The 72089-nt window shown below is 38.6% G+C and overlaps 1 protein-coding gene and 1 pseudogene across 10 annotated transcripts; both read left to right on the forward strand.

Annotated features, from left to right (window-relative positions):
• The first annotated feature begins 25916 nt into the window (after positions 1–25916).
• Positions 25917–53910, forward strand: SLC35B3 (solute carrier family 35 member B3). 10 transcript variants are annotated; one of them, XM_045497437.1, is made up of 13 exons: positions 26493–27020; positions 28256–28381; positions 30451–30586; positions 31104–31217; positions 32064–32357; positions 34839–34960; positions 38561–38715; positions 39980–40087; positions 44831–44928; positions 46908–47000; positions 47409–47520; positions 50716–50785; positions 52085–53910. In XM_045497437.1, the coding sequence occupies exons 5-13, from the start codon at positions 32157–32159 to the stop codon at positions 52233–52235; spliced, it is 1110 nt and encodes a 369-aa protein (XP_045353393.1). In that variant the 5' UTR covers positions 26493–27020; positions 28256–28381; positions 30451–30586; positions 31104–31217; positions 32064–32156; the 3' UTR covers positions 52236–53910. The 10 variants fall into 10 exon arrangements, with proteins under 10 accessions (XP_045353398.1, XP_045353395.1, XP_045353402.1 ...); XM_045497438.1 differs by lacking the exons at positions 26493–27020; positions 31104–31217 and adding an exon at positions 26381–26463; XM_045497441.1 differs by lacking the exon at positions 31104–31217 and having other exon boundaries at positions 28256–30258.
• Positions 39982–42344, forward strand: LOC123608058 (annotated as a pseudogene).
• Positions 53911–72089: the final 18179 nt, after the last annotated feature.

A 72089-nucleotide genomic window follows, 5' to 3' on the forward strand; every position in this document is an offset into this window, starting at 1 on the left:
CAGAAATCTAGGTATCTTCTAAAGCCCCTGCTTTCTCCATCTCATTTGCCAGATGTTGGCTTAAGGGCAATATTTTATCCAGTTCTGGTCACCAAGTGTGAAGGAAAGATTTTCCATATCTAAAAAATGACACACAGGAGGAAATGAAAGACATCTCTCATCCAGGTGATGGCTGACACCACAGCTACAGCTTTGTGGTTCTATGAGGAGACATCACTGACACGACAAGGAGGACAGCAGAAAGTGGCAAGCACCTGGGTACTGGATTGTCTCAGAATTGACCAATCCTGGAGCCGCTCTACATCTGGGCGTCTTCTTATGTACTACAACACAATCCTCATGATTTAAGACGGTCTTAGTTGGATCTTACCAATCTGACCAACACATTCCTTCTCTATCAGTTAGCTGCATAACAAATCACCTCAAAATTTAAGGGTTCAAAACAACAATAAGTGTGTATGTCTCACAATTACTATGGGTCATGAAGTCAGAACTGGCATAGTTGGGTCGTCCTGGCTTGGGATCACCCATGAGGTTGTAGACGGATGTGATGTTGACTAGGGCTGCAAGTCAACTGAAGGCTTGGCAGGGGCAGATGAATCTAATTCCAAAACAGTTCATTAAAAAGCATCACATTCACAACTTGGTGCTGGCTGTTGGTGGGGGCCTCAGTTCCTTCCCAGAGGGAATTCATCACAGGTCGCTGAGACACAATATGGTAGCCAGCTCCTTTCAGAATGATCAATCCAAGAGCGAGAAAACCAGCCAAGTGGAAACCATTCTTTTCTCTTTTTTTTTTTATGACTATGCCTCAGAAGTCACATGGTATCACTTCTGCCACATTCTATTTATTAGACGAGAATCCCTACGTTTAGCCCAGATTTAAGGGAGGAAATTAGGCTCTATTTTAGGAAAGGAAAAGATATGCAGACATATTTTGAAACAATCACATGAATCTTTTCTCACTGAATTCTATTCCCAGTGATTTTCTTTCAACTCCTAGGATTTCCTAGATTCCTTTCTACCTCAGAGCTCTTACACATGTGAACATGATTGCTCCTCCCTTGAATTTCTTCTCTTCAGGCCCTTTAGGCTGGCCATCTATTTCTCACATCGCTTCCCCATCACATTAGATCCAGTCTTAGCCTTCATAATACTTTCCACAATTTATAATTGTTTTATTTTATTGCATTTACTTTTTTTTTCTTTTGGTTGGTCTGTATTCACTCACTGGAAAGTATATTTCCTTGATGGAAGGGATATCTTTGTCTGGTTTACCATTATACACCTCAGTGTCTAACACAGTATCATCTGACAGGTAGTAGGTACTCAAAAATGGTGAGTGAATGAATGAATACATGAATGAGAAAAACTTGGGTATGCATCCAGAAAATATTTTTAAAGAGTGGCATTAGTACAACCATTCACAGGAAGATGTCCAAGGTGACAAGGTGCTTAGGAAGTTTAATATGGAGAGAGACATTATAGCTACATTTTGAATATTCAGAGGACTATCAATGGGGAAAAGATTAGATTTATTCTTTATGATTCATGGGCTATAATTAGAACGAATGGGCAGAAATTATTGGAAAACAGAGTTTAGTTCAATAAAAGGAAGGCCTTTCCAATAATTAGAGTTCCCTAAAAAGTGAAACCCGTGTACTTATAAGAAAATAATCTATCACTCCAAATGTTCAAATATATGCTCTAAGACCACTTGCCTTCAATGACAGAGAAGAAATTCAGATATCAGACACCAACCGGACCAGGTGACAATAAGCTCTCATGGTACATTTTAAAACTCTGTAATATAGACCTTAACAAAATATATATTAAAAACTGTCATGTGGGGCACCTGGGTGGCTCAGTTGGTTGAGGGTCCAACTCTTGATTTTGGCTCAGGTCGTGATCCCAGAGTCATAGGATTGAGTCCCGTGTCAGGCTCTGTGCTGAGTGTGGAGCCTGCTTGAGATTCTCTCTCTCTCTCTCTCTCTCTCTCTCTCTCTCTCTCTCTCTCACTGTCTCTCTCTCTCTCCTTCTGCCCCTCTATCCCACTCTCAATCTCTCTCTCTATAAAACAAAACAAAACAAAAAAACGCTGTCTAGCAAAAATTTTCGTGAAAAGGAATAATAAAATAAAAAACCATAGAAAAAACTTTCTATCTATACTCTCATACTTTTGGAGATGTTGATTATGGAAAATGAAATCTTTAATGTTTGGTTTTATAATAAGAAAAAGAGAATGCTTATTTTCCTTCTTTCAAGTGTTTATTTAAATTCTAGCTAGTTAACATACACTGTAATATTAGTTTCATGTGTAAAATTTACTGATTCAACACATATACAACTCCCAGGGCTCATCACAACAAGAATACTCTTAATCCCCATAACCTATTAAACACATCCACCTACCCACCTTCCCTCTGGTAACCACTGGTTTGTTCTCTAGAGTTAAGAGTCTGTTTCTTGGTTATCCTCTCTCTTTTCCCCACTATGATTGTTTGTTTTGTTTCTTAGATTTCACATATGAGTGACTTATTCCACTTAGCAGAATACTCTCTAGCTCCATCCACATCATTGCAAATGGCAAGATTCCATTCTTTTTCATGGCCGAGTCATATTCCATTGTATATAGAAACCACCTCTTCTTTATCCATTCGTCAGTTGATGGACACTTAGGCTCCTTCCATAATTTGGCTATCGTCAATACTGCTGCTATAAAGATCAGGGTGCATGTACCCCTTTGAAATAGTATTTTTGCCTTCTTTGGGTAAATATCTACTAGTTCTAGTGGAGGATCAAAGATTAGCTCTATTTTTAACTTTTTGAGGAACCTTCATACTATCGTCCATAGTAGCTGTACCAGTTTGCATTTCCACCAACAGCACAAGAGTGTTGCCCTTTCTCCACATCTGTGCCAACACCTGTTGTCTCTTGTGCTGTTGATTTTAGCCATTCTAACAGGTGCGAGGCGACATCTTATTGTATTTTTGATTCGTATTTCCCTGATGATGAGTGATGTCGAACATCTTTTCATGTGTCTGTTAGCTATCTGTATGCCTTCCTTGGAAAAATGTCTATTCATGTATTCTGTCCATTTTTTGTTTGTATTAATTGTCTGTTTTGGGGGTGTTGAGTTTTATAAGCTCATAATATTTTGGATACTAACCCCTTATCAGATATGTTATTTGCAAATATCTTCTCCCATTCCATAGGTTGTGTTTTAGATTTGTTGATTGTTTCCTTTACTGTGCAGAAGCATTCTATTTTGATGAAGTCCCAATAGTTTATTTTTTATTTTGTTTCCCTTGCCTCAGGAGACGTATCTATAAAGAAGTTGCCATGACCTGTGTCAAAGAGGTTACTGCCTATGTTCTTCTCTGGGGTTTTAATGGTTTCCTGTCTCACATTTAGGTCTTTAATCCATTTTGAATTTATATTATGTATGGTGTAAGAAAGGGTCCAGTTTCATTCTTTTGAATGTTGCTGTCCAGTTTTCCCAACACCATTTGTTGAAGAGACTGTCTTTTTTCCATTGGATATTCTTTCCTGCCTTGTTGAAGATTAATTGACCATATAGTTGTGGGTTCATTTATGGATTTTCTATTCTGTTCCCTTGATCTATGTGTCTATTTTTGTGCCATTACCATTTGTAATATAACTTGAAATCCGAAATTCTGATACTTGCAGCTTCACTTTTCTTTTTAAACATTGCTTTGGCTATTTAGGATCTTTTGTGTTTCCATACAAATTTTAGGATTGTTTGTTCTGGCTCTGTGAAAAATGCTGGTGGTATTTTGATAGGATTGCATTAAATGTGTAGATGGGTTTGGGTAGCATAGACATTTTAACAATATTTGTTGCTCCAATCTGTAGGCATGGAATGTGTCTTGGTGTCTTCTTCAGTTTCTTTTGTCAGTGTTTTACAGTTTTCAGAATACAGCTTGTTTCACCTCTTTGGTTAGGTTTATTCCTAAGTATCTCATTGTTTTTGGTGCAATTGTAAATGAGATTGATTCCTTGATTTCTATTTCTACTGCTTATTTTTGGTATATAAAGATGCAAAAGATTTCTATACATTGATTTTGTATCCTGCCAGCAGGAGGAAGGAAATGATGAAGACTAGAGCATAAATAAATGATAGAGAAGCTAACAAAAGAAAAAATAGAACAGGTCAATGGAAACCAAACACTGGTTCTTTGAAAAAATCAATAAAATTTATAAACCCCTAGCCAGACTTATAAAAAAGAAAAGAGAACATACCCAAATAAATAAAATAACAGGTGAGAGAGGAGACATAATAACCAACGCCACAGAAATACAAACAATTATAAGAGATTGCTATGAAAAACTACATGCCAACAAATTGAACGACCTAGAAGAAACAGATAAATTCCTAGAAACATATAAACTATCAAAACTAAAACAGGAAGAAATAGAAAACTTGAACAGTCCAATAACCAACAAAGAAATTGAATCAATAATCAAAAATCTCCCAAAAAACGCAAGTCCAGGGCCTGATGGCTTCACAGGTGAATTCTACCAAACATATAGAGAACAGTTAATACCTATTCTTCTCAAACTATTCCAAAAAATAGAAAAGAGAGGAAAACTTCCAAATTCATTCTATGAAGCCAGCATACCCTGATACCAAAACCAGATAAAGACTCCACTAAAAAAGAGAACTATAGGCCAACATCCCTGATGAACATAGATGAAGAATTCTCAATAAAATATTACCAAACTGAATCTAAAAGTACATTAAAAGCATCATTCACCACAATCAAGTAGGATTTATTTCTGAGTGCAAGTGTAGTTCAATATTCACATAATAATCAATGTGATAAACCACATGAATAAAAGAAAGGATAAGAACCATATGATCTTTTCAATTGATGCAGAAAAATATCTGACAAAGTACAATATCCATTCATGATAAAAACCCTCAACAAAGTATGGTTAGAGGGAACATACATCAACATAATAAAGGACATCTATAAAAGACCCACAGCCAGTATCCTCAATGGGGAAAAACTGAGAGCTTTCCCCCTATGGTCAGGAACAAGACAGGGATGTCTACTCTCACCACTGTTATTTAACATAGTACTGGAAGTCTTAGCCACAGCAATCAGACAACAAAATAATAAAAGGCATCCAAATTGGCAAGAAAGAAGGATAACGTTCACTATTTGCAGACAACATGATATTCTCTATATATAGACACCACAAAAAATTTTTAGAACTAATAACACGAATTCAGCAAAGTCACAGGATACAAAATCAACATACAGAAATCTGTTGCATTTTTATACGCCAATAATGAAGCAGCAGAAAGAGAAATCAAGGAATCAACCCCATTTACAGTTGCATCAATAACTATAAGATAACGAGCAACAAACCGAACCAAAAAGGTGAAAGACTTGTATCTGAAAACTATAAAACACTGATGAAACAAATTGAAGATGATACAAGCCATGGAAACACATTCCATGATCGTGGACTGGAAGAACAAGTGTTGTTAAAAATGTCTGTATTACCCAAGACGATCTACACATTTAATGTAATCTCTATCAAAATGGATGTTTGTTTTCAAAATCTAAATACTGTCACATATTGATTTGATATTGATCTCAGAGCTAGAGATTTTATTTTTTTTTCAACGTTTATTTATTTTTGGGACAGAGAGAGACAGAGCATGAACGGGGGAGGGGCAGAGAGAGAGGGAGACACAGAATCGGAAACAGGCTCCAGGCTCTGAGCCATCAGCCCAGAGCCTGACGCGGGGCTCCAACTCACGGACCGCGAGATCGTGACCTGGCTGAAGTCGGACGCTTAACCGACTGCGCCACCCAGGCGCCCCGAGATTTTATTTTTTTAATGGTTATTTATTTTTCAGAGAGAGAGAGAGAGAGAGAGGATGAGCAAAGGAAGGGCAGAGAGAGGAGGGACAGAAGATCCGAAGCAAGGTCCACATTCTCAGCAGCCAGCCAATATGGCGGTCGAACTCACAAACCGTTAAGATCATAACCTGAGCCAAAGTCCGACACTCAACTGATTTGAGCCACCCAGGCACCCCAGAGCTAGACATTTTAACTAAATAGTTCACTATATTTTCTAATGTCTTTTGTTTCTGGAAGTAATAAACACACTAGCTATAGTTTTTATTCCTTTATTTAATTAATCTTTTAAATGTCGTATAAAGGAAAACAACATTCTTTAGTTTAGGCTCTCAATGGGTGAATAATGCAGTAGATCCCTACACTAGAATATTATTCAGCAATAAAAAGAAATGAGCTATCAATCCATGAAAAGACATGGAGGAAACTTAAATTAAACATGTTATTCAGTGAAAGAAGCCAATCTGAAAAGGCCACATACTAGTATGATTCTAACTATATGACATTCTGGAAAAAGCCAAAATTTTGTGAGGGAGGTAAAGAGGAATGATTAAGTGGCACATAGAGAATTGTTCGGGCAATGGCACTATTCTGTATGATACTGTAATGGTGGATACATGACGTGTCGTTATACATGTGTCCCAAGTCCATGGACACCAAGAGCAAATCCTAATGCAAACTATGGACATTACTTAATGATAATGTATCAATATTGCCTCATCAACAGTAATAAATATATCACTCTATACAGGAGGTTAATAATAAAGGAAACTGTGGGAGAGGTATATAGGAACTCATTGTATGTATGCAAAAAATACAAAGTATATAATGTATAGCACACATATTATACACTATATATAGAATATATATTACATATTATATATTATAATAATAATATATAAATAATATAAATAATAAATATTATATAAAATATTATATAATTATTGTATTATATATTATAATTATATATTCTATATATTGAATAACAAAAGATTGTAATAATTTAGTGTAAATTCTATGGCATTAAGTATTAAGGTATCTAAAGACAGAGAAGGGAACAGACAGAGACAATGAGGTATACAAAAGCAGACCCCAAATGTGAAAAATTGTAAACTTGGAGGAAAATTGATAAAAAGGACACAGTGTCAGCCGGTGAAGCAAAACAAATGAAGATTTAGAAGGAGAGAGGTGCCTGGGTGGTTCAGTCAGTTGAGTATCTGACTTTGGTTCAGTTCGTGATCTCACAGTTTGTGGGTTCAAGCCCTACATCAGATTCTGTGCTGACAGCTCAGAGCCTGGAGCCTGCTTCAGATTCTGTGTGTCCTTCTCTCTCTGCTCTGCGCCCCCCCCCCACCGCTTGCAATCTGTCTCTCAAAAATGAATAAACATTAAAAAACTTTTGGGGGGGGCACCTGGGCAGCTCAGTTGGTTAAGCAACTGACTGTTGGTTGATGCTCAGGTCATGATCTCACAGTTTGTGAGTTCGAGCCCCACATCGGGCTCTGCACTGACAGCTCAGAGCCTGCTTGGGATTCTTTCTATCTCTGTTTCTCTCTGCCCCTCCCCTGCTCGCTCTCTCTTTCTCTCTTTCTCAAAATAAATTTTAAAAAATTTTAATAAAATTTTAAAAATTTTAAAAAGGAGAAACACTATTAGGGGTGCACTCCTACTGATAGTAAACATTCATGGAGGATGGTGAAGAAATTGGCTTTGACTGAGCTTGTGATTTATTGATGTATTCAACAAATATTTATTTGAGCACCACTGTGATAGGATGCTACAGAATTTCCAGATGTATTAGACATCAACTCTGCTCTCAAGAAGCTTGCTGCAAACTGAGAATTACAGGATTTTATAACCTAAAACTAGCTCAGGAAACTAGTCTGCCCTGTTTTCCTACTCACTGTATGGGCACTAAGATTGGCATATACAGCCAAGTGCTTTTAATGGGAAAAATTATGTCCACATGGACTGTCCCTTTCAGCACAGAAATGGTTCTGTTTGGGTCTGAAATGTTTCTTACATTTTTCTATCATTTTTAACACAAAGGACATTTCCGTCCCTTTTCTATTACACTTATCTGTTGGTATGTAAGAAATCTGTAACCATTACCTCTGCCTACAATCGTGAGCTGCTGTTGGCATTTTTGATCTGTCGGTATGACTCCTTCTACAGGGACATGCGTGACCCAAAAGGAGCAGGCTTAGCCATGGAGCAGCCCCAAGGGCTTGGCACTTTCAGGAGCACTGCTCTGGAAGGCAGCATGTCAGGGCTGGGAACTCCCGTGTATAAGACAGTGATCCCTTGTATAAAATCATCCCAGAAAAAGGCCATTCCAGTCCCTGTTGTGCGTTGCATGAGACAACCCACTTCATTTTGGAATGAGAAATGATGCATTCTATCTCTTAGTTCTAGGACTGCCTTCCAGAGCCACATAAGCCTAATTCCTTTTTCTACAACAGACTTTTAATGATCTGAGGACAATAGCTGACTGCCCATTTATTTCAATGAGTCTGCTTTATGTCACAGTTTCTACACCTTCGTCCACATCACAGTCCCTCTCTTCTTCATCAAAATTTTGGTTGAAGCCCAAAGTTTAAGCTTCTAAAATGCCCTCAGACGCTTGTCCCCTCCCTTCTTCCTCCCACAATCAGTTTGAAAAGAACAGTTGGTGAGGGGCCTGGGTGGCTCAGTCGGTTAAGCATCCAACCTCAGCTCAGGTCGTGATCTCACAGTTCATGAGTTTGAGCCCCGCGTCGGGCTCTGTGCTGACAGCTCAGAGCCTGGAGCCTGCGTCGGATTCTGTTTCTTTCTCTCTCTCTGCCCCTCCCCCGCTCACACTCTGTCTCTCTCTCTAAAAAATAATAAATTAATTAATAAAAGAACACTTGGTCATGCGGAACATGTCATGATTAAGTACATGATGACTGGATAGACCTAAAATTACAGGTAATGTAAATATGCATGAATAAAACATAAGCGTAAGAACAACAGATATAAAAAAATAAATATACACAAATAGACAAATAAAAACAAGTTATATGTTTTATATATCCTGTGCCCCCATTTTGGTTGCACCTAGGGAACCTCTAAGATATCACGGGTGAAAAAAGCCAGGTGCATAAAATATATATGATACTACCATCTTAAGTTTCATAAAGGAAAAATTATGCATGTGTGTATACTTCTTCTGTATAATATAGCTGGAAGCATATTAAGATACTGGTGGCACTGGTTGCCTTAGGAGAGGGAACTAAGTGAACGAGACCCATGGCGTGTGATCAACTTTTCACTACATATGCTTTTGCAACTTTTGAATTGTTAACTCTATGGATATATATACAGACATAAATAACATTAAAACTTAAAGAAGGCAATAAGTAAAGAAATATTTAAAAAAAGAATCTCAAAGCAGCGCCTGGGTGGCTCAGTTGGTTAAGCACCCAACTTCTGTTTAGACGCTTCTGCTTCATGATCTCACGATTCGGGAGTTCGAGCCCCACATGGGGATCTGTGCTGACAGCCTGGAGCCTGCTTCGGATTCTGTGTCTCCCTCTCTCTCTGCCCCTCCCCTGCTCACATTCTGTCTCTCTTTCAAAAATAAATAAACATTAAAAAACATTTTAAGAATCCCATGAATGTCGGAATAAAACATGCCTGGGGCATTTTCTCTGACAAATAGTCTGAAGCCTTGCCTAGTAATGAACCACAAGGGAAAATGAAATAATCCCAGAGTTGAGTTCAATCTCCAAATCGCTGACTCTTTTCCAAGATTCCCTACATAGACATGGAAACGTAGGAGTAAAGTAATCCTCTTGCTTGATACTCAAAATCACATTTCTATATTAAATATCATTACCTTTACATTTTCGTGTCTTTGTATATTTCAAGCACCCAGAATTACATTGTGCAGGTATGTCCTGGTTGGAGGTTTCAAGAAAATTTAAAACTATGGCATTGCTGCCCATTTCAGCAACGTCAGTAACTAATGTGTTCAATAATCTAATGAGATTAACAATGAGATATACATGTTTAAAGACATGGCAAAATAATCTTCAGATTGTACTGTCTCATAAACCAGCTATAAAATAATTTCTTCCATTGTTGAGGTTCAGAATGTGACTGAATGGCTATAAAATATTCCAATTGCTCTTAGTAAGTCACAAACCAATGAATAATGCACTTCAGAGGTCCATGGCCAACCCAGCCAATCCAGGAGTTTGTAATCTGAAATAATTCAATAATAGGTTTGGGAAGCATTCACTCAACTACATGTATTACAGACCAATTGTATAAAGAACCGTGCCAGCTACATATCAAGTTATACACGGAAGCATTAGGAGTCATTAAACATACTCCATCCAAACTTCCTCATATACAAATCTGTTAATTTAGCACATATTCATTGAATGCCACTATAAGGCAAGCACTGTAACGGCAGAGACAAAAAATACACGTTAAATAATACACGTTGTGGTCACTGCCTTCTAAAAGCTCACAACTCAGTAAGGAATGGGGGGCGGGAGGAAGAGAGAGAGACAGAGAGAGAGAAAGAGAGAGAGAGAGAGAGAAGCACAAAAACTGCAAAACACTATGATTTCTGCTCTACTAGAAACTAACAGATGCGATTCATAAGAATTGCAGTGGCCCAAGACAGGGAAATGTTCATCTACTTGGCAAAGAGAGGAAGGGTGAGAGATCTTTAGAGGATCTACTTCTCGCTGTTAACAGAGCATGGGAATGGCAGAGCCTTCAATCAAATTCAAATCTCTGGAGGGGAGCCTGGGTGGCTCTGCTGGTTAAGCATCTGACTCTATTTCAGCTCAGGTCATGATCTCATGGTTTCATGAATTTGAGCCCCACGTCAGGCTCTGCCTGACAGTGCAGAGCCTGTTTGGAACCCTCCCTCTCTCCCTCTCTTTCTCTATCTCTCTCTCTCTCGAAATAAATAAATAAGTCACTTTTTAAAAAAATTATCTCTGTATTTCCAATAGTATTCATTTTCCACACTGTCCCTAACAGGATGACCAAAGATCATCAATACTTACAGCTGTAGCACACACACACAGGAGTGAGATTTAATGTAAGCCATGTTTTCAAGCTGTGTCTTGCTAACAATTACCTGCTTCACGGAATTAAAACAGATCTTTTGAACAACTCAAACCCTTTACCAAAAGCGTTTATGACTTACACACGTGCATTGTGTGACATATATTATGTGTGCACATGCAGTTTCACATAGAAGTTAACAGATACGCATAGCTAGCATTAAGTGTTATTTCAAACCACAAGTCCAATTCAGCTTATTTATAATCACTTTGGTGCTGAAAGCTTATTAACTAACCAGCTGTCAGGCAGTGTTGCTACAAAACTCTTATCCCAGCAGGACGTGTAGATTGGAAACAAGGACGAATCTTTTCATTATTGCTGTGTCTCTTATTTAATGGAATGTGTTTCAGAGGGATTATCTGGTTTAATGGAGTTAATTCAATATAAAACTGAGTTGGCTACTTGGAATGTCCAAATAGCCTGTTCTCGTCAAATGTGTGCAAAGCAGTGAAAACCTCTGTTACGTTTGACAAGAGGTGAAGTATAATAATGACACTGTATTCATGTGTCGGAGGCATTAGTAATAATAATGGATGAGGGTCAGTGAATATTGCCATCCATGGTAATGAGAAGGTGAAGCTTGTACACGGCTGTTGGTATTCTCAAAGCTCCCATCAAGAATGGCCTTTAAAGACAAATACCATATGATTTCTCTTCTATGTGGAATTCGAAAAACAAAACAGATGACTATAGAGGAAGGAAAAAAAGAGAGAGTGAGGGAGGCATATCGTAAGAGACTCTTAACTACAAAGAACAAACTGAGGGTTGATGGAGGGAGGTGGGTGACTAGACGGGTGATGGGCATTAAGAGGGGCACTTGTTGGGATGAGCACTGGGTGTTGTATACAAGAGACAAATCACTAATTTCTACTCCCCAAACCAATGTTACCACACATCTTAACTAATTAGAATTTAAATAAAACCTTGGGGGGGGGCGGAGAATGGCTTTTAAGAACATTGAAGTATTATTTGTTAAAGTGATGTCCATGCATCTTCCCAGAATCAGGTATTCGTCACAGAGGTTCTATTCAGCAGCGTACCCTTGGAAATGGGGCTTGTGTGTAATGTTTAAGCACATCATGGCGCTAACAAGGTTCATTCCTCAGTTCCTCAGCCTTTTACGCTGTCACACATGTGGATGAAACTTCTTCTGTCATCTCATGAGCCTGATTTTATTCCATCATATTTAGGAAACTTAAGACAAACATCAGAACAACAGTAAGGAAGAACACCATATTCTACATCACAGTGTGCTAAAGTACAATAAGCCAAAATGCTACAATTTTTCTCCAAGCTGTGTTGGTCCCCAGGCTTTTTTATTTGGTGGATCCAATAGACTATGGTTACAAGAAGCTGTCTAAGTAAATTTCTCTTTACATATTCATTCAATTGCAGATAATACTACAAGTCTAAACGAATGAAAGCTGGCCGTTTTATTTCTAAAAGGATTTATATTGCTAAGACCTAAATCACATTAAAATAATCATACACAGTGTAAGCAGACAAACAGAAATATATACATAGAATACATATGAAATGAAAATTTAGTTCATGAAAAATTATTGTGATGAAATCAAACTCAAAGCCACTGAATCACACATAACTTAGTTGTGATGAAAATTAATTGCGGGGAGCCTGAGTGTCTCAGTTGGTTAAGCATCCAACTTTGACTCAGGTCATGATCTTGAGGTTCGTGAGTTCAAGCCCCACGTTGGTCTCTGTGCTGACAGCTCCAAGCCTGGAACCTGCTTCGGATTCTGTGTCTCCCTCTCTCTCTGCCCCTCCCCCACTCACACTCTGTCTCACTCAAAAATAAACATTAAAAATTAAAAAAAAAAAGAGTAACAAGAAATCATATGAATATCTTAAGCAGATACCTATGTAGACCATGATGTTTTCAATACAAAAGGAAAATAAGGGGACTCAGTCATTATTAACACACATGACATAAAAAAAGGACTAATATTTTTCTAAGGTTATAAATTTATCATTTTTTTGGACTGCTTTTCTGGTCATTGATTATGAAATTTCATTTAAGCCTTTAATCCAAAAGAAGTAATTATTTCTTTAAATCTTACGTACAATATCTTAATATACTAAGGAAAATAGTCATGTCACATACGTCTCCAGACTTCATTTAATTATATTTATTTAACTGTAGAAACTTCTTCTCCGGAGTACAGAGAAAGTAAAAGTAAGTAAAAACGTATCTCTCTGTCATGAATTGGTCCAATTAATATTAGTCATAAACAGAAATAGCATAGAATAGAAAAAGTTCCCCCTAGCTCTATGATTCTTTGTTTCTTTGAACTGCAAAAATACAGTGTATTTAGAAAGTACTTTTTATGTCAATTATACATGGGTATTATTTCATATATTATAATATTAAATATATCTGTATATTATACTATTAGTTTCTTGGCAGACCTTCGGAATGCATTTTGCATGCTGATTTAAGATTTTTACTTATTTCTAAGTATTAAAGGTAACAAATTGCCTCAAACCACAATTACAATTAGCCAAATATTAGCGTGACTTCCACAAATCAGGCTAGAATAATAAAATCTTTCAACTTATTTATTACAGAAGTCAGTAGAAAAAAAATCTAAAATAACAAACCATAATAGAATTTATAGACAAATCAAGGCTTTGATACGAACTATAAACTTTTACTTATTCAATTGTATCAGTGAATCAAAACATCGTTTCCATAAAGCATGTAGGGAAAAAATTGTTGATAAATATTTCCTTTTAATAGTTCTCCTCTTGATATGGGTACAAGACTAATTTGTCCGGCACTAGATTTTGCCAAGTAGCAACTGTTTTAACCCTGCTGGAATACTGTCTCCTAAAACAGCAACATAGGAGGCTCCTGAGTTGCACAATGTACGGTTGCACATATCCAAAATTCAAAGTTCTTTATATCTCATGGGGACCATTTCTACTGAATTCATTTGAAAATAGAAAGCAATTGCTTTAAGCCAGGAATTTAAGTTTACCTTGTTTGAAAATAATGTACCTCTAGTTGTTGAATGGTCATGATCTGTGTCCAGAAAACATAGATACAATAAGAACAAAACTGCACAAGAATAACACCTATCTTTGGTGTGTGGAATTACAAATTAGATACTTCATTTGTTTTTTATTTAAATTTTTTTATGTTTATTTATTTTTGAGACAGAGAGAAACAGAGCATGAGTGGGGGAGGGGCAGAGAGAGAGGGAGACGCAGAATCCGAAGAAGGCTCCAGGCTCCGAGCTGTCAACACAGAGCCGGACACAGGGCTCGAACCCACCAACTGTGAGATGATGACCTGAGCCGAAGTCAGACGCTTAACCTACTGAGCCACCCAGGCACCCCTAGATACTTCATTTGTAACTAATTCCTTCCAATGAGGTATCTATGTTGTTCCCACAGCCCCTTCTTAGCCAGATCATCCTCTCTTCTCTCTCCTTCCTCCCTTCAGCTCCTGAATTTTCTCTAGCACTTTAAACTCCGTTTCCCCTCCAAATATACCATCAGAATTAATTAAAATGCTCTAAAACTACTCTAATACAGTAGCCAACAGTCATGTGCTACCTGAAATGCAGCTACTCTGAACTGAGATGTGCTGGAAGTATAAAATTGACACTCAGTTTTCAAGACTTTATGTAGAAAATATAATGTCCACCTAATCAGACCCCCTCCACCTCCCCCTAAGGGAAGGTGACCTTCTCTGAAAAGATCCTTTCTTTTGTTTTGCTAATAATTTCCTGGCCTGACCCTTCTTCTTATAAAAACCTTCCATTTTGTACAACTCCTCCAGGAGTTCCCTTCCAGATGCTGCATGGGATGCTGCACAATTCATGAATGGCTTAATAAAGCCAATTAGATCTTCAAATTTGAAAATTCAAATTCAAATTTGAATTTCTGCTGAGTTGAATTTTGTTCAACAATATTGAACACTTGTTGAAATGACACTCTCTTGTCTATATTGGGTTGAATGAAACATTATTAAAATTAATTTCACTTTTTCCATTTCACCTTTTTAGTGTAACTAGCAGGAAATTTAAAATTGCATATGTAGGGGTGCCTGGGTGGCTCAGTCCATTAAGTGTCCAACTTCGGGTCAGGTCATGATCTCATGGTCAGTGAGTTCAAGCCCTGCATTGGGCTCTGTTGACAGCTCAGAGCCTGGAGCCTGCTTCGGATTCTGTGTCTCCCTCTCTCTCTGCCCCTCCCCCACTCACACTCTGTCTCTCTGTCTCTCTCTCTCTCTCTCTCAAAAATACATAAACATTAAAAAAATAATAAATAAATAAATAAAATGCATATGTAGTGTACGTTGTATTTCTAGTGGCACTGCTCTAAGAAGTAAAAGAAACTGAATATTAAAAAGACCAAACCTCTAGGGGTGTCAGGGTAGCCTAGTTGGTTTGAGCCCCTTCTGACTCTTGATGTCGGCTCAGTTCTTGATCTCAGGGTTGTGAGCGGAAGCCCCACATTGGCCCCCCACACTGGGTGTGACGCCTACTTAAAAAACAAAAACAAAAACAAAAAACAGACCAACCCACCATAGAAAGCATTTTAGGAATAATCTTGTAAGGGGCTTATCAAATTACTTATTACAAAAAAAATAAAAAAAACTTTGTCCAAAAAGGATTCGCAAACTAGGGGCTGAACAAGTAAAATATTTCTCCATTCCATTACACGTGCCGAATTCTTCATGTACAATTTTGCACCACACAAATTATTAATGCTGAGAAAGAAAGGGTATGGGGGCCAATGTCCACAAGTGGCCCAGCTCTGCGAACCTCTGTGCATTTGGGAAAGAGCAGAGCAAACCTTGTAGCCCTGGAAGTCAACCATTCTCCAGGGGAATTGAATGCATAACCAGAGCCTTATTAACATAGCCTACAGTTCCCATCACACCCTATAGCTAATTTTCTTATCATTAATACTAATCACACTGTAATTACTTGTGCAAGTAACTATCTCCAGCACAAGACTATGAGCTTTGTGAGAGCAAGAATCCACATCTGTCTTCCTCATGGACATGTCCACAATGCCCAGCAGCATGTATAATAAGGGCTCAATCACTATTTACTAATGAATGTTTGGTAAAAATTGAATCAAGTAGTTTTTCTGTTCAGTGCACTGGAAGCCACATATCTACCAATGAGTGGCCTAGCTTGAAAATGCTATCAAAGCTTCTCTTTATGGCAGAGATAGAAAAGAGGCAACTGATAATAATAATAATACAGAAATGATGATATAGTGCAGGCAGCTAGCTAGGTATGTGCAGAGAACTGGATTCTCTGACCATGAAAAAGACAGAAATCACCAACTACCTCCTCACTGAAGTCAGGGAAAACCTGGGGGAGCTCACATGAGCTCTTCCCTATAATCGCTGCCCTAAAGTAACCAATAACTTCATTGTAATACATTTGCAATGAGGTTTTGACCCTCCCTGCAGGGGATGACTGCTGTGACAATTCCAACAAGGACCATGAAGGGGCCAAAATCTCACCCTCCCAACTAGTAGGAGAGATCTCTTAGATGACTGGAGGCAACCTCAGTCAGAGACTGCCCTAATTTGTACCCATAACCCATACGAGTATAAAAAATAAGACAATCCTGGGCCTGCCCAATCGCCCACTTTGAGAGCACACTTTCACTCTGGCCACTATTAAAGGATTGCTTGCTTGCAAGTTTGGCTCTGAATTCTTTCTTGGCCAAACTCAGGAACCAAGTCCAGAGAACAGGACTCACCAGTAACAATGATATATTAATATTAATAATTAATAATTGATATAATATTTAATATATGAATATAATAATTAACAATAAACGTGTTTTTTAAAATTTTTTTAACATTTATTTATTTTTTGAGAGACAGAGAGAGACAGAGCATGAGCAGGGGAGGTGCAGAGAGAGGGAGACACAGAATCGGAAGCAGGTTCCAGGCTCCAAGCTGTCAGCACAGAGCCCGACGCAGGGCTCGAACTCACGAGCTGTGAGATCATGACCTGAGCTGAAGTCAGTCGCCTAACCGACTGAGCCACCCAGGCGCCCTTACGATAAAAGTGCTTTTAATAAAAATGATAATAGGGGCACCTAGGTGGCTCAATCAGTTGAGCGTCCAACTCTTGATTTTGGCTCAGGTCATGATCTCAGGGTCATGGGAGCAAGCATCGAGCTCCATATTGAGCATGGAGTCTGCTTGGGATTCTCTCTCTCTCTCCCACTGCCCTTCTCCCCCAAAAACTCTCTCTCTCTCTAAGTAAAAAAGTTAATAATAATAATAATAAAGCTAACATTTACTGAGGGCTTACCAGATGATACCCATTGTGCTAACCATTTGGCAACATTTAATCCTTTTTCACTTAACACTACAACTAACCAGATGAGTACTATTATCATCATTTTACACACTGGAAGACTGGAATTTAGAAGATTTAAGTAATTTGCCCAAAGATACCCAACAAGCAAGAACTAGTAAAAGGATATAAATTTAGTCTGATTCTAGAACTTAAGTCTTAACACTATGCAAGATGATTCCCCAGGACATTTGAGAATCTGAGAAGCAAAACGCCTCCTAAAATTGTCCTGAGGGATAGAATGCAGGAGTATCTATCCATAGGTGTCCATCCCCCAATGGAGGGTCATTGCTCTGTCAGGCCTCTGCCACATCAGAAAAACAGAAAGCAAAAAACACAACGTAAGCTTGAGGCCAGACACTGGCAGCAATAAGTGATCCGGTGAGATTGAGAAGACATATGCATCTCTACAGAATATCTAATTCCCAAGGCTTAGTAGAATCAGCGAGAGAACCCGCTGCAGCAACTTATGCTGAGGCCATAGTTGACAGCCATCTTCTTCCTCTTCCAACTTTCATTCTAGATATATTTCACCCTTGGCCAGCACCACAGCTGACTGCTTACCTAGTGGGGTGACTGAGACATTTGAGCCTTTAGTTGTTTTGCCCTCATGAGGCTATTATTGCTGTAGTTGCCTTCACCAATTTGACTGGGCATGGAAACACCAAGAAACACCTCAATGAATCCCCTAGCTTTGTAGACACAGATTCTCCTTGTCCTCACTAAATAGAGTAGCATTTGTAATGAACAGGTCTGAGAAGAATCCAGGTCTCTATGAGGTACCCAACTAATCAAGCTGTAGTTATAACTTCAGTTTCAGTGGCTCCTATTATGGTCTCTGGTAGGAGAGTTCTTCTGTGGAGATTAGAACCTCTAGTAGAAGAATAGGAAGCAGAAATTCTGCAGTTAAGTCACTGGGAGGCAGTGTGAGAAAGGCCAATATTATTTCCACTTCTTGGTTCCCAGACTCAGATATTCTAGCTCTTTGGGGGCACAAGATCATATCTATCAGCTGTTTTTGTTTTGTGCATGTAAGTATCCGGGATGATGGCCTTCCAATTCGATCAGGATTCCTGAGTGGGAGATATGATGGACCATGCCAATGTCCTATTAGGCCAGCTGCCTCCAGGGGATGCAATATACAGTAGGACCCATAGAACCCATGGTCGTGTACCCATTGTGACACCTCTTTACCATAAAGTTGGTCCCTTACTCAAAGGCAATGTGTCAGAAAATCAGGTATCTTGTTAAGTCCATCAGATTGTAGTGCTGGCAGAGGCATTGGGAACAGGACCAATCCATAACAAGGAAGGTGTCAATTCTTTTTTTTTTTTTAATTTTTTTTTTTTTCAACGTTTATTTATTTTTGGGACAGAGAGAGACAGAGCATGAACGGGGGAGGGGCAGAGAGAGAGGGAGACACAGAATCGGAAACAGGCTCCAGGCTCTGAGCCATCAGCCCAGAGCCTGACGCGGGGCTCGAACTCCCGGACCGCGAGATCGTGACCTGGCTGAAGTCGGACGCCCAACCGACTGCGCCACCCAGGCGCCCCGGAAGGTGTCAATTCTTAAAGGATAAATCCCTTCACTCTCCAGGAAAGACAGGCTTTTCTGTAATCAATCAAGTGGCTGGCTGCTCTCCTTTCAGGATTTACTATCAATCTTTGCTGCTGACACACTGGACATTCCAAGAGCTATACAAGCTTTAGTAAGCAGGAGCTTTTGCTGTGGAGCCAGATATGCACCCCATCCTTAACATCATGGCTCCTCTGTTCATGAGCGTATCAGGCAAGCACTGAATCAGCTGAGGACAAAGGCTAACTAACACACATTGGACTTGCTTGCTGAGTGCCTCCTCTGTGATAAAGATTCCATATGGGGCATAAAAATAATATATAAAGGTTCATGAACTTTGTGCAGACACCCTTAGATCTATCCACATGCCTCCCCCAAAGCTCCTTGTCTCCAATCTGCTGATTTTGTACCATCTTCACCCCTGACCAGAAATAGACACTAATTAGGAGGGAGAGGCCATTTCTCCCTCCATACTAAGTAGACAATCAAGTGCTCATTGGACGGAGCTCCGTCCAATGGGGGCATTTCACCCAAATGTCTTCTTAGGGCCATCCCTGAGTAGAGCTGCAGAAAAACAAGAATACATTTTCAGCTCAAAGCAAGCTATTTAGCCAACCAATGCATGTATAAGGTCTGTGTTGTTGCTGTTGCTACTGTTGTCTCTTTCATTACTTCATCTTCAGAAGCCTGTCCTAAGGCCATAGATGTGAGCTGACTGAGAGGCACTGGGGCAATAGAGGTAGGTGATGTCTAACTTACTTTGCCCTCTGGACCTCCTCAGGCCTGATCCTTAATGTACCATTTTCCTCTTACAGCAGATTGCTGTTCTACTTGCCTACCCTTATGACTCAGTGGGTCTGAATTTGACAACAGCTAGCCCATGATGGGCACCAGTGCTTTCATAGCCACTTGATATCCCACAGTGAAAACCCAGTCTCTACCAGCCCCCAGGAGTACTGCAGGAGCTTATCAAAATCAAGCAGTTTTCTGTAGTCTACACCTTGGATCTTCTACTGTTTTCCAGAGGTTCCAGTTAACATTGTTATCTACAATAGATGCCTCCAGCCCCAATGAATCTACTGGGTCACACAGCTCAAGTGCAGAAAAGTTTATACTTCAGTACTGCCTGGATCCGCTACAGAGCAGATCGGGGCCACATTCAGAGCTGAAGGTTTTTTGAGTCATCTAATGAATGGATTGAAGCAGCATTCCTAAATGTGGTATATGTGGCCTCCCAAATCAAGGAGTCATCGGTGCAATTTCTCTCTCTCTCTCCCCCTCTCTCTTTCTCTCTCTCTCTCTTCAGTAGGAACGCAAAGTGCAATACATTTTCCTTCACTTGAAAGGATGTAGCCAGTGCTTCTGTGCCCCACGACATGACATTCCATCAGTAAATCTCTGACTTAAGCCACAGCTTTGTTGAACATGTTTGTGGGAGCTCAGATCCACTTTTCACTTGCAATGTTTCAGCTCAAGCAGACTCTGTGAGTCTCTCTGCTTCCTGCCCCAGGGTCTCCCTCGAAACTATCGGTGTCTTTTAGACAGGGCTCATGTATGTTCTGAAATCCAAACTCCGGTCCTTAACACTTTGCATTCCTGAGAGAACTGAGCGCTGTTGTCTGGAGCAACCACCTCTATATGAACCCCAGTACTGCCTCTCCTCATTCTCCCTCTTCCTTTCCTTCTTGTTTGCCCTCTGCTTCCTGAGATGGCTTTCCAAACAAATTACCTGGTCTCAGGTCTTATTTCAGGTGAAACCAAACTAAGAGAGGATGCCACCAGCTCCTAAATCATTAGATGCCCCCAAGTCAGGCAGATTCTAAATCCTCTAGGTTTTCTCTCTCACTCTGTGGCACTCTCCCTCGAATATCTTCCTAGAATATCCAGCCCTTGCCTCCTGTTATCTCTGTCCAATGAGCATGATGTCAATGATATAGAGGATGTCGTGACAGTCAAGGTTCCTGCGGGACTCCATATTGACGGAAAGCAGAAAACTTATCCTATCCCTGGAAAAACACAGTGAATATGTACTTAAGTCTTTTTCACAAAGGAGTGAAGTGCTTTTGTTCTGCTTTATGGATGGGACATTTGCCCGCTCAATAACCATATAACAAGTATGAAAGGCTGTTTTAGCTATTTTAATAAAAATATCACATCTGGCACAAGAGCAGCTGTTATTGGAGCTATTGCTTGGTTAAGTTTCCAAAATCTACCAAAATACACCATGATACTACTAATTTTTTCAAATACCAAAAAGATGAATTGAATGGGTTATGACAGAGATCATCATCTCTACATTTTTTAAGTGTTTACTGATGCAATCTCTATAATTCCTCTCGGGTGCAATAAGCTTCCGGTTTTTTATTCTGGTCCAGGGAGGCGAAATGATTTCAGGAGCTTTACCTTGGCCCTTCCTAGCATAAGAACTCTTACGACAGGTCAGAGAGGGATCTATCAGTTGCTAAGCATGTCAGTACCAATTATACCTGGGGGAATCCATAGGCGCAGTGGACACACTGTGACGCAGATTTAGTCCCTGTGTAATTCACTTTCCACAGTGTGCTTCTCCTTGGGCAAATGGCTTTTGGTCCCTTGGGGAATGTGCTGGGAACATTTATTGTAGGTAATTTGTAGTGGCATTGCAGGGTTCTTCCTCAAGGGACCTGGCTTCCCCCTCACTTGATGGGTCTGAATGTGAGGTTACTCGTATTAAGGCAGTTAATGTCAGCCTTTTGCTCACTACTTCTTCTGTTTGTTTTTATGGCTACTCAAGGTGAACAATATGCTTAAATACACATCTGCCTTACCGTTAGAAAGACTTTGTGAGCCTGCAGACCAAGGCAACCCGATGCCACTCTGGTCTTGCTACCAGTTTTAGTAATTGCATCCACCTTCTGTTGGCTAAATGCTACCACAGGGCTTTTGCTCTTCTGGAATCCTCTCACCCCTGTCATCCTCCGCTGATTATTCGGGATCCTTGTTCCATGGAAGCATCTCCTACTTCAGCCTGGGCTTATAGAGGACCCTAAACTTCTCAAAGGATATTCATTATTGCTTTATTGAAGGCAGTGCCCACCTAGCCTTCCCAGGCAATATAGTCACATGTCGGGTTCTTTGCCCTCCCATTAAAAATTCACTCCAAAAATACCACCTCCCTGATTCCCTCCTCAATATTCTGTCAAGACCATTTTGCCAATCCTGTTTCATTTACTGGGGGCTTCCACTGCATTTAAGCTTCAGTGAACCATCTCAGCAGGGCATGGGGACTGCCTCTAGGTGACCTTGCCCAGCTATTAAATTGAATCATGAAGACTACTAATATGTCATTAAATCCTCCCTTATCCAGCCTGATATTTTGTCCCCTTCCACTACCCCACAAAGTCCAATACCTGCAATAACCACTCCCAGATTCTAGCCTGTGTCCTCTAGATTGCTGCCGGTTCTTATCGGCTAGATCTAGTGATTCTTTGGGTGACAAAACCATTTCCTGCCAAAGAATGGACTGCACTTCCCCACTAAGGCTATAATAAGAGCCCACCCTAATTTTTAGTCTGGAGGCAATGAGGAGAGATTGGAGCAGATCTTGAGGATAAGCATGACCCTGTCAAGCACCTGTCTCTGATGAGGTCTTTTCGTGGTCTTCAGGTGGGGGTGGGAGTGATTCTCCCTAAACAAGGGTGTGTGTGTTGGGAGTGGGGAGGGGGGGTAAGGGTTGCTTCTACTAGCCCAAAGGGATTAAGGGAGTTTCGAGGTTTAAGGTTCCCAAGATCACTGACATAATTTTCCCCTTCTTAGTCTCAGGATCCTTCTCCTCCCCTGACCCTAACATTAGAGACCCGTCAAAGATACACATTGGATTACCAAGCAGCTCTGCCACCCTTAGAATTAAATCTTGAATATGATTTTAGCACCCTGTCCTGTGGCTGCAAGAGATGAGGGTCTCCTTAAATGCTGATACATCTCCCAGTGAGCCCTGAGCTGAGAGCTGGCTGACCATGAAAGTTAAAAAAAAAAAAAAAAAAAAAAAAAAAAAAAAAAAAAAAAAGCCAGCGAATTCTGCCATCTTCTAAGTGTCCTTATCTCTTCCCACTCAAATGCTAGAGCTACCATGCAGACCAGTGTTTTATCTTCACCTTCTGTCCACCACATCTAAGAAGAGCCTTAGTGATGGTGATACCCCAGCACACCCGGACGTATCAGTGTCGCCATCTGACTAGTGAGTCACCTGAGGGGCTGCATTTGAGACTTTCTTCCTACACTAACTTTCTTAGCTTGGTTTCCCTAAAAAGCGTAACCTAAGACAGCTGCATGTGTGTGCCCAGGCCATCTGGAAGATGATCCCAGTGAGAAGCAGTGCAGGAATGAAAGGAAGGTATAGGAAATGGTCTAAGAACACAGTTTGAAAGTTGCTGCTCTGGGCAACCAGGATGCAGTTTCCCCAGGACCTCTTGAGAAGCACACAGAATGGCCCTCCAGGACTGCCTCACTAAAGGGTAAGAGCAGGAGGCTTTACCCATCGGGGACTGTCACCCATTGGTTGAAGGCCAACCCAGGAGTGAGTTGTTGTCATGGGAGTTAGCAAACTTTTAGAGGAGACTCCGGGCAGACAGCAAAGAATGATAGAGAAAGGAAGCCATCAGGGAAAAGTGACAAGTTTGCATGAAACCGACCCCGCAACCAAGTCCAAAATTGGGGGTGATGCTCAGAACATGAGTCAAGACACCACAGGCTTTTGACACAATAGGACTATGAATTTCTTAGGAGTCGACAGTCAGTTCATTGCTGCACATCTTCAGTTTCCCACGGTGGTCATCACTAGGGCATCACAGTGATGTAATGGAGTCAGTACTTGTTAAAAACCGACTCAGTAACAAGTACTACTCAGTCTGTCATTCACCTCACATCTGACATGTAAAAATATTGCACTGGCTGTATTTCTTTGCTAGGGCTGTCATAACAAAATACCAGAGAATGGGTGGCTTAAGCCACAGAAATTTATTTCCTCAGAGTTCTGGAGGCTAGAAGTTCGGGATCAATGTACTAGTAGGGTTGGTGTCTTCTGAGGCTCCTCTCCTCTCTCTGGCTGTCTTCACATGACCCTCCCTCTGTACATGTCTGTCCCCAGATCCCCCCCCCCCTTTTTTTTTTGACAACTGCTACATTTCACCTTTTCTCCTCTTTTCTGCTTTCTGTTAAATGATTGCTGTTCTTCCTTTAAATGTGTTTAGTGATTCCCTGAACAGTCATCCAGGTAGATAATGTGCAAACCCCAGCTTGTCCAAGAAAAACAGCTATGAGTCCTCCACCAGCTTCCATAGCCTCCTGGATGCAGACCTCTTGATTCCCAATTCCCTGGGTTGTTTCTCTGGTTTGGTTTGGGTTGGTCTGGTTTGGGTTTTGAGGATGTCCAGACATTAAATTCCATGTCATTTTCAGTATTTTCTTTTTCATAGCTTAAAACAAATTCCAACTATGCTCTAAATGTATTTGCCAGTCCGTCTGGAATTGATAATAGCTAACGGATACAATCTAGGAAGGATGGAATTTGCTAGCAAAGAGGGAAATGATACATGAGCCCTCGGTGAGGCAAGGCTGAATTTTCACACACCAGCTATTAGCTGCTTTCCTGTCTTAGTTTTGCTCGTGGAGATCAGCATATTAGCATTACTGTAAATCCGATTACTGCCTGTTTAATGTCTCTGTTTATTTTGGTTGATTCTGCTCGGACTGCCTTCCCTCCCCTTTCCCCCATTTCAAAGCCATTGGAATCCTCATCATCTAGGTTCTGCCCTTTAGAAGAAGCTTTCATAAGCCATGCCAGCCAATATTTTACTTTTTCTGGATTTCCATACTCCTGTCCTAACCCTCATTTGGCATTGCATCTTGGTAATTCACTCAGCAACTATTTACTGAGTGCAGACTGTACCAAGCACTCTGTTCTAGATGATGGCAATACAGCTGTGACTGAGACAAAATCTCTGCTCTCATAATACCTGGGGGAGGCGCAAACAGCAAGCTGCTGAATGGAAACTGGAAGTAGAGAAATAAAGGGGAAGTAGAAAGTCCTGTCAGAAAGGCTATGGTAATTGTCCAGGCCGAAGTAGAGGGTAACTTATGCTGTCTCTTGTACAATAAGTTGTTCTATGCTGACATTTACCTTTTCTTTTGTGCCCACAACTCCTTGAGGGCAAGGAACCCATACTTGTAATTTATGGATTATGTATGCAAACTCTGCATATGCCCATTTAATAGGTGCTCAATAAAGAACTGTTGTTCAAATGCCTTTAAGTCCACATTATTCAGGTAACAGTATGGCATCGTTAATGGCTTTGTCATTTACTGTCTCAGTGGGAAATTAAAATTTCAACATTTATAAAATGCTGATAACACTGACCTTGTACCAGGTTGGTAAGGATTAAATAAAAATGCCTAGCCACACTCACCTCGCTTATACTAGGAGATATCTGCCAGTCTTTGATATAAACCCTCACACCCAAGACAAAATACAAGTGTTGCCCTTTCTGTATAATGCCTGTGAAATTGTCAAAGCTGTGCGAAACTGACTTGATGTTAACATATACATTAATCCAATCCATCCCTCTATGGGTATCCAAATCATGCACTCAAAAAATGTTCTGGCTTCCTTACAGTAATCTTTGCCTTCCAGGCCACCTTAGTGTTACCTAAAGCTATCGCAGCTATCCCATCTTGGGGTTCATGTCATTACATCTCAGCGACCGTAGATGTAACCCTAAATGCAGGATAAATGTTTCGTGTTGATGGCTGGCAGAGCTACGGGATGTATGTACATTCTGAGCAGTAAGTGACATTGTGTTAACAATGCTGTCAACTTTCGTGTCACGTTGGAAGGCCTGGGGTTGCTGTAGCTACAAGGTGAATTATAACGTCAGAAGCAACCCAAGTGCGACTTCAGTCCGCTGTCACCAGAAAGCAGGTGCAAGTCAGGCAAGAACATAATAGAGACAGGTAGGGTGACTATGCCATCTCATCTGGATCAAGAGGAGGGAAGAGGGAACCCCAGTGTTTCTAATTCCGGGTCCAACATTCTCCACTAGTCTTCCTTCCCAAATATCAGCAAAGGGCCATGGCAGTGGAAGTGGCCCCCAGCGTGGTGGCCCACGGGGGGAGGGACCCGGGAGTACGAGGCCGAAGCAACCCTGAGGCTGCAGAGGCTCAGAGACCAGCAACAAGCGAGGACCGATCAAAGGATAAGAACACTCTACCCGATTGGCGCTCCCCACTCCTAAGCAAATTTTAGTGGGCGCAGGAACGCACTCCCGGCACCGCGGTGCCCACCTTGGCTGCGCTCTACCCAGGTTCCTGAGAAGACAGAGCATGCGCGAAAGGTAACCGCGCCCTCGCCGCGAGAGACCCAGGCCGGCGAGGGGGCGGGGCCGCACAGCTGCGCACGCGCGCGGGGACACGTAGGCGGAAGTGGCGCGCGGGCGCAGGCCAGGCGAACACCTTGCGAGGAGGCGGCGGCCGCTGTGGAAAGTGCAGGGGTAGGCGGAGAGGAGAAGGAGGTGATGGCGACCTGGGGAGGGGGAGACCGCTCCGTCTGGCAGGCGCCACCCGGGCTGGGGTCACCTTTTCAGGTGGCTTAACGGCTCTGGAGTGGACGTGTACCCCCCGGCTTTTCGCCGTGTTAGGGACCCAGACCCTCCCCTCCCCAGAGAACCTGGACACAGTTTATCTTCCTCATCTATAACGAGCGTGCGGCGAGGGGATTGAGGGCAGGACGGAGGGCGGGGATGACTTCCTTTTTTAAAGAACGGAAACCTGGCACGGTTTCTAGGGAGGAGTGTGTGTCCCTCCTTGTCCCCTTTGCGCCCTGCGGCAGGCTAGAACCCCCTCAGGCCCCGGTCTGTGGACTCAGGCGTGAGGCCACTTCCAGGAGGGCCTTTTAGACTAGTGAGGGGCCTCTGGAGAACTGGCAGTCGCCTGGGTTCCCAAGACTGCTTTTGAGTGAAGAGCTACTTCCGGGTTCTGCGTTAGATAAAGTACATAGGGTCTTCTGCTGTCCATCTGCTTTGCGGTGCAAGGTGATCGTTCTTGCCAGGTTATTAAATTTATGTCATAATCTTCCACTAAAAGTTATGCAGATTCTCCAGTCTTTGCAGCTTAGTTTTCTCCCCCGCCTTTTTATTTTTCTTTTAAAGAAATACTGAAAGGAGGTGGAATGCTTTGGTGTGCTGACAGTGGGTTTTTTTAGTGTCGGGCATATGCATTTCTTCTAAGGTAGGGTCTCACATGTCGATGTCGAGGGTAGATTTTTGGATTCACGTTTTCCTAAGTGAATTGGGATAGTTTGGGCCTTAGAAGAGAGAGATACGGCAGCATTTGAAAATAATTTGGATGGGTGTTATTTGTACTTAATTTCTTTATATTAAATCCAAAGCTTAGATTTATCCCTTGGAAAAAAATAGAGTAACTGTCAAAAATGAGTACCCTGTTTGATCTTTGTGTAGTGAAGTGTGTACAAAGAAATGAGCCCCCCTTTTTTTGCTGTTTTATAACCATAACCCATAGGTGAACAATTAATAGAGTCCAGTTAATGTAGATACAATGGCAAGATTATTTTATTTGTAACAACGAGTATGACAAAATACAGAGTAAAGTATGTTCAGGTTATTTACACTGTAATGTAATTTCCTCATATTCTACCCTTTAGTAGTGGGAGACTTTTCTTCTAAAGACTGGAAATGAACTAGATTAAGAAATGAACTGAAAGATTTTTAACTTAAGTGGGTCATTGCAAACCAATGTTATTACCAGTTATTTATAGTTTTTAGATGTCAGTATATACTGAAAATGCTGCCTTTTCCCATTTTAGCAGTTGCTTTGTGCCAACAAGTAACTAAAGTTAAATATATGTGTTGACTTTAAGAACAGGAGAGGCCCCAGGCAGTGATTCACACCTGTGGGGTTTTTTGTTTAGTTTAAGGCTTACTGTGAATGTCTAAAGCAGAGCAAAATGTTGATCATTTAATTTGAAAACAGGTTTAATTCTATGCTGGATTTTATTTTTCCTGCATCGAAAGGACATTGGCCTAGGTTCTGTGGATATTGATTGATATCCATCATTAATGTCTGAAACGGAAGGTTTCACACATTAGGATCACAGTTATTGGGTATCAGAGTTTACAGTGTCTTCCTTCATCAGTCATGTGATCTGACCAGTGATGTTCTGATTAATAAAACTGCATTCTAAATGCAAAGCTTGCGAGGCAGATTTTCTGGAACTGGTACCTCAAGTAAGCAAAAGAAATGAATTTATTTCCATGTTCATTTCAGATGCTTTGTGGGAAATTTCAGTGGAGATGTCAATATTTTGGCACAGATGTCCAAGAAGTGACAGTGCTGAAGGGATTTAACTCTACATGTCTGGCACAGATCTGCGGCTCCTAAGATTGCCAATAGGTGTGTTGAAAGTGGCAAATTGTTGGAAAGGAGCAGAATTCTGTTGATTAAATTGGTGCTTACTAGAGTGCAATAGACTCCTTCATTTCATATTTTACACTTTTGTTATGTGTTGAAACATAATGAAGATGATATCTTCTCTTCCCCCAAAGATTTCAGAAGCTTCTAAGAGAAGCAACCATAAAAGCAAAAAGTTATGCTGTTATGATTTAGGTATTTGTAAAAAATTTTATAAAATGCTATGAGAGTCCAGAGAATCACCCAGCTTGTAATGTATAGGGCCTTAATCAGAGGTATAGTATAGTGGGTATTCATGTTGAGCAATGTGAAAGAGGGATCAGAAAGGGAAGAAGAGATTATAAACAGTAATCTAGTGATGCCTAGTAATCTAGGCAAGAGAAAACAGCTGCTACTGGTAGGCTCAGAAACAGATTTTAAATACATTTACAGATGTAGAGTCAACAGGAACCTTGGCAAAATGTAAATTTGAGGAAAAGGAAAGAATCTAAGATAATTTACAGATTTTCCACTCAATACCATAAGTGAGATTGGGAATATAGGAAGGGCAGGTTTGTTTGGAGGTGAACATAGTTCAACTTTGGACTTTTTTTATTTATTTAAGTTTATCTATTTTGAGAGAGAGAGAGCATGGGGGAGGGGCAGAGAGAGAGAATTGCAACCAGGCTACACACTGAGAGCATGGAGTCCAGTGCGAGGCTCGAACTCATGAACCCCTGAGATCATGACCTGAGCCAAAATCAAGAGTCGGAGGCTTAACTGACTTAGCCACCCAGGCACTCCCAGCTTTGAACATTTTTGAAATGAGGTGCCAGTGGAACTCATGAGTAGAAATGCTTTCAAAGAAGCATTTGGAAATAGAGATCTGGATTTCAGAAGGGAAGTCCGGGTTGGAAGTCCAGATTCATATTTCTAACTGCACATCAGAGGAGTGAGTCTCCCAGCAGCCGACCATATCGCACTAGCAGTAGTTCTAAAAAGTTGGGTAATAGTTGGGGCGCCTGGGTGGTTCAGTCGGTTAAGCGTCCGACTTCAGCTCAGGTCATGATCTCGCGATTCGTGAGTTCGAGTTCGAGTTGGGTAATAGTTAACATTGGTGGTCTTACTATATGCCAGATGTTTTTACATTTATTTCATTTAGTACTAACAAAAATTCTATGATAGGCACATTTTTTACCACCCCCCCCCCCTTTTAAAGATGTGCAACCTGAAGTTCAAAAAGGTTAAAAGAATTTGCTTAAGGTTCTTCAGCTAATCAGTTAGCAAAGCTGGGTCGTGCACTCAGATCTGTCAAAACCCAAAGCATAGGGAAAGCACCATGCTGTACTGCTCTCTCATAAGGGTAGCTATAATTTTTTTGAGTCACTGCAATATGCCAGGCATTTTGCTAAATTACAAACATCTCAGCAGAATATGGTTGGGGAGAAATTTCTGATACTAACAAAAGCAGGAAAGAGGTCTTCTAGAAGTTTCATTTATTCTCTCGTGTAAATATATAATCAATATTTGCACATCCTACTCAACCTGTTTTCCATAAGATTTTTAGTTTTGCTCACAAAGTTTGCCACCACCACAGTACATTTGAAAAATCATACTCAGATAGACAGAGTGATTGCAAGCTGGGGTTTCAGGACTTCCAGACGAAGGGCCAATTTATTTGGTTCCCTTATTAGGGTGCAGAGTATGCCGGATCCCAAGAACGGAGAGATAAGTAAGATTTGAGTCTTGCCTTTTCAGTTCTGTTCTCTCCCAGCTGGGGAATTAGAGAGGGTATCACAAAGGAAGGAACGCTAAAGCTTATTTCAAACCCTGACCTAGAGAAAGAAGACATCAGGCTGAAAGAACATCATTAACATAAGGTAGAGGTGTTTGAAAGTCCATGGTCTATTTCTGGAATGAAATAGTAGTCCATTGTGGGCAGTTTGGGGCTTGATTGAAAGATGTGGAGGGAGAAGCTTAAGGGGGATCAGATTTATTTGAATGGTACTCTGTATCCATGCCTACACATGTGGAAAGTAGTTACTCAGGTTTTTGTTTCTTCTACATTCAAGATCATTTGAAGCATGATTTATAAAGAAAGTCAGATCTCAAGGGTGTCCTGCAAGATGTCTTAAAAAGTCCTAACTCAGAGATGGCAGTGATTGAAACATAGTGTGGGAAGAACAATACATAAAGAAGAAGAAACAGGTAAAGGAAAAGAAATTTTCTCTTTAGAAATTTGGCGGGTGCACTGTAAAACAAATGTTCTTTGATGCCTGAGTATGGTTAGTTACAAGTTGTATTCAGAACCTGGATCCATATTTAAATTACTAAAGATGGCCTGCTTAATCTCTGTGATCAGCAAAGGAGAAGTGATCACAAAGTGACTAAGTCTTGCCATTTTAAGCCATGAAGACAGTTTTGTCAAAATTATCCTTATCCATCCTCTTTACTCAACTAGTCTGAATTTTAGTCCCCATTGGGGTTGTGAAAGACAGTCTTTTCTAGGATAATTTTTTCATCATAAATGTGTTTAGTTGTCCTAACTCTGCTCTCTCCTCACCCTGTACTTGGAATTCATTTTTCAGTTTATATAAATCCAAAGAGAAACTGACAGTCATCTACAGAGTCCTCATGACTTTTTTCACAGACTAACAAAAAATGATGTTTTCCAGCTTTTTATAATCCCAAAGACTTCTTTATTTCTTTTTTTTTTTTTAAACAGCTGTATTGAGGTATAATTTTTATACAAAAAAAAAACTACACATGTTTAACATAACACAATTTGATGAGTTGGGACATATGCATATACCTATGATACCATCACCTAATAATCAAGGTAATACATATATCTGTCATCTCTACAAGTTTCCATGTGTCTGCCTGTGTGTGTGTGTGTGTGTGTGTGTGTGTGTGTGTGTGGTTAAAAATGTATAACATGGTATCTACCCTCTTAAGAAGTTTTTAAGTGCACACCACCATGTTGTTAACTATAGGCACTATGTCCTATAGTGAGTCTCTAGAACTTACTCATCTTGTATAACTGAAACTTGAAATCCATTGAACAACTCCCCAAAGACTTTTTAAATTAAAATGATTTCCAAAGGAAGGAAACATCTTTTAACCTAAGAAATGCTGTTGCTAAAGCATATCATCCTTTCTGTAGTCTCTGACAAATCTAGCTTTTTTAAAAGTAACTTATAGTTGTTTGAGTTTATTTTAAAACATCCTTAGCAAGTATATTTTAAATTGTATTAGTATTTAAGGGAGCATCAGTTTTTTTTGTGCAATTAAAGATCAACTTTAATGTTGAAGATGTTACTCATAGACTGTCATGGGCTTTAAAAATCATATCCTTAATACATATAAAAACAATAAAAGCGTATTTACTTCTTTGATAAGTAAACACAAAGATAAAAAATAAACACTAAGTTAGCTTTTGACGTTTGCTGTGGGAATGAGAATGGCATTATGTTTAGCGATATTGGTCTTTACCAGGCAAACATAAATTGGAGAGTAGACATTGTTTTTGGTTGCTTAGAAGTTTGAATAGAGGAATTACTATATTAATATCTAGAGAAAATGAGATTCGCCTGTATAATTTTTAAAGTGTGATGTGAACTATTACTTGGAGCAGAGTATCTTATCCAAAGGTTTTGCTTTAATTGCTAATTTCCTTCTTTAGGACTTGGCTCAGCAAGCACAAGAAACACTGGACAAAGGAGAGGAAACCAACAAAGATAAATTTGGAAGCACTGAATGCAGCAAAACAAGAACAATGGATCTCAAGTTCAACAGTTCCAGGAAATATATTTCTATAACTGTCCCTCCCAAAACACAGACAATGTCACCACACATCAAGTCAATAGATGACGTTGTAGTGCTTGGCATAAATCTCAGCAGATTTAACAAACTTACTCAGTTTTTCATATGTGTTGCTGGAGTTTTTGTATTTTACCTAATTTATGGATATTTACAGGTAAAAATATTTATTTACAAGATGCTAATTATTTATAACAGTTGAGGTCAATAAGAGCATTACTAATAGTTTTACCCAAGGTAGTTTTCTCCATGGGATACCAGTTTATTCACATTTTTGAGTTTTTTAAATATGGAAAAAGACTTTCTAAAAGTTAGTGTGCTCCTTTTTTCAGGGATCAAAATTTCACAGTTGAACATTTCAGATGGGAGAGGAACAGAGACCATCTTAAAAAATTAAAATTATGAACACAATTTGAACTATTTATTGTGTTTAACAAAATGGGGGTAATATGCACCCATGTGTTTGTAAAGAGTGATTCAAGTATTCGCTGATATTTTGGAACATAAGTCTCCAATAAAATTGAATAATAACACGAAAGTCATATTCTAGCCCATGGTTGATTCTTGGAGCTCATTAGAGTGATCTTAAAAATTATTGTATTCTTTTCGATTATCATATATAGATGAAATATAAAAGGAAGTGTAAATAAAGAAGATGATAGAATTGATTATTCCTTACCTTGTAAAAATGCTATGAGGAGTATTAGCGTGAAATAAAAACATGAATTAAAAATCTTAGTATTTATAATAACTAATCTCCCCACTAGAAGATGATACAAACATTCAGATATCACAGTGAAGAACAATGAAAAATAGTAAATTTTATCAAAGAAAGGTTGCAGTTTCTTGTTAAGAAATATTTTATTTCTTCTTCAAAATACCATTGTTACCAAATAGTCTGGGAGCAGAGTTAGTCATTAGAAAGGAAAATGAATTAGAAGTTTGCTGTACAAATTTATATTAATCTTTTTCTGTTTGATTAATGAGCAGAGACTTTATAATCTATGCAAAACTTCTTTTAAAATTGGATAAACATCACTTTCACTTTGTGAAAACTGATGTTGCTAGCATATTAAAATAGTTTAGGGGCGCCTGCGTGGCTCAGTTGGTTAAGTGTCCGATTCTTGATCTCTGCTCAGGTCATGATCTCACAGCTTATGAGATTGAGCCCCGTGTCAGGCTCTGCACTGATAGTGCAGATTCTGCTTGGGATTCTCTGTCTCCCTCTCTCTCTCTGACCCTCCCTGGCTCGTGCTCTCTGTCTCTTGCTCTCTGACTCTCAAAAATAAATGAAAAAAGAAAAGCTTTAAAATAGTTTAGAGAAAATGATGGGGTTTTGTAATGAAGTTATTTATATATATATATAAGTATAATATATCTGAATGCTAGCATACTTAATAAAGCTATTTTCATATTTTTTAGCTCATGTACGAGAAAATTCCTAAATACCTTGCAGATGTACTTGAACATGAAGTAAATTTGGGGAATTACACAGTATCTAGTTCAGAGTTTATGAGGGAGGGTGATTTATTGGATTAAGCCAAATAACTATTGGAATACCTCTTAATGACTTGTTAATAATGGCTTATTAACAATTAATATAAATGTTACTTCATGACACAACATTGTGTTTAGATAAGTAACCATTTACAAGGAGAAATTTCATAAAATCCGTGGCCCAGATATTCCAAAAAATAACATTGGTTTGAACTGATTAAATTCCTATAGAAAAAACAGGTCTGAGATAATAAACTTCTAATGAAATATATTTATTGTATCATAAAGGAGTCCTTGACCCAGGGACCTTTCTCAATGTTTGGGGGCAATTTTTAATTTTGGCAATCTTTTTTTTTTTTTTTTTTAAAGAGCAAAGCATAGGATAATGTTGCTTTATAGCCAGCCTTCCTCCCTTTGTTTTTCTCACTCAGTTCTTTGGAAAGGCCTCCTGGACTTCTCTAATTTTACCTTTGAGGTGCCTTGTGATTTGGATGGTGTTTTGATTTTTGGTGGGTTGTTTTGTTTTGTTTTCTTTGTTTTTTTGGTGGTGGTGGTGGTGAGGCTTGGTTTCTTTTTAAATGTTGTGTTTATAGGGGCGCCTGGGTGGCTCAGTTGGTTGAGCGTCCAACTGCGGCTCAGGTCATGATCTCACGGTTTGTGAGTTCGAGCCCCGTGTTGGGCTCTGTGCTAACAACTCAGAGCCTGGAGCCTGTTTCGGATTCTGTCTCCTTCTCTCTCTGCCCCTCCCCACTTGTGCTGTGTCTCTCTGTCTCTCAAAAATAAATAAATGTATGGGGCGCCTGGGTGGCGCAGTCGGTTAAGCGTCCGACTTCAGCCAGGTCACGATCTCGCGGTCCGTGAGTTCGAGCCCCGCGTCAGGCTCTGGGCTGATGGCTCAGAGCCTGGAGCCTGTTTCCGATTCTGTGTCTCCCTCTCTCTCTGCCCCTCCCCCGTTCATGCTCTGTCTCTCTCTGTCCCAAAAATAAATAAACGTTGACAAAAAAATAAATAAATAAATAAATAAATAAATAAATAAATAAATGAATGTAAAAAAAAAATTTTAATGTTGTGTTTATAGGAATTTATTGTGAAGAAATTGGTTTGCCCAAGAATTTAACAGTATTCATGTATCTCTTGACAGGAATTAATATTTTCAATGGAGGGTTTTAAGTCCTTTGGCTGGTACCTAACTTTAGTACAGTTTGCATTTTACTCCATATTTGGCCTAATAGAACTTCAGCTTATTCAGGACAAAAGGAGAAGGTATGTAGTTTGTTTTTATTTTTTTGACAGTTAAATTCATTAGTAGTAGTTAAATTTTTTGTTTTGTGTTTTGGGAATATGGAGTATATTATACATGCAATATACATATTTCCTATTAATAAAACATATCTAATGCCCAAAAATTTTTATCAGTATAATCAACTTACTAAAAAATACTAAATATATTTCCTTTGTACCCTGAAAAAAAGCGGTCTCTCTTACAGTGTAATGTTATCAGAAAAATGTAGTTTAGGCTCAACTTACAGTGAATGTATCTTCTTGAAACAGGAGAAAGTATCAAGTGTACATAAGTGTTTTTATAAATTTCACTGAAGTGGGTGTGATTACTGAAAGACTTACAGTGCTACTAAGATCAAAGTGATGAAATGAACTATCAATGCCACTTTTATAGTGGTCTTTGAAATGTACAGTTAATGTTTGGTGGGATATGCTCCGCTTAATATTGTTGTATTTGTAATGTCCAGGACCTGAGACTGCATGTTTAGACATCAGAGAAATTTCATAACGTGTGTTTTCATCAAAACCACAGGAGCTTGTTTAACAGTATATTTTAAATCGACCATCTAGATTTGAGAAATATCTCAAAATATTTTTAATGGTATACTGAACAATGTGCAATAAAAACCTGATTATATACAAGAGGAGGTTAGGTAATTGAATGTAACTTCTGTAAGTTTGGTTATCCTGTCATATCAGACTTTAATATGTGAACATTTCATGTATATATCGGGCAGTTTAAATGCAGTAAAGGAGCTATGATACTGACATTCGATCTTCATTGATACAAATGTTCAATCTTTCAGTAAAAATAGGATATTTTCACAGCTGCTATTTTTCTTACAAATATATTTTTGATATTTCTAAGAAGATAACTATAAAATTTTAAATATTTAAGTCTATACCACTGGTATTTCTTCATAGTCCTAATTCATAGTTCTCAACCTCTTTACTGACAGTAAATTTTTAGAGCAGTCATAGTAAAATGTTTGAATCTGAGGATAGCATTTGTATTATTTTCTTGCTCTAAAACTGCCATTCCCAGTCACAGGTGATAGAGTAAAAAGTAATTAAATATATCTGTCAAGACTAATATGTAGGAAAACCTGATGATTCATTACCAATTGCAAACTGCTGGACGTCTGTTTTCAAAGTAAACGAATCTAACACTGTCTTTCTTAAATGGAAAGTGATACCAAGATACGCCTCCCTGTCATCTACCAAAATGAGATGGGGAGTGTGCCTCCGGCCATGTTTATCCCTGCCTTTAAACCACATGACTGTAACATGTTTAAAGATAAAATCATTTCTGTTTGATTTAAACATAAATGAAGGAGTGTAGGAAAAGAATTTACAGATGAAGATAATTATGAGTTGAAACCTTTTCATTTCCATGGCACATTAAAAACATTTTTTAGAAAAAGTCTTTAAAGGTATGTTACAATGAAAATATGCTCAGTCACATATTTCTGAATTTATTTAAATGCCACTGTTCTTGAAATCTTGAGTTAGCCAGATTCTTTGCTTAGTTTTTTTTTTTTTCCCCCTTTCTTTCTATGTTTATATAAATACCTTGTACTTGAAAGAGAAAAGGATATGGAGTCAGAAAACATGTATTTGAGCCTTGGCATGGCCTCTAATTAGCTGTCCTAAGACCTCAAGGGAGTTTCTTAAGTTCTCTGACCTTTGAGGACCACTCCAGTAATGTGTGGTAAAGCATATTGTAAGTTGCAATACACTGAACCCGCTACTTGTTACTTTTCACCAAAGATTACCTTGTAACTTTGTTGTTACTTTATGTGAGTTTTTAAGGAAGATCTGTCAAATTGGTTTTGAAGGGGCTATTTAAAGTCACAATTTCCCCACCATGTCTAAAGAATAAGAAATTGAGATACTAAATAAAACAGACCCAGTGAGCACCCCAGAGGCAGGATGATGAATCTAATAACCTCCTGGTTTCACCAGTAAGCGAACACCCCTGGAGGAGGCTGGGGTCTTCATGAGTCTCTATGGCAAGTTGCTCTCAGAGTTGCGACCTTCTGAATATAGGTCTCCTGAGTTTCAGGCTGGTTTTCTTTCGACCTGTGTTACGCTACTTTTTAATCAACATTCCTTATGATTTTTCTGACTTGAGGTTTTTTTAATTTTCTGGCCACTATTTGCAATTTATCTCTGAGGAAATTTGACCACTTTGACTTCTGTCATTACTGGAAGAGTAGTGCTGTCCTTCCCTGATGATGCCTCACTGAGGATTAGACCCCACAGACAGCATGTAAATCAGTGTTTGTGTTCTACACCGATGCATATGGGCATGCCACGTTATTTCCACACGGACTTTAAATGTTGACTACTCTATTAGCGGCTGAGTAGGAAAGGCCTGAAAATTGAAATGTAAATGGGAAGGATACATTTTAATTGAATTTTCCAGTAAATTATTTTGCCTTATATCTAGCCAAATAAAAACTATGGAGGAATTTTGTTGCCTTGATTTAATCCCAAAATGGAAGCTACATCTAAGTATGCAGCATAATCTAATTATGTGCATAGTACTTCACGTGTTAGTCACACCAGTGTACAGGGTTATTTTAGACCAATAAATATCCAGTCAAAGTGCACAATAATAGTGCAAAATTCTGAAGATGTCATATTAAAAATCCCCTTTACGAAATTCAGATAGGACCCCAGGTAGTGATTTGGAATCGTGAGGAGGGGAATCAGATACCTCATCTTGAAGCTAATTGTTTTAACATTTTATGGAATACAGAATTAGAGTTCACCCATATGACATTGTGGTAATAAAAATCACGTTCAGCATTTTAAACTGCCATGTACTTTTTCTGCAGGTACTCTGCTCAGGATATTTTAGCAGAAGGGCTAGACGTATTTTTCCTAATGCTAGATGGGAACATTAGGAAACAACAATTTAGAAGTTGAAAATTAGTTAAGGTTCCTTTTACCATTATGGAGGTCAATATTTTTTAAAACTCTTTTTTTCCAAATTTAGTCAAGATGGTTTTTATACGTAGGTAGAACTGCTGTTAAAAAAACTTCTTACCGGGGCGCCTGGGTGGCTCAGTCGGTTAAGCGTCCGACTTCGGCTCAGTCGGTTAAGCGTCATGATCTCACGGTCCGTGAGTTCGAGCCCCGCGTCGGGCTCTGTGCTGACAGCTCAGAGCCTGGAGCCCGTTTCAGATTCTGTGTCTCCCTCTCTCTCTGACCCTCCCCTGCTCATGCTCTGTCTCTCTCTGTCTCAAAAATAAATAAACGTTAAAAAAAAAATTAAAAAAAAACCTTCTTACCAACGTTTCAGACCATCCAGAAGAATCTGTAGAACTCTGTGGTACACCGTGTTTCACACAGCTGAAAGTTCTCACTTGTGATCAATTAAATAAGGGTAAATTGTTGCTTTTACCAACATTCTTTTGTATGAATACAGCGTGATAACCTTTAAAATAGTGATATTTCACCAGTATTTGTAGAAATATTCATCAGAAATTAGACATTTACACATTGTAAACACATTATCTTATAATAGTGTGAATCGGGTCCCAAAATGAAGATTTTAAAAATTGTCTTTTACAGAATACCAGGAAAAACCTACATGATAATAGCTTTTCTAACTGTGGGTACTATGGGGTTATCAAATACTTCCTTGGGCTACCTGAATTATCCCACCCAAGTCATCTTCAAGTGCTGCAAATTGATTCCTGTTATGCTAGGAGGAGTTTTTATTCAAGGTATAGTAATGATATGTTTTCATACTGTTTGAAACTAATAGGATCTGTTATGGCATCTAGCATTAGGAAAAACCTGAAACTCCAATTAATATTTTTTAATGAACTTTCGAAATATCAGAACAATTCTGAGTGACATTGTATCAAAATAAGGTATTATAAAAACACTGATACTTCTGCAATATCCCCTGGTCTTTGCCGTCAGTAATTTGGACTGGGGAAAAATAAAAATAGTACTTTTTTAAATTACTTTTTCTTTTAGTCGGGAATCCATCACATTTCCAGAAATACTGCATTCATCTATTGAAGACGTAGCTCAGAAATACCTAGAAAACTCCTCTTTTCAATTCTCTCATTCTTCTGCTCTGCAGGGCTCCTCTCTCTACCTCCATCATACACACGGACAGTTCTCACACTGAAGTAAAGGTTAACCTGAGCAGAACTGCTTTTTTACCAACTGACTCCTAGAGCCCCAACTGAGTTACAGGCTATGTGGAAATAGGAGCGAAAGAGGAAGCAATGATAGCAAGTGGAACACATTTTTGTTGTTTCTATAACAGTCATGCAGAATATTCATGTTTTGACAATCAAGGGTTTCTCTTTCACTAAAGTTCTTACACAGCCTGACTTCATTTTTTACATCAGAGGCCTTCCCACAAAAGCCCTTTGAAATGAAAGTATGGATGTCAACTACTTCATGTATAATTTCAGGGTAACTGTTGATGCAGGAAAAAGTACTGATACCCTCCCCTATTAAAAACCACATGCATGTGTAATACGTCCTTAACAATCCTTACCAAAAAGTTACACTACATGATTTTATTATTTAGATGTGGATCTACTAAAATAGGTTCATTCGCACCAATTCTGATTATGGTAGTTGCAAACTTAAACAGTTATGCAGCCTGAAAAATTGCTCTGGTTACTTTGTAAACGTATGGGCTGTAAGAAAATTCAGAATCTTCTAATATACACGAAGTAAAAAAGGCACTCATGTCCATGCACTTTAAATGTTCATATTTACTCACCGTAACAGGTAAGGTAGGATCTCATATCTAACTCCTAAGGACATGTTGCTGCTCATTGGTAATTTAATTTTCCGAAGCCCTTCTGTGACTGTCTAAGGCACTGATCTAAGCATTCTTCGTATGTTTTTGACTTTGGATATAAAAAGCAGATCCTGCTATACTTGGTTAGACACATAGATCTAAAACTGTGTCAAGTGGGCGTGTGCATAATGAGGTTGGCTTACATTTATTTTACACAGGGAAGCGTTACAACATTGCAGATGTGTCTGCTGCCATATGTATGAGCCTTGGCCTGATATGGTTCACTCTAGCTGACAGCACAGTTGCACCAAATTTCAACCTGACCGGTAAGGAAATTGTTTTTGCTGCTCAGATTTTACAGGCATTTGGGTTTAGAGTAAGAACTTTTATAATTTCATGAGAATTTTAAACGATAGGGTGACATCTATGATTTTCGTATCTGACATACAGCTTTCGGAATTTCTGTATAAGATGTAGTAAAAATATTACAACCCTGCAAATGTAACAGTTCTTTTTAGTGCTCTGGTATCTTGACATGACAAAAGGCTGTGCGGCCAGTCAAAACCTTCTGTGATCCAGTACATGATAGATGAGTTTCTTATGGACTGAATCGGAAGTGTACACGTTAGTTATAGGAGAATCACAGTAGTAACTTTTTATTCTTTTTTTAAAAAAAAAATTTAAATTGCACATTTACTTGTCATTATTTTAGCTAAAGAGGAAAAGTTATGCTATATGTTAGTATAGAACTGTGTACTCTAAATATGTCTACAACCTTATAGTGCTTGAAGTTTCCACCATGAACAGTTTCCTCCTTGTGTGTCCCGTGGAATTTTGCAAATAAAATTTAGATTTTTCACAGGCAAAATAGGTATTCTGTATATTTAGAACTAAATAAGAATAAAAAATGTGTTATAATATTGTTTTTGTTCTAACGACCTTGAAGAGAAATTATTATATTATTATATACACAGTATTGTCATTCTTATTCTGTTGAGTTTTATTCATAAGCTTAGTATCATCCCATCTCCTAGCCTGACAAAAGTAGTATTTAAAATACTTATGGGGGCGCCTGGGTGGCGCAGTCGGTTAAGCATCCGACTTCAGCCAGGTCACGATCTCGCGGTCCGTGAGTTCGAGCCCCGCGTCAGGCTCTGGGCTGATGGCTCAGAGCCTGGAGCCTGCTTCCAATTCTGTGTCTCCCTCTCTCTCTGCCCCTCCCCCGTTCATGCTCTGTCTCTCTCTGTCTCAAAAATGAATAAAACATTAAAAAAAAAAAAAAATTTTTTTAAATACTTATGTGTTCAGGGCAGGTCTCGGTGGCCGGAGGAGGAGTAGGTGCAGGTAAAGGTGGCAGCAGCCAAGGCCACAGACTGCATCATGGAGGTCACCTGGGGCCAGGCAGAAAGCAGCAGGAAGCTCAGTGCTGACATGCAAAGATCACTACTTTGATTCCAGTGCTCACTTTGGCATTTCGAAAGAGATGCTGAGAGATGAGGCACTCACCCTCATGTACCGAAACTCCATGTTTCATAGCCGACACCTCTTTGTGGACAACATGGTACCGGACGTGGGCTCCGGCCAAGGGATCCTCTGTATGTTTGCTGCCAAGGCTGGAGCCCGCAAGGTCATTGGTCATTGGGTTCCAGTGCTCCAGTATCTCTGATTATGTGGTGCAGATTGTCAAAACCAACAGTTTAGACCGTGTGGTGACCATCACCAAGGGGAAGGTGGAGAAAGTAGAGGTTCCAGTGAAGAAGGTAGACACCATCATCAGTGAGTAGATGGACTGCCGCCCCTTCTACAAGTCGATGCTCAATATGGTGTTCCAGACAAGTGGCTGACACCTAATGGCCTCATCTTCCCAGACTGAGCCATGCTGTATGTGACAACCATTGAAGACCGGCTGTACTAAGACTATGAAGATCCACTGGTGGGAGAACATATATGGCTTTGACATATCTTGTGTCAAAGACATGGCCATCAGAGAGCCCCTGGTGGATGTGGTGGACCCCAAGCAGCTGGTCACCAATGCCCGCCTCATGAAGGAGGTGGACATCTACACTGTCAAGGTGGAAGACCTAATCTTCACCTCCCCCTTCTGCCTGCGAGTGAAGCACGCCCTGGTGGCCTACTTCAACATCAAGTTTACTTGCTGCCCCAAGAGGACAGGCTTCTCCACCAGCCCTGAGTCCCTGCACACGCAGTGGGAGCAGACCGTGTTCTACATGGAGGACCACCTGACAGTGAAAACAGGCGGAGAGATCTTTGGCACCATTGACATTCAGCCCAGTGCCAATAATAATCGAGATCTGGACTTTACCATTGACCTGGACTTCAAGAGCCAGCTGTGTGAGCTGTCCTGCTCTACTGACTACCAGATATGCTGAAGCAGCACCTGGCTTCTCCCACAGGCCCAGGGGCAACAGTGTTCTTAGGCAGTTCTTCTCTTCCCTCCCTCAGAAGGGCTTTTTTTAGGGCCTCGGCTGAGGGGCGGGGCACATCATGGCTATGTTTTTCATAATTTATGCTTTTATATGGTTGCATTTATTGCCAGTAGATCCTCAACGGGGGGGAGGAGAGTAAAAATAAAATAAAATACTTACGTGTTCATAGGAACTCTGAAGAAAGGGAAAAAATTTATTCATGAGAAAAAGGTACTACATAATGAAGAAAATGATTTACATCAGCTTTGCTATTCCTAAGAATCAAAATTTTTCTTCATGGCTGTTAGTCAGCCTTCTTTATTTACTAACCTGGTTAACCAGGCTAAGTTAATGGATTTAAATGTAACCAGCACAGCCTCTTGGAGTAACCCTTCAACAACCAAAAGATTCTGATGGAACCTCTTACAACATCTGTTTCAACTTTGCTCAGAGTACAGGTGATCATTACTTCACTGAGTTTTCCTCTGAGAAAGAAGCTCATAGTTACAGATGTGTCTGACATGGTGTAGATTTTTCAAGAACGCTTCGTGTCAGCAACTCTCAAAGGAAAATTATGTATGGAAACTGAGGTAATTGACTCTTTTACTTAATGAAAAAGCAATTTTAGAGAAGGCACAATTTGCAGTCAGAATCACGGCTTCAAATTCTGTTCAGATCACCTAAAATTATAACCCTGGCTAAAGTGCCAGACCCCTTTGTACTCTCCCCTTAAAACAGAGATCATGATGATAGCTTGCCTCACACAGAAGTGGTGGGAGGATTGACTGAGGTGATGGAACAGTGGGTATGAATGAAAGCGCATGCGCGTGCTGAGGGTGAAAGTGACAATAAAGATGGGCTGAAGTGGTGTCAGTGGTGTCGGTGGTCCCACGACCTCTCAAGGTGACATGACCACTGACCCTTTCCGACTCCCATGGAAATATTTTGTAAGAAAATTAGAACCTGGTCATGCTTCATCATTAAGAATAACTGATGAGCACTTATCATGGTCTCTGATCTGTAATAATATATTATCTAAAGGAGATTAGATTAACTGTTTAGGTAGTTATTTAAGATAGACATAAATAAAACTTTGAATGTGTAAAGTGAATATACCTGAATTTACTTATGCAGATAAATGTCTGCCTTTAAATATTCCCCTTAGAATGTAGTTCAAGCATTTTCATGCTGTGTTGCCTTTGTTCAGAACATTTTTAGAATGTCTTTGAATAGCCTGCCGGGAGCGAGGATGTTGTATTCAAGTCTTCAACAATAGCCCGTCTTTGTTTCAAGGACAGGTTTCATATTTGAAGTAAGTAAAAGAGCATACAGGATCAAGTTTGGTGAATAAAAATGTATGATTAGGTAATAAATACCACAAAGTTAGATGATGAAAAGGCAAACTGAAGAATAAGTATGAAAACTTGATAATTCTCAAGTGCACATACATGCACATATATTTTTCTGCTCCGTGTAATTGCTTCTGCATTGTTTAAAAAAATGAAAAGGGGGAACTCCCGTAGGTCCCAGCAGACTCGCAGACGTAACCAAGGCTGCTTTTTGTTCTTTCTGTAAAGCACATGGCTGGTGACCGGTGTCCTGAACCCTTCAGGTAACCAACCTCCTGCTTCTTAGGTAGATGTGCCTATTCGCATTGGTGTGTTGATTTCCAGATTTGTACATGCCAGTTGTACTGTTACAACTAGGTAATAATATTGCTTGCATTGTGCAGAAATGAAGGACACCTGGGTGGCTCAATCGTTGAGCGTCCGACTTCAGCCTAGGTCATGATCTCACGGTTCACGAGTTCGAGCCCCACATCAGGCTCACTGCTGTTGGTGCAAAGCCCATTTCAGATCCTCTGTCCCACTCTCTCTGCCCCTCCCCAACTTGCGCTCTCTCAAAAGTAAATATTTTTTTTAAATTGTTTAAAAATGAGTTTGAAGAGAGAATTGTTTCTGTTAATTGAAACAATATGGTTGACTAGTCAACAGAATCATTGTTGAATTAGGTGTGGAGGAAACAACTGTAAAAATAGCAGGATATCATAAAAGCGTGAAGGGATTCTGCCCCCCGACTGTGTCCGAAGTTCCTGTGTTTTCCTGTATGCTTTTTAACAAAAACAACTGGGAAATCATTAACGGTGTGTGTTATGAGTATGGTTTTCGTTAGGACACGTATTCAAAGAAAAGACCTTGGCAACTATGTGTATGTTTATGTGTTTTAAATGTTTTAATAATGTAGGTAATTTCTTTTATGATTTCCATCCTCATCTGATTTTTTCAATTAACTAACTACCAGTCCCGATAGAGCTCCTAAGAATTTCTTCTTTATGTGTTTAATAGAGTATTCCTTTCAAACATTTAACCTAAACAGAACCATTATTTTATATAATAATGAAACACAGTAAGGTGACAACTTTAATGTCGTTTATTAGTGTCCATTACCTTTTTTTTTTTTTTTTGACGTTATCATCTATGCGCCCAATTATAGCTGGTTGTGGATGAAAATAATCCATTTTTACTGAGCAAATGTGATTTAAGATCTGCTTTGGTTTTTCAGGCAAGTTAAATCTCTGGTAAATCTTGAGTGTCATTCACATGTTTAAATAAGGAGGTTGTATTTTTCTGCACTTTCTTGAAGGTGTGATCCTTATTTCCCTGGCACTGTGTGCAGACGCCGTCATTGGGAACGTTCAAGAGAAAGCCATGAAACTGCACAATGCTTCCAACTCAGAAATGGTAAGTGCTCTGGTATTTTTTCCTCCACGATGGACAGGCTCAGAAATGGTGACGTGCTTCATTTTGCGAACCACTTCTGGTGTTGGAGACTGGCATGGCATTTTCCAACTGGTTTGTCATCATTATTTTCACAAAAGTAATCCATGCAAACATTACAGGAAATGAAAAAGTAAAAATACCATTACCACTATGGAGCTTATTGTATAATATTTGATGAATATTTTCCCTATTTCTAGAGTTTTTTACATACTAAAAAATCCTTTGTTACATCACTTTTCTCCTCTCTTTGTATTTGGTATTATCTTCCATTTAGAAGCTTGTGATTTTTATATAGTTGATCCTTTCCTTCATGACTTCTGGAAACATATTATGATTGAAAAGGGCTTTCCCATCTCTTAAGATTTAAGAATTTTACACAGGTTGCCTATCCATTTTATGATTTCTTTTTTAATTAAAGCTTCGATCTAGCCAACACTTTAAAAGATTTTTCTTCCATATGGCTATCCACTTGCCCCAATTTCATTTATTGAAAGATCCACTTTTCAGCCTAAGTGCCTTCTTTATCATATCATAGTGTAATGTAGGATTCAGAATTATATTCTTTTGGATTTCTTTCTGCACCCAAACCATGTGATGGCAGCAGCTTTGTCATACATTTACCATCTGCTAGGACTAGCCAGCAATGTTCCTTTTGTTTTTCAGAATATTACTACCATGGTTATTCTTGGGTGTCCATATCCCCAAATAAACTAGAAATCGCATTGCTATTGTGATTGGTATAGCACTGAATTATAACTTAATTTAGGGAGAATGACATCTATACACTTGATTCTTTCAGTCCAAGAATAAGGTATGACTTTCCTTTTATTCAAGTGTTTTTTTTTCCAATGTCCCTTAGATTTTAAGTTTTGTTTTGTTTTTTTTTTCACATAAATCCGTATTTCTTATTGAAGTTATTGTTAGGGGTTTCATCTTTTTGCTGTTGTTACTGCTAATAATGCTCTTTCTTTCTCTATACCTTCTACCTGGTTGGTATTTATATATAGGAAAGTTACCATATGTATGTTTACATTAATTTTATAACCAACCTCTTGCTGGACAGAACGTACTACATTAAGAGTATATAGGAATGGTCTTTCCTGTTACTTTGTCAGCAGAGTGAGCATCTTAAAGGAGTCTTTAATCTCGGTCAGAAGTTTTCTTGATGATCGTCACCACTCTTCCTGGGTAAGGTCAAGATCAGAGAATTAAGGAAGTGTAAATAGTTAGAAGTACAATGGTTAAGAGCTTAGGCTCTGGGCTAAGATCACCTCAGTTTATATCCCAACTTGGCGAGCTCTCTTATTTGGGGAAAATGACTTACTGTCTCTAAGTTTTAATTTCCTCATCTGCAGGTTGAGGTGTAAGTGGAATTATTCATAGAGAGCATTGTTAACACGGTACCTGCAGCGTCACAGGTCTGTAAATTTGATGACGATGCTGCTGCTGACTGTTCTGAGAGTATACTAAACCGGGATAGAAAGATTGGTAGGAAAACTGGGAATCGAAGCAATAGATATGCCAGATACTGCTTATTTTCCTTATATTTTAATTTCTTTGCAAATTTAACGTTTGGGTGTTTTCATGTTTAATAAGTAGCTTTAAAGTTATTTTGTTTTATTTATATGTGTTTTTAGAACCCCAACAATAAAATATGGTTTGAGTTCAGTAATTAAGCCAGGCAAAAAAATGAATATTATGTGACCATATATATGAAAGGATCAGTACTGCTGTGTTACCTTATATGTAAAAAAAAGCTGTAAACTTCGAAACAGGATCCGTCATCGTCTCCAGAAAGTTAGGCCATATTGAAATAATGATGTTACTTAAAAAATGGTTTGTTCTTCACATTTAATTAATTAAGCCATGTATTAAAAATCCTTCATTTTCTGCCTTTGGTTTGATAGCATTTTTTTCCACTATATTTTTATCTACTATAGGTTTTGTATTCGTATTCCATCGGTTTTGTGTACATTTTACTGGGATTGACATGCACTAGTGGATTAGGCCCTGCAGTAACATTTTGTTCAAAGGTAAACACTAATCATATTTTTAAAAATAAACATCTCCCATTAAATAGTTTCCTCTGTATTTCTTGTTCAAAAAGATTATTTTTATGTAATTTGATAACTCCTTTAATATAATATATGCAGATCAGAAATTATTTCAGAAATGAAATGATTTATATTTAAATTTATTTTATCCTTGCTCTACCCTATAAGTTAATTTTTAAGCGATGCATAATGTGTAAAAGTTGGGATTTTTAATTTCATCATTGTTTTTCCATTAAATCAGAACTAAATAAGAATCTTTGCTTGACTGCATTGTTGAATGGCTTATTACTACTCAGGAGGTTGATTAAAATCTGTAGTTTTATTTCATTTGTAATACCTCAGGGTTTGTTTTGCATTTTCCTAACAGGCTTTTTTTATATGTTGCAGAATCCAATTCAGACCTATGGTTATGCTTTCCTTTTTTCCCTCACTGGGTATTTTGGAATCTCCTTTGTTCTGGCTTTGATTAAAATTTTCGGTGCACTTCTTGCTGTAACAGGTATGAATGATATACTTGCTTAGATTATGAAATAAACATTTAAATTTTCTCTGACTCTCATTTTCAAAAGATACAGGCAGCGTCTACTCTGCGTTAAAAAGAAAATTGTTGTATTTCATCAATTTATTTTTTGGCTTATGGTATTTCTTTAAAATTCTAAAGAAAATGATGTTTCCTCATAATATTTTATTTATTTGAAGGTTTAATTTTAAAATCAAATATGTACATATATCTAAATAGTAACTTTTAAATGCATTAAAAGAATTTTTCATTAAAAAGTGTGATGGGCTATGGTGTGCCTGGGTGGCTCAGTCAGTTAAGTGTCCAACTTCAGCTCAGGTCACGATCTCGCAGTTTGTGAGTTCAAGCCCCACATCAGGCTCTGAGCTGTCAGCACAGAGCCTGGAGCCTACTTCAGATTCTATGTCTCCCTCTCTCTCTGCCCCTCCCCCACTCACACTCTGTCTCTATCTCTCTCTCTCTCTCTTTCAAAAATAAACATTAAAAAAAAAATTTTTTTAAGTGTGATAGGCCAAATACCTTCAGAGAAAAATGCTGCTTTTATATACACTTTTAATTTATAACAAAAAGTCTAGTTTTGATGCACGGAAAATATGGCAGCTATATTTCAAACAAAGCTTTGGACCTTCATTCGTACCCTTTCTGGGGCATTAGCCAGATTAGCTTCTCTTGTCACTAATAATTATTATGTACCTGCTTTGTGCAGGAACTTTGCTTGGCACTTTAGAGGAATGGAAGTTGTATTTGTTATGCTTTGGAAGAGTCAGGAAAACAGATGAGAGGCTACAGGTGAGGCCCAGTGAAAAAGATAGATGACTCCATGTGCTAACCTCGTACCATTTGCCAAGTGAATGGTCCAGATGACAAATGCACTCAGCATCTCCCATATGGAGAGAGCGCTGAAAGGAGCCCAGGATTGGATGCAGTGTGGCTGGTTTGGGATGTCAGAGAAGGTAGAGCGTTGTCCCAGCTCAGATGCTTAATGGCATGTGGCCTGGAGAGTAATTCTTTCCTCTTCTCTGGCCTTCATTTCTCTCTTGGAAAGAGACTGGGTTGGACTTGAACATTTCTATCAGAGATTTGTAAGGTTTGCATCATAATGCATACACACATTAGCCATTTATAGCTGATTTTAACATTTCATACTTTTAAGGGAATACTTAGTTTAATACTACAGAATAAATAAAGCAAATGGATTTAAATCCTAAACTTTCTCTTTATTTGCTCACATATGACTCCCCTGCTGAAGTTTGTATTGCTAATGGTAAACAGAGGGCATAGTTATAGGTGAGGCCATATGTATAATCTGTCAAGTTATCTCATACTAACAAGAAAGATTACAAATTCATATACTTAGCTCGGGTTCCAGTTTCGCTTAAAGATGATAACTCTTCAAAAGGGGGTTGATATCAATTGATACGTATTATTTAAACCCTGTAGTTGGTATAAAAAAATATGAGATGTAGTCCTTGTCTTAAAGGTGCAGACAGGTTTATTTCTCTTCCGTGTAAAAGAAATGCGGTGGCAATAATAATAGCCAGCATGTATATAACCTTCCTTATGTGCCAGAGCCATTTCACATACATTATTCATTTTCATCTCGCAATAATCCTGTAATAAAGTAGGCACTGTTATTGTTCCATTTTACAAGGGGTAAACAGAGGCACAGAGAGGTTAAGTGGCTTGCCCAGTGGCCAACCAGCTAGTAAGTTGCAGAATCAGTATTCCAACGGAGGCAGTCTGGCTCCTGACCTATGCTCTTAACCCATATGTTATCCTGCCTCCTGAACTGCTGTGGTGGCTCCACGTTCATCAGGAATCCGGACTCCTGTCTTCTCTGCCAGCTTGTCCTCATCCTCATTTCAGGCAGTGGGGTGGAGAGAAGATGAAGGACACACCTTTGTCTTCAGAAAATCTTCCTAGAAATCACACACCCCTAGAAACAGCACTTCTCACTTTTCACCGGCCAAAACCTAATCACATGACCACACCTGACTGTAGGAAAGGAAGGTATGCCCAGGTAAAAATAGAGCATAAAAAATAACACAGAAGGAAAGATAGATCTGGGGAGTCAGGCTCTGACACATTTCCAAAACTTTCTTCATTTGGAGTTCATTTATTCATGCGTTGGACATTGAGTGCCAGGGACTGTAGTCTGGGGATACAAGGATGAGTAAGACAAGGAACTAAGTAAGACACACAGTCCAGAGAGGGGATAGCAAGTAATAATGCAAGGCGGGGAACAGGGCTACCATGGAGATATTTGCCGAGTCCTACCTCTACCTGGCTGGGACAGGGAGGAGGGCTTCATGCCTAACAGCAGACTTAAAATAATACTTGAAAGACCGGTAAAGGTTAATACAGCCATGTCAAGATTATTCATGGTCTTACCCAGACATGACCAGTAGTATTAGGATATTAGCTTACTTTATCCTTTAGCTTACTACTTTCATTTGTTTATTTATTTTTAATATAATTTATTGTCAAAGTGGCTAACATAACAGTGTGTTCAGTGTGCTCTTGGTTTTGGGGGTGGATTCCCATGGTTCACCGCTTACATACAACGCCCAGTGCACATCCCAACAGGTGCCCTCCTCAATGCCCATCACCCATCTTCCTCTCTATCCCACCCCCCATCAAACCTCAGTGTGTTCTCTGCATTTAAGAGTCTTTTATGGTTTGCCTCCCTCCCTCTCTGTAACTATTTTTTTCTCCTTCCCTTTCCCCATGGTCTTCTGTTAAGCTTCTCAAGTTCCACATATGAGTGAAAGCAGATAGCACTCCTAGGAATTTAGCTTACTACTTTTAAAGAATAATACCTGTTCTACCTAATCATACCTTCCTCGTGAAAGCCTTTCTTTCCTGCCAGACTAAGCATCTCTAAGGGATTGACATGCCTCCCTAGTGTCGTGGCCTTTATCAAGTACTCATTACAGTTGTACTTTAACATTTAACTGTATGATTTAATGTCTCTACCCTCTACCAGACTGTTAACTCCATAACCCCAGCAGCAGCTTTCTGTTTGTTTTTTGGTTTCTGTTGTTTTCTTAGCGTGTCATGTAGATCTCGGCACATAGCAGGCTTAGTTAATATTTGTTGAAATGATTTCCAAAATATTCTAAAAGATAGATATTAGTAGGCACATTCTAAAGCAACCTTTTTTTCTCCCTACAGTGACAACCGGAAGAAAAGCAATGACTATCGTACTTTCATTTATGTTCTTCTCCAAACCATTCACATTTCAGTAAGTAGTTTGTAATTCAACAAGTTTTTCTACTTGCAGGTACCTGGTTTCACATTTCATATTTCCTTAATTTCTTTATAAAGAATCAGTTTTATCTGGAGCCATACTTTATTGACGTGTCTTCTGCTACTTCAGAAATGCATGTAATTATTTTGAAGAAATCATGCTGTACACTTAAACTGCCTAACTAGAGTTCCAGTGCTAGCATGACCCTGTTTCCAGTATAAGTGAACGTGAGTGATGTCTTGAGATGAGGGGATTCTGCCTTGCCCTAGTACAAAAGTATAAATTATATGTATGTAATACATAAATTATATACGTTATATATATATGTGGTTTTTAAAGTTACTAAGTTTAGGGGCGCCTGGGTGACTTAGTCAGTTAAGTGCCCAACTTTGGTTCAGGTCATGATCTCATGGTTCATGGGTTCGAGCCCTGCCTCGGGCTCTGTGCTGACAGCTCAAAACCTGGAGCCTGCTTCGGATTCTGTGTCACCCTCTCTCTCTCTGCCCCTCCCCTGCTCACGCTGTTCCTCTCTGTCTCTCAAAAATAAACATTAAAACAAAAAAATAAATAAAGTTGTTAAGTTTATTGTTCCCCTTTCCCACAAAAGATTTGAGGTAGAGATCTATTCTGTAAGTTTATTTAGTTTATGGCTTCTTATAAAGCATTTACTGTTTTCTTTACTGTCTGGTATACATTTAAAATTAGTATCCTTTCAATTTATGCTGCTTAGTAATTGAGAAGATTCAAACCTAGAAATTATCAATGTATAAGCTTAAAGTTAACCACAGATAAATTTCAGTTGGTGTATTTGTTTTCTGTAATTAGTTTCTCTTTGTGCATGTGCTAGGTATACATTATAGCAACCCTTGTAATTCCCCTACTTTCTCAGGATGTGCCCCTTTTTACCTCTGTATGTCCCACCCAACTGGGATAACTGGGTAGATTGTTGAATTCCCAAGATGGCCACTGGCAGATTTACACATTCAGTGCTTAGACTCTTAAGACTATTGGTTAGGACATGGACTTGAATTTGCTATTATCCTCAAAATTCAAATGAACTATATTTAATATTTTGTAAAATGTCTTCTCTGTACCTATACTTAACATAAATAATAGGAATTCTATCTAATCTGGTCTAAAAATACTGTTTTTTTTATTTTAGTGTCATGGTGGCCCTCCAATAACAAAATGTTTATTTTATTGAAGAATTATTGTTAACTCATCACCAAGTTCTGTGGTTAACAATAAATCGTTACCTTGATATTAATATTTTTTCCTTCCTTCTTTTCTTAGGTATGTCTGGTCTGGTTTGTTAGTTGTCCTTGGTATATTTCTCAATGTTTACAGCAAAAATATGGATAAACTAAGACTACCGGCACTATATGATCTGATAAACAAAATAGTGGAAATGAGAAAGTCAAGGACGTTGGCACAAACCGTATAGTGAGTGATTCATCCTGTTTAAAACAGAACTCTAAGGGAGTAATCATCAAGTAATTAACTTTTCAAAGGGATTATTATAAAAACCAAAGGATCTGAAGGCATGCTACCCATTTGTGGATGGGTCACCTAGGAAGTCAGCCTTTTCTTCAGGATACTTGTTTAACCGTTTGACTTCTGAAGCAATCAAGAGAGCCACATCTGGCACGCCTTAGAATCAAATGTCAGTGCGAAGGACTGACATTTCTTAGCAACCTGTTGAGAATTGCACTGGAAATGGACCATGTTGCAAAACTAATTGGATATCATTATGACATATCAAAGAAATTGATATAATAATATCAATTAATAGATTGTTTTGTTTTCATTCCATTTTGGTGGTGTTATTTAAATGATTCTCTGTTATAAGAGTGAACTGATGATTTAAAGTCTAGAAAGAATAACTTCATTATAAATAAAAATTATTCTGTGATTTTTTTAAATAAATGTGTTATTAGAATTTTGTTATGAAGAGGGAAGTGAAGGTTGGAGTAAGTCTTTACAGAAACTTTAAAACTTAGGCTTTTCTCCGATAATTTAGTAGGAGTATTAGAGGAAACATGCTTTAAGTTTTCTGTGAAATATAGACAGCATAATAAAAGGAGTCATCCTGCAACCTGTACGTATGTGTCGCAGAAAAAATTACTACTATTCATCAGAGTGCTAAAAGATTTAATGATTTGGATTTTTTAATTGAAGGGAAAATAATGCATGCCTTAAATTATAATAAAATAATAAAACCATCATAGTTTTTCTCATAAAAGTGAAATTTAATTTGGCAGCTTAAAGATTAAATAGGGTAAACGTAAGAAACACAAGTAGATTTTACCAAATTTGTACAGTACCTTGTTTGCACAGTTTTGAGTATAAACTCGTAAAGATTTTGGCCTTATTTTGTAGCAGTTGAGTTTTGGAATTGCTTCCACTGTATTAAAAAAATCCAATTAATCTTCATTTTCAGCATAAGTAATGCTAGTTAAAACAACTTAGTTTCTGTGTTATTGGTGATATCACTTATATTTTGTGAGTATAATATACTTGGAATATTAATCTTGTTCTGAAAATTCCATTGTATTCTGATGGTAATTTTAACCTGTTATGTGCATATGTGGGTGTAACAGAGCCCGTGATAATTTAAGGGTCTAGCCATAAGGAATCCTGACTGAAAATCAGTTACATGTTAAAATACTCTGAGGGTATTTTTCCCCAAATGGTAATCATTTTTTAAGTTTTCGTATTTTAAAATGAAAGGAATCTTAATTTATATTTCATTATGCCTTCTTAAATTCTTAAGACGGTAAGGAAATTTGTGCCATTAAAAAAAAATCAGTTTTCCGAGTTCTTGATAAAAGATTATAATTTTAACTTTTCAAGGCATCCTTTTATATACACGCTTTTCTAATTTTTTTTTGTCTTTGCCTGTTAAAAATTCCTCACCCCACCCCCCAATTTTAAACAGCTGAGCACTGTTTAAAAATTGGTTTGCCAGCCTAACCCTTTTACTCCCATTTCCTTTTTTTACCTGCTATCAGATGGAAGCAAACTTCATCTCACTTATTTGTGTCCCTAGAGTACCCTTAGTGAATAGTTTGAAATACAGAATACTTTTCTATAGTAAAGGAAATCAATATTTGAATGTATACTTTGTGTCAGGTTTTCTAATAGCATTCGTAAATATTATGTGATCCCAACAACCCACGTATAAGTAATATAATTAATAAAGGAATTAAAAATAATAATTACTAAAATCACTAAAATTTAAGTGCTTATTAGGTGCCAGGTACTATTTTAAGTGAAATACTCAACAGTTATTTAATCCTCACAACAGCTCTATGAGGGCAAGTATTATCCTCATTTTACAGATGAGGAAGCTGTGACCAGAGAGATTAGGTGACATTTCTCACCTAGAAAGAACCAGAGCTAGAAAGAACCAGAGCTGTCTGTCAAGCAGCCAAGTCCCAGAGTAAGGCTCTTAGCCATGTTGCCTCTCTAAGTAGATGTGATGGTTTATGTTCATGTTTTGCAAATACAGAGGTTGAGGACCAGGGTAAGTACTCACTAGCTCACAGTTAAATTGGATTTCAAGTCCCTTTCCATCATACCCCAAGGCATATTTTCTGAACCCCACTATGAGCATTTAGGTAACAAGTAACATAATGATGAAATATTTTTTTTAAGTTTCTTTATTTTTGAAGGAGAGCATGAGCACGAGTGGGGGAGGGGCAGAGAGAGAGGGAGAGAGAGAGATTCTCAAGCACACTCAGCACAGAGCCTGATGCGGGGCTAAAACTCACAAGCCATGATATCATGACCTGACCTGAGATCAAGAGTTGGACGCTTAACCAACTGAGCCACCCAGGCGCCCCAATGATAGAATGTTTTTTAGTAAAGAATTTGTGAGACATACTTTAATGAATAGGCAAAGATGATTTGATTGGAACGTTAGTTCGGTGCAGATAGATGTATTTGTTTTAAGCAGTATGTAAATATAGATTGTTTCTTCAGCTGTATTCACATTAGGTGCCTATCACATAGTTAGCACTCACTAAATATCTGTGTTATCCAAGACTAGTCCTCAAAGAGTACCATGAGGCCAAAAACTATATCGGATAATATATGTTCTGATTCTTCCAGCAGTGTCCCTCTTTTTAGCATAATAGTCAGTGCAGCAACAAAATAATAGCAGAAGAATCTGGCCAACTCATGTGGATCACTCTATTCAATCTTACGTACAGGTAAGCCAGCCTAGCCAGAATCCTGAGTAAGGCCAACTTACATGATGAATTTGGCTGGCCTTTCCTTGGTTCCTGGTAGGGAGTTTCCAATCTTTGGGATTTCCCAAGTGATGAGCATGTCTTTGATATTCATGGTAGGTCCCTAAATAGTTCCAGAGTAGGGGCTGACCATGTTAGAATGACTAACCATGTAACTGTCTATGGAGTTGGGGTTTTGAGCCACATCATACCAGCCCGACCTCCAAGGATGGCAGAGGATTTGGGACGTCAGTTCAGTTGTATAGCCAATGATTCAGTCAATCATGGCCATGTGGTGAGGATCAATAAACACTATACCTGAAAGCTTGGGAGAGTTTCTCAGATTAGAGATGCACGTGGATGTACCAGGAGGGTGACAGGAGGATGTGCCAGAGGACTTGGAAGCTTAGTGTCTGTCACCCTCCGCAGACCTTGCCCCAAGGATTTCTTCTTTGGTCTGGTCCTGATTTGTAACTTTGTAACAAAACAAACATAGGAAGTATAGCACTTCCTTGAGTTCTGCGAGTTGTTCTGGCACATTCTCGAACCTGAGGGGATAGTGGGAACTGCCGAATTTGTACCCAGTGGGTAACAAGTACGAGTGGCCTTAGGATCCCAGGGCTTGCAGCTGGTGTCTGAACTGAGGGAAGTCTTGTGGAGACTGCCTGTGAAATGACCTAATCTGGGTTGTTACAATTCCATTGTGGGCTTTATTGCTGAACAAATGCTTGTAAATAACTATTAGCATTCTCTGCACTATTCTCAAAGCCTCTTGAGTTTTCTCAAGTGATTTTCATCTTCAGCCCACTTTACATTCTAGATTCCTCCTTGATCAAAGAGCATAGAGTTCTAGTAAAATTTGACCAATATTTGGGGCCAACAAATAATAGGGCTTAACATAATGAAAATATTTTTGCATTCCAATATCACGTTTGTCCTTTAAACTACAGTTTTCCAATTACCAAGTTATGCCCAGAATGCTCAAAACCTTTGTATGCTTTCTTCCTAATTAAGCACATGACCTTTTTTTTCCCATTGTGTGTTTGAGCAAAAACATTTTCTCCTGTTTTTACTTACTCTGCTTTTTACGTGTCCCTATTGAATGTCCTCGTTCTTGCCCATGGGGCCAACCATCTTAACCTTTTTAACAGATTGTGTAGCATCACTGACTTGACTACTCTCATTTTTACTTTAACATACTTTCCTCTTCCATTCTCACTGGCCAGATATGAGCCAGGCATTTACTAGATGCTGAGGATGAGAAAAATAATCAAATAAACCCTAACTCTTAAGGAGCACCTATTCTATAGAGAAGATTTGCTGTGATCACTACGTAAAAATACATAAACTTCCTGTCACAGAGTAGCTTATTAGCCTTAAGTTTTCAAAATAACGCCCCAAGGTGGTAGTGCTTGTAAAATTATATGTGCACGTAAGTCACCAGAGGATCTTTTAAAAGATTTTAATTTAATAGGGTTGTCTTGGGGCTGAGACTTTGCTCTAACAAGATGCTGATGCTCTGGTCTTTGGACCACACTTGAGTATCAAAGCCTTAGAATACCAGATCTGTGTCCTGCTCTTGGGGTCCAGACATCTTAAGCTATTTGAATAGCTTCCACCTCATTCCCTTCCATTTGCTTTTCAAACTTCCCATTCTGTGGGACCTACCTCACACTATGTAACATCTCTAAGTCTCTTTGTTCAAACTGAACAAAAATCTTACCATGTTGCAGAGTTGCTAGCGTAAGTGAAAAGAGTTCTTTAATCAGTGTAGGTGTATGAAAGATTTAATATTCATTACTTTCTCCATAAATGTGGCTTTTTTTTTTTTAAATCTTCACGAAACTAAGATAAACCCATAATTTCCTACCAGTCATGGTCTGTTGTTTTAATTTCATGGCATGTAGTTAGAATCCCTTTTACGCTATTTTGTAGTGACATTATGAAGAAAATGTTCACTTCAGTGATTTACTCCGGCTTCAGAATGAACTGTATTATAAGGGGTTCAGGAAGTAGGACTTAACACTTAAGGGATTCTTCTGAGACTTTAATCACAAAAATGTGTTTTATTAAATATCTTAATCCAATGATACCCCCAAATGTCTAAAACATTTCCATTTTCATCAGTTTCACACAATTGATAAGATTTAAATAGGTGAAATAGGTAAAGTGTGGATAATTATCACAATAGATAATGATAGAAATGAGACTTTGGAGTCTGATTATTAGAGATTTCCTTACAGTACTCACCTTCCATGTTTTCTCCTAACACCAGTCACAATGAAAGGACTAAAAAGCATATTTCTGACTTGACAGAAAATGCACATGTGGGAATTCATTTTTTTATATGTTATGAAAAATTGTCCGTTAATATATATCCTATTTTTAATTGTGTAGGATTTGTACATGTGTGTATACCCAGAGATGACTCATAAAGGTGGGTGATTATCTTTTCTCTAGTTTCTAACTACATATTAATTGACATAATGTTAATCTGCAATATATGTGCTAATCTCAGTACTGTTTTGGTATTTGGGTACCTCTCATGAAATGAAAAGTTGATTGAAATGTCTGCCCTTATGAAGGTTTGATCTAATAGGATGGGATGGGGCTGGGGGTAATTTCCTGTAAAATACCTACAAACACATCCACAGCCAGTTCAAGCCTATCTTTAAACCACTAGGGATTATTGCAGGATCCAGGAGAGCCTTGCACCAGAGGAGTGTGGTGCCCCTGGGGACACAGGTTGGCTCATGGAGCTAATGCACAGTTAACGGGACTAGTTCAAATGTGCCTACATTAGCTGACAGTCAAACACTGAATAAAGAAGCTCCTTATTTTTTTTTTTCTTTAAGATTTATTTATTTTTGAGAGAGAGCCCACGCGCACCAAGTGGGGGAAGGGTGAAGAGAGAAGGGCAAAAAGATCTTCAGAAGATCTGAAGCAGGCTCTGCACAGACAGCAGAGAACCTAATGTAGGGCTCGAACTCACGAGCTGTGAGATCAGGACCTGAGCCGAAGTCAGGCACTTAACCAACTGAGCCAGCCAGGTGCCTGGAGGAACTCATTCTTTAAGATCCCAGCTACTCAGATTCTCAAACTTAATCTTACTAAACATATATTTAATTATTCATTCAATTCTCGGCAGTCAGCCATTCTCATAAAACTGAGCCATGGGTAGTTTTGTTTTTGTTTTTGTTTTTGTTTTTGTTTTTTCCCTTAATTCTCAGGGCTTATCTATTTACAAAATTTCTAAGAAGACCTGATAGTTTTTTGTTTCTGTTTTGTTTTTATTTTTGTTTTTGTTTTTGTTTTCTTTTCTTTCCCTCAAGGACTCCTAAGAGATGCCAATTCTACTTTTGCCTCACATATCCCTGAGCTGTTCTTTCATGGTTTCCAACTCTTTATTCTTTCTTGCCACTTCTAGGAGAGTTTCTCAGTCTGATCTTTCTGCTTGTTCTTCATCCATTCAACCTACTATTTGTCCCATTCAGTGTAGTGTCATTTTTTTATATCCCAGTTATTACATATTCATACCTAATATGTCCACTTGGATTCTTCTAATGATTTCTTGGTTCTGCTTTATGTTAACAATATTTTCCCTTATTATAGTTACCATGGTTATTTTAACTTCCTGGATTCTCTATCCTAATCATTCTGTTTCTGATGATAGATGTTTTTTAAGTTGGTGGTCTTTTATTAATTATACACCTTTGTATAGGCATTGGCCGTTCAGCCCAGAGCCTTCTCGCTGCCTGCTATAACACATTCCCCCACATACCTGGCTCCCACACACACCAGGCCCCTCCCACACTGCGCTCTCTGGCACCATGCTCCTCCCCCATACACCGTCCCCTCTGCACATTGCACTCCTTTCTCCATGCTGCAAGGCTTAAGACTATCTTGGCCTCCCCAGGACATCTCACTTTTCTGTTTTTCTAGAATCCATATGTCTGTCTCCCTATCTGCCTTTCTCTCTCTTCGATAATTTCTCTGGGGTGGTTTTAGAAGAAGCCAGCAGCCTGTGCTAGTTCACCATTTGATAGGAGCTGAAATTAATTAAAAAGGAAGCTCTCTCAATTCTGTCTCTCAGTGATTCACACTAATGATTCTCTGATTTGCCATTCCAACCCCTATAAGTAATAGTTTGCTGGCTGCTATTTTGATTCAGTGTATTTTACAAATACTGGTTCATTTAAATTGGTAAAAATTCAAATTTAAGCAGTAAGATTTATAATATTCAACCATTTGAAAGATTTCACATCTTTTGAAAGGAAAATTAAGTAATGGAAACATAAAATAGAATTCAGTCATTACAATAAACTTAAATTTTATATTATAGTTAATTATATGAGATTTTTTTTTAATTAATTAATTTGGGGGGCGGGGTGGCAGAGAGAGAGGGAGAAAGAGCATCCCAAGCAGGCTCTGCACTGTCAGTGCAGAGCCCAACACGGGACTCAAACTCACCAACTGCAAGATTATGACTTGAGCCAAAATCAAGAGTCAGAAGCTTAACTGACTGAGCCACCCAGGTGCCTGAAGATTATTTTAATGCATCTGCATAATTACTTGAGATTGAAAAACTTCATTACACTTAAAGCTTTAATTTTGAGATGATACTTATTCATATACCTTATAAAATTCTCCAATTGTGCTGTTGTCTAATGCACAGCAAAGTAATCATCACTTGTACAAAATTCTGGGAACAGAAAAGGCAAAAATGATTTCTGTTGTGCAGACATGGAAACGGGCCTTTGCAAGACAAATGTGGCTAAAGTTCACATGTAGTAAAGAGGCAAAATGAAACCACACCCAGTGTCTTTCACTCTGTATCCTAATACCTGTCTGATAACCCACGATTCCTGAACCTCCACTCTTTCTAGCCACCACAACACCACATTCAGATTGGCATCCTCTCCATTGTTCCTGTGGTCCGTCAAAGGACTTAATGCTGCCTTCTTTCTCTGTCCCACTTACACTGAGCAAGACTTTTTCCAAGGAAGGGATTTTATGGACAATTCTGCTTGTATATTACCTATTAACACATCTCAGGAGACTGGCCACTTCAGCCAGGTTTTAAGAGAGATACCCAGACAGTGGTGAAAGAAGGGATTTTCTGCCTTGTGTCCCTGAGCAGGTAAATCCACATATGCATCAGTGAGATTTTACAGGTAGGCACTTAGGGTAGGCTACCAGCAGGTAATGGAACTCAACCAGAGGAGAAGTTTTAGGGACAAGTGGAGGTGGGGAATAGAATTAAAGGACTAGTCAAGGGAGCCTGGGTGGCTCAGTCGGTTGAGCATCCAACTCTTAATTTCAGCCCAGGTCATGAGCTTGTGGTCATGAGATTCTCTCTCTTTTTCCCCCACCCTCAAAAAAGAAAGAAAAGAAAAGAAAAAAGAAAAGAAAAGAAAAGGAAAGGAAAGGAAAGAGAAAAAAGAAAAGAAAGAGAAAGAAAGAAAAAGAAAAAGGGAGAAAGAAAGAAAGAAAGAAAGAAGAAAGAAAAGAGAAGAAAAGAAGAAAGAGGAAAGGAAGGAAGAAAAAGAAAAGAGGAAAGGAGAGAGGAAGGAAGGAAGGAAGGAAGGAAGGAAGGAAGGAAGAAAAGACTAGTCAGAATGTGAGTTTCAGCAGAAATGCTGAGCACAGAGTTAAAGTGTGGTCAAGGTTGAGAAGACATCACTGGAACAGAACAAACACATGGCGGAAGCTTAATCACAAGGGAAAAAATAGAAAGTGTAGGTGCCAGGGTCAGAGGAAAATGAAATGGGATCTGGCTTGCTAAGCTGTGAACTCCAAGGTCTATTTGCCTCCCCCAGTAAGAGATCCAGAAGGGACTAAATGTAAAGATTAAAGGTCATCCACCATGGGAATTTCAAAAATGTGACCTGTAAGAGCAAGATCAGAAGTTATGTTAATGATTTTCTGTGACTCTTCTAGGTTAGGTCAAGACAGTGTTACCACCATAAGAAAGGGGGAGAATCTAGAATTAGGAATCAATATTCCTGAAGTAGTGTCAGTAATGTGATGAGAGTTAACATAAAGTGCTTGATTTTACTGTATTTTATCTGCTGCTTTGAAAAAGGGATGATTAAAAACACGTTCACCACAGAAGTGAGATTTCTTTCTTACGATAGTTTTGTTAATAAGTGGTATATAATTTGAAATTGTAATATTCAAAATTCAAATTACATGATCTGAGCTTTTCTAAGCATACAGCTTCAATAGTATTATGATTTGACGATTATCTTCCAAATAGACATGAATATTCAAATGAGGTGGCTATAATGTCAGAAGGCTTCATTATAACTGCATGAACACAGACTTTTCCTGGAGAGCAGAGACGGTCATATTCTATTCATGTTCTATTTTAAAGTGACATTGACTCAAATTAATAGTGCCATCTGAACTAACTGACTTTTCCGAAAGGTTAATAAATAACAATCCATAGACCCACATGGCCCCTCCACTGAGAAGTATGAATTATCAGCAATTGTGATAAGCGATGAGAAAATAGTAAGCTTTTCTTTTTTGTTTTTTCATGAGATCCATTGACCCAAATGTCACATTGTTTCATCCATTCAACAAATGTGTACTGAGCAATTTGAAAGGCTCTCAGAATATATATTAGGATATATATAAATGCCATAGCTCCTTCAACTCAATTATCCTACAGGAGAGAGGCAGGCATAGAGTTATGGTATAATCATTTCTATAATGTGATAATGATTTCTATGATGTGAATACATATAAGTGTTCAGAAAGACTTTCGAAGAGGAAGTATTTAAGAAAATCCATATAAGAAATTACGAGGACATAAATAAGTACTTGGAAATTGGCACTGGAGAGAATGGAACCAATATGAGAGATATGTAGGAGGTGATTAATACAGGGGGTGGAAGCAACAGAAGAATTCCAGGGTAACTTTTGAGGTTCCCTCTACAAAATAACTGACCAGTCAGTATAAAGGTCATGAGAAACAATGAAAGATTGAGAAATTACCACAGGCTGAAGGAAACCCAGGAGACAGGATGCCATCATGGTATCCTGGATTGGATCCCTGAACAGAAAAAAATACAACAGTGGACAAACTGATGAAATCTGAATAAACTCTGTAGTTTAGTCAATTGTATCATACTAGGTTAATTTCTGAGTTTGATAAGTGTTTTGTTTGATAAATATGTTAATACTGGAAGAAGCTGGATGAAGCGCATATGGGAGCTCTCTATAACTCTTCATTAAATCTGAAATTAATTCAAAATAAAACTTTAAAAATAGAACGTTGTTATTCATCAAAAGATACCACTAAGAAAATAAAAATATAAACTGTGGAGTGGGACAGTGAATTGACCACACACATAACCAAAAAAGAACTTGTACGTAGGATATGAAGAGAGTCCCTTTAATGAACAAGAAAAAGGATAACCACACAAAAGCTGGGAAGAGACTTCAGGCATTTTACAAAAGAACATAGCCAAGTGGCCATCAACATATGAAAAGGTGCTCAACCTCAGGGAAATATAAATTTAACCTCGATTGAAAATCTACAAATTTACCAGGAAGGATAAAATTAAAGAAGTCACAACTACTGCATATAGACAACCATGTGGAGAAAGAGGGCTTCTCGTGCACTGCTGGTAGAAATATAAATTTATGCAACCATTTCAGAAAGCAACGTGTCAGTATATCTACAAAATTTGAATGTATGCTTCCCCAGTGACCCAGAAATTCTACTCAAATGCACATACAACAGAAATGTAAGCACATGTGTATCCAAAGACACAAGAATATTCTGAGCAACATCATTTGTAAAAGCAGAAACTGAAAGCCACTCAGATACAGCAGCCACCTACAGTAGAATGGGAAACAAGACAAAAACAAAAACAAAACATGGTATATACATATAAATGTAATGAAAATGGACGATAAGAATAAATTTCATATTAATGATGTTGGATGAAAAAACATAGTACAAAAGAAGAGAAATGTCTGATTCCATTTATACAAAGTTCAAAAAAAAAAAAAGACAAAGCAAAACTGGAATGTTTAAGGATGCATGTTTTGGTGGTAAAATTATCTAGGAAAGCAAAGAAGTGATATGGACTTTGTGGGGCACCTGGGTGGCTCAGTCGGTTGAGTGTCTGACTTGACTCTTGATTTGGGCTCAGGTCATGATGCCAAGGTTGTAGGATCAAGACCTGTGTCCACTCTGAGCATGGAGCCTGCTTGAGATTCTCTCTCTCTCTTTCTGCCCCTCTCTCCCATCCCATACTCTCTTTCATAATAATAAAATAAAATAAAATAAAATAAAATAAAATAAAATAAAATAAAATAAAATACTACTACATTTTGGGGGTACAGAAGGCAGGAGAAATGGCAGGAGGAGGTTCATAAGGTGCTTGGCAATTTTTTATTGTCCTGTGTGGTAATTTCACTACTGTGCCATTTCAGATAAAGCATCGAGCTGTATATTTTTTGGTACAGTTTTCTGTACGAGTATTACATTGCACAATTAAACAGTTCTCTAAAAGAGGAAAGGTGGGGGGGAGAACAGAGAATATATTCTTTAGAATATAAGATGACTCAACAGTTCTCTAAAAAATGGGGAATCTTAGGGGTGCCTGGGTGGCTCAGTCGGTTAAGCAACTGACTTTGGCTCAGGTCATGATCTCACGGTTCGTGGGTTTGAGCCCCACGTTGGACTCTGTGCTGACAGCTCAGAGCCTGGAGCCTGCTTCAGATTCTGTGTCTCCCTCTCTCTTCTCCTCCTCCACTTGTGCTCTGTCTCTCTCTCTCTCTCAAAAATAAATAAAATGTAAAAAAAAAAAAAAAATTTTTTTTTTTAAATGGGGAATCTTAGACCAACCATGATTATTTCTATGTCTTAAGTCTCGTTTTCCTCTTTCAGTGAAAAGATCTATTCCTTCATTTTGGACTGAATCAGACATTTTTAATAAAACATAAAATTTTCTTTTCACAGTGACTTCTCCTTCCTTATCAGAGTATCTTTAGCAAGCTAAAGGTGCTCCTGGAAAGAGTTGTTGTTCCTTAACGACAGCAGCTGATTAAATGGATGTAACTTACACACACATGACTACCTTTAAATATGTGTTTATTTTTTAAACTTCCCTTCAAAGTCAGTATATTTGACTGGAAGGGATATATTCAGTCATTAAGATACTTTTTCATCACATATCGCATTAAGTGTTTTCCATTTAGAAGATAGATCTAAAACACTAGTCTTATCATTCTTCTGTTTGCAATTTAAGTATAAAATCCTGCCAGTGTTGCATTCATTAGAATAAAACAGTCTTGGAAATTAAGCACTAATTTCCCCCTCAAATGGCCATTTCTGGGTTTTTTTCTTTCTAATTACCACTGTAATGAAGTGGCCAGTATTGTGGTAGGAAGTGATTTCAAAGGCAGCAATTTCTTATTATGAATCATATACTTTATTTCTTCCCTAATGTGAGTCAACCCCAGTTATAGAAAATGCACGTGCAAACTCCCATCTCTGCTGAGACTAAAATCGTTTTGGAATAGCAAATCATACTTTCAGCTCAAAGAGTTAGGCTTTCAAACATTCCACTAAAGCAAAGAGGAAGAAGAAAGCCATTATATTTTCGCTCTGGGATCATTTCTGATCACTCTAATCTATTGCACTCAGAAGCAGATTTTCAATATCTTAAAACACTGCTATGCTAATAACACATCTGGTAAGGCTAACTTGTCTCAAAATAAATATAAGAAAACGCACTTTAAAAAGAGTGTTAAGTATGCACTCCATTCTTTGGTATTAGCACTATCAAATTTAAATGAGAGTGGCATCTAGAAATAGGTTAAGTGTGTCTATTTGAAAATAAACCAGTGCTAAGCTTTGGACTCTCACAACTGAGATTTTTCTGATGGAAAAATATAGAATAATACTGACCATGACTAGACACCTGGTTGGCTCAGTTGGTTAACTGTCCAATGTTTGATTTTGACTCAGGTCACGATCCCTGGTTCATGAGATTGAGCCCCGTGTCAGGCTCTGCACCAAGCGTGCAGCCTGGTTGGGATTCTCTCTCTCTCTCTCTCTCTCTCTCTGCCCCTCCCCCCCCATCCTGCTTGCTCACTCTTTCTCTCCAAATAAATAAATAAGCATTAAAAAAAAAAAATATGATGGTAATTGCCTAGGTTGTGCACCAGATTATTTTATCATTGCCACATGTTAGAAATTGATAAACTGTTACTGAACTATCATACATAGCTGCTTGCAATATGGTAATGGATAAGAGAAATCAGTGTCCCTCATGGGCATTTCTGGGTCTATCTGGACCCTCATTTCTTCCCAAGGGTCTTTCTTCTTCCTATAGCTTGAATACATTCAACAATGTATTCACTATAGGTTCATGGGAGTAGAAAATGCAACCTGGTTGGTCCTTGAAAAACCTCTACTGCTCACTAAAAAACATTCAACCTGTATTTACTATTTGTGCAAAATAATTTACATTTCACGAAGCTATTCTTTCTTTGTTTTAAGAAAACAGAGGTCTTGGGGTGCCTGGGTGGCTCATTTGGTTGAGCGTCCGACTTCAGCTCAGGTCATGATCTCGCAGTCCGTGAGTTCAAGCCCCTCATCAGGCTCTGTGCTGACAGCTCGGAGCCTGGAGCCTGCTTCGGATTCTGTCTCTCCCTCTCTCTTTGTCCCTCTCCCACTCATGCTCTGTTTCTGTCTCTCTCTCTCTGACAACAATAAACATGAAAAGAAAAAGAAAGAAAGAAAGAAAGAAAGAAAGAAAGAAAACAGAGGTCTGCCTAAAAAGAAAAGGCAATTTGAGCAATCCATGGCTCAAAAGATAATATTGGAGGACAGCTACAGTGGCAGTAAAAAGATAAGTGGTTGAGGAGGAGGAGAGGGAAGGGAAGGATGAAGAGAGGAAGCACAAAGGAAGCTATTCTGTGTGAAACTGTCATGTTGAGTACATGTCATTACACATCTGTCAAAACCCATAGAACTGGACATCACAGAGTGACACTTAATGCAAATTAAATGGACTCTAGTTCATAGGAGTATATCAATACTGGAACATTAATTGTAACAAATGTACCTCACTGTGGAAGGTTGTTAATAATAGGGAAACTATGTGTGGGGAGTTGGGGGTGAGAATGGGGGCATGGAAGGAGGAGTGGGGTGTGTATATGGAATACTTTTTACTACCCACTCATTTATTCTGTAACTATACTGAAAAATAAAGCTATTATTTAATTTTTTAACATACGAAAGAAGACGGGAATGAAGAAGCAACCAAGGTAGACATAAAATGGCCGAATCTCTTCCTGGAGATCTGGGAGTAAATCCACAGCTCCCCAAGCTTGCTTCAAGATGGTCTGAGTTATACATACAATTAAAAGACTTGAAAATATGAATAGATTTAAAAGAATAACAACTGTTTTGAAGTTTTGCAATGCCTGTATTCATCTGGACCATATCAGAAAAATAAAGAGAATGTCATTACATATTCATTAAGGTATTTTTTTCATTAAGGTATTTTAATAAAGTTTAGACGTTCTAATTAAAAAAAGATTTGCTCACTGTGAAAAATTGGTGGTGGGGGAGAACATAAAATAAAAAACAATTTTAAATGTTAAAAAAAAAAAAAAAAAAATATATATATATATATATATATATATATATATATATATATATAAAACACTTGCTCAACAGATCCATAATGACAAGGACAGTGAAGGCAAAGAAAGACCTAACAGCCCAGTACTAAGAGGTTGGGCGGAGAAGCAGTGTGAGCGAATAATTGGTTAAACAGCAAGAGGTGCTCAGATAGCTGCACGTAGTTCACTGCAGCTGAAACTCAGATTTCAATTAGGGTTAAGCTGCAGAGGGAGATGGGGAAGGCTTGAAGTTGGGTGTTGCCCTTTGGGAGTGGGAAGCCATTGTGGGCCTCACAGCAGGAAGCAACATGACTTAGTGTCCCTGGTGGGGGGTGGGACAATGACATACGAGGTGATGTATCAGAATAATGCAGATTAGACCTCATGAAGGGATATACAGAGGAGGGGATGACTTTGAGAGATATAAAGCAGGCAGCACAGTAAGACAGTGGCAGCTTGGGTGGGAGGAGCCAAACACTTGAGACGGCTCCCATGTGCCATCTGTGACATGGGGAGTCTAGCAGGAACAGGGGAGGTTCAGAGCACAGCGTTGGGAAAGCACTGGATTTCTTGCGGGGCATGGTGAGATTTAGTTTTCTGTGGGTCATCTGGGCCTCCTTGTCCAAAAGGAAAGCAATGGGATTTATGCCAGTCAGAATGGTCTGTGCCAAAGATGAAGTCATCAGTCTACAGATGGTAGTGGAAACTGAATGCGTGAGATCACCTAGGAGATGTTACATACAGTGAGAGGGAAAGTTGCCCAAGGACAGAACTCTGACAAACACCCACATCTCATGGAACAGCAGAAGGAGATGATCCCACCCAGGGCTCTGCAAAGAACTGGAAAGGAAGGGAGAACCAGTAAGCAAGAGGACAAAAAAAAAAAAAATGTTATTCTCTGGTGAAGAATGTTACCAAGTATTTTCCTTCAAGATGTTTTCTCATTGCTAGAATATTTTGAAAAGTCACAAAAGAAAATAAAATTTTGTTCCATGTCTTCTAACTCTGAAATATTAAAAATATAGTTCCGTTGGGATGCACACGGGCTGTTATATGTAAGTGATGAATCACTAAGTTCTACTCCTGAAATCATTATGACACTATATGTTAACTAACTTGGATGTCAAAAAAGTTTAAAAGTTATTAAAAAATTAAAACATAGCTCAGTTAAATCAATCTAATTATAATGGAATGCCAAGTATGAATTAATTTAAAAAGTGTTGTATTCAACTTAACAGCACTAGTGACCAAGAGAGGAAATACTGCTGGCTTCTCTTCTCATGGTAGATCATGCCTCCATCATGGCTTATACACTTACTGGGCTTCGAAGAGAAAAAGTAAGACAGTATCGATGTGCACCAGCCTTCAAGTAGGTAGATCTGAGTTTACATAAGATTCCCGTCACTTATCAGCTTGGGCAAATCATTTCACCTATTCGAGGTCCAACAGAGGGGGCAGCAAGTTCTGGAAACTTAATGCTTGGAGTATCTTGTTTTAGAGTTCAATTCACATTCTTCAACCTTTGGTATTCATTCCGTACTTTCAAATACTGAAAAATTTTATGGCGTTCTAGAGATTATCTAATATTTTCTTTTAGCATAATTCCTGTTTAAAGGCACACAGGGACCCCTGAATTCACAGTGGCTCCTTCTCTCTTCCTTGAAGACTCTGGGGCAAATGCCATGCAGGGGGGCCCACTAGCTGAGAACTACTTAATTGTGCCCATTCTTTGTTAAGTTTATTTATTTATTTTGAGAGTGAGAGAGCAAAAAAATGGGGGGGGGGTTGGGCAGTGGGCAGAGAGAAAGGGAGAGAAAGAGAATCCTGGGCAGGCTCCACACTATCAACACAGAGCTCAGTGTGGGGCTGGAACTCACAAAGCATGAGATCACGACTTGAGCTGATGTCAGATGGTTAACCAACTGAACCACCCATGTCCAACCGTGCCTGTTTTAAGTGCAAACATGGGCGTGCAACTTAACAATTTAATTCAACCCAAAGATTTTTTTAATGAAGTTTCTCCAAAACCATCTGTAGATCTGTTGAATTTTTTTTTTCATCCCGCATGTTATCTGATATATAGTAGAAACCCCCGCAGGTTGTCTGATATATAGTAGAAACATAACAAAGGTCTTTGTCTCCCCCATCTCTCCCAATGCATTAATATCTCACTGTTGTATCCTAAGCCTACACAGTACATTATGGTAGAGCTGAAAGTCCCTCCCCGCAACAAGTAGACAGCTACACAATACCCCGTCCCCTCACAATTACCACAGCAAGAAAAGACTGGAAGCCCACTTATTACCTTAGTCATTTTGAGTAAAAAGAAAGATAATTTGATTCCTAAAAATGATGGAACTGAAACAAAATACATATCCCTTGATACACTCAGCTGGAATGTTGCTTATCTTTATTTTGTTTGTTTTTTTTTTTCTTAGATTTACTGATGCATCATTTACCTATAAGAAAATTTGTCCTTTCTAGGGGCGCCTGGGTGGCGCAGTCGGTTAAGCGTCCGACTTCAGCCAGGTCACGATCTCACGGTCCGTGAGTTCGAGCCCCGCATCGGGCTCTGGGCTGATGGCTCAGAGCCTGGAGCCTGTTTCCGATTCTGTGTCTCCCTCTCTCTCTGCCCCTCCCCCGTTCATGCTCTGTCTCTCTCTGTCCCAAAAATAAATAAACGTTGAAAAAAAAAAATTAAAAAAAAAAAAAAAAGAAAATTTGTCCTTTCTTATATACAGTTCTATGAATTCTGGCAAATATTACAGTAATGTAGCATATACTTTAGAAGAGCCAAAAAACTCCCCCACCCCCCCAAATTCCCTCCTCTCCTTGTAGTCAACCTATCTTCTCCCACCCACCCCACCTCTTGGCAACCAATGACATGTTTTCTGTCTCTATAGTTTAATCTTTTCCAGAATGTCGCTTAAAATGGAATCAAAGTGTCTGTACGACCTTTTGAGTCTGGCTTTTTTACATAACCTAATGCATTTGAAATTCATCCCTATTGTGGACAATGCAAGCTGTCCCTTTGCATCATTGAATAATATTTTATTGTATGAATGTGCCACAGATTATCATTTCACTTGTGGTTTTTTTAATGTTTCATTTATTCCTGAGAGAGAGAGAGAGAGAGAGAGAGAGAGAGCATAAGCGGGGGAGGGGAAGAGCGAGAGAGGGACACAAAATCAGAAGCAGGCTCCAGGGTCTAAGTTGTCAGCACACAGCCCAATGCAGGACTTGAACTCACAAGCCATGAGATCATGACCTGAGCCAAAATCAGACGCTTTACTGACTGAGCCACCCAGGTGCCCGTATCATTTTACTTGTTGATGGACATCTGGGTTATTTCCAATTTTGGTGAATGTGAATAAAGCCACTACAAACATCTATGTATAGGTTTTTTCATAAACAGAAGTTTTATTTCTCTTGAATTAATAAATACTAGGAGTAGGATATTTATACTATATGGCAAGTATATGCTTAACTTTATAAGAAGCTTCCAGACTATTTTTCACAGTGGTATTCCTATTAGTAATGTATGACAGTTACAGCCTCTCTGAATCCTTGCCAACACTTGAATATGGTAAGATTTTATATTTCAGCCCTCTTAATATGTGTATAAATGTATCTCATTGTGATTTCAATCTGCATTTCCCTAACAATTATGACGTTGAGTATCTTTTCACGCACTTACTTGTCATTTATATATCTACTTTAGTAAAGTGTTCGAATCTTTTGCCCATTTTTTATTGGCTGTATTTTTTATTATTGAGTTTTAGGACTTCTTTCATATTCTGGATACACATTCTTTATCAGATACAAATTTTGAAATATTTTCTCCCAGTGTGGCTTGTTCTCATTTTCTCAACAATATTCTTCAAAGGGCAGAAGCTTTTAGTTTTGATGATATTCAATTTAACACCATTTTCTTTTATAGATCACGCATTTGACCATTTCTGATAAATCTTTGCCTAATCTGAGATCACAAAATATTTTCTTTATATGCTTTCTTCTAGAAGTTTTATAGTTTCAGGTTTTACATGTAGGTCAGGTTATTCTCTTTGACTTAATGCTTGCTTATAAAATGAGGCATGGCATCAAAGTTTGTGGTTTTGCATGTCGATATTCAATTGTTCCAGCACCATTTATTGGAAAGACATTCCCTTTTCCACTAAACTGCTTTTGTACTTTTGTTCCAAAATCTGTATGCATGAGTCTAATTATGGACTCTATATTTTAGTCCATCAATTTCTGTGTCTGGTTCTGTTTTTTTTTTTTTTCACCAATATTGCACTGTCTTGTTTATTTGAACTTTAAAATAAGTCTTTAGGGTACCTGGGTGGCTCAGTCGGTTAAGTGTCCAACTTCAGCTCAGGTCATGATCTCACAGTTCATGGGCAATCTGGAAGAAATGGACAAATTCATAGGAATATATAAAGTACCAAAACTGAAACAAGAAGAAATAGAAAAATTGAACAGACCCATAACCAGTAAAGAAATCGAATTAGTAATCAAAAATCTCCCAAAAAACAAGAGTCCAGGACTGGATGGCTTTCCAGGGGAATTTTACCAAACAGTTAAAGAAGAGTTAACACCTATTCTTTTGAAGCTGTTCCAAAAAATAGAAATAGAAGGAAAACTACCAAACTCATTCTACAAAGCCAGCATTACCTTGATTCCAAAACTAGACAAAGACCCCACTAAAAAAGAGAACTACAAACCAATTTCTCTGATGAACATGGATGCAAAAAACCTCAACAAGATACTAGCCAACCAGATCCAACAATACATTAAAAGAATTATTCCCCACCACCAAGTGGGATTTATACCTGGGATGCAGGGCTGGTTCAATATCTGCAAAACAATCAATGTGATACATCATATCAATAAAAGAAAGGACAAGAACCACATAATCCTCTCAATGGATGCAGAGAAAGCATTTGACAAAATACGGCTTCCTTTCTTGATAAAAACCCTCAAGAAAGTAGGGATAGAAGTATCATACCTCAAGATCATAAAAGCCGTATATGAAAAACTCACCACAAATATCATCCTCAATGGGGAAAAACCTGAGAGCTTTCCCCCCAAGGTCAGGAACACTACAAGGAGGTCCACTCTCACCACTGTTATTCAACATAGTATTGGAAGTCTTAGCCTCAGCAATCAGACAACACAAAGGAATAAAAAGCATCCAAATTGGCAAGAAGGAAGTCAAACTTTCCCTCTTCACAGATGACATGATACTCTACATGGAAAACACAAAAGATTCCACCAAAAAACTGCTAGAACTGATCCATCAATTCAGCAAAGTTGCAGGATATAAAATCAATACACAGAAATCGGTTGCATTTCTATACACCATAATGAAGCAACTGCAAGAGAAATCAAGAAATCAATCCCATTTACAA

This window comes from Leopardus geoffroyi, chromosome B2 (assembly GCF_018350155.1).
Source record: "Leopardus geoffroyi isolate Oge1 chromosome B2, O.geoffroyi_Oge1_pat1.0, whole genome shotgun sequence".
Lineage (NCBI taxonomy): Eukaryota > Metazoa > Chordata > Mammalia > Carnivora > Felidae > Leopardus > Leopardus geoffroyi.

What these genes read in the sequence shown, in the direction of transcription:
- SLC35B3 (XM_045497442.1), top strand. Translation starts at nt 32,157, where the DNA reads ATGGATCTCAAGTTCAACAGTTCCAGGAAATATATTTCTATAACTGTC. An exon ending in ACCAAATTTCAACCTGACCG is followed by an intron (nt 40,088 to 44,830) that starts GTAAGGAAATTG and finishes ACTTTCTTGAAG; the next exon opens with GTGTGATCCTTATTTCCCTG. An exon ending in ATGCTTCCAACTCAGAAATG is followed by an intron (nt 44,929 to 46,907) that starts GTAAGTGCTCTG and finishes TATCTACTATAG; the next exon opens with GTTTTGTATTCGTATTCCAT.